The sequence below is a fragment of the Sylvia atricapilla genome, chromosome 4 (assembly GCF_009819655.1).
Source record: "Sylvia atricapilla isolate bSylAtr1 chromosome 4, bSylAtr1.pri, whole genome shotgun sequence".
Lineage (NCBI taxonomy): Eukaryota > Metazoa > Chordata > Aves > Passeriformes > Sylviidae > Sylvia > Sylvia atricapilla.
The window spans coordinates 65,105,605-65,177,693 of record NC_089143.1 but is presented as its reverse complement, the minus strand read 5'-3'; positions in this window follow the sequence as shown (position 1 = coordinate 65,177,693).

The following is a 72,089-nucleotide window of genomic DNA, read 5'->3' as shown; positions in this document are numbered from 1 at the left end:
TAGTAAGTAGTTTCTAGAAAATAGGAAAAGCTTCAACTCTTTCCCTTCTATAGTATAGATTATTGTTACAACACTCTTACAGAAGAGCAAAAATCACTCATTACTGTCTTTATTCCGATGACTGCTAGATGCAGTGAATAGTAATATTTAGAGGAGCCTTCCTCTTTTAACTGTATAATCTTATGAATAGCAAGAGCAGATATTTCCAGTAGCTTTTCAAGTTAAAAAAAAAAAAAAAAAAAACAAAAAACAAAAAACAAAAAAAAAAAAAAAAAAAAAAAAAAAAAAAAAAAAAAACAAAAAAACAGGTGGAATTTAAGCTTTCAAAGTTCCCCTACTGCTTACCTTTCATGTTTTCCCTGAAGAGTGTTCACACTTCATGCCTGTCTGTTTGCTTGAAGAGTTGTGATTCAGGTATCACCCAGTGTCTGGGATTCTGTTTTCCACTCTGGGAATCTGTATGTTGCAAGATCCAGTGTTACAGACATATATATATGTCATATATATATTGACATATATATGTCTAAGTCAGATTCTGGAAATAGGCCTGTATTCCTAATATACTTAACAGCTGTAATGATTTTTTTTTTTTTAACATTTCCTTTCTGTATAGCTTAGATAAAAACGTGAAGACATTTAATGAGAATAATCAGTTCTAAGATTTTTTTATGACAACTCTGTGAAATTATTAGTGCAGAGATTTTTTTTAAACTTTGAGCTTAAAATCATGGGGTGGAAAATACAATTGAGGACTAGCACTAGATAAATGATGTTTTATAGTGAATGCAAGGAACTGTATGTCTTCAGTGAATTTTCTTGTATAGGCTTAAGAATTGCTGATACTCATTCAGAGCTTTGGAGTTGTGAAGCTTGAGGTGGCATAAATGGTGAGAATCTCTTGACAATGCAAAAGAGAACAGCTGAATATCAGCAGTGTGTGTGACAGACACCTCAGATGGAGTAGAGAATGAAATGTGATGGCATTTATTAAACACTGGAGATAATGTTCAATGTATTTGTATATTAAACATAGATCTTTTCAGTTTGTGCTTTGGAAAGCCCTGACAATTTTTTTTTTAGGCACCTATTTTACTCTTAAAGAATTTTTACTGGTTTTCTCAAGTAGGTTCTCAACCTTCTGGCTAAAACACATAGGAAAAAAAATGAGAATGTGATATATGTGGAAGGAAGAAAATTCTGGCTTGAATTTTTAAAATGCATTAAATTACTTTTTTATTCTTAAAGAAGGCTCAAATACTTGAGAATGTAAAGAGGAAAGGAAATAGCATGAAGAAAACAATTTTTTTTTGATCTTGGGATTTCAAAAGAGTAGATAATTAATACTGACCAATTGTTAAAGGAGCAATTATAAGTGGATTTTCATCCTGAAAAAACTTAGATGGATGAGTCATAAGCCTCTTGAAAATGAGATTTCTAATGGGAACACCAAATCAACTTTTACTAACTAGAGTGTCAGGAGTACTACATTATAATAAAATACACTGGTGTATCTGTATTTGCCTTTTGCAAACAATGAAACTGGCTTCAGTGGGGATGGTGCCAGGGTGTTCCATCCACATCTGCTGCTTTACAGGATAATATCACAGTATTCAGACATATAATGCTGGATGTTATGTATTTGCACTGGAAAGGAGGAGAACCAACAGAATGTCTTTAATCATGACTAGAATAACTCTGTGAGTTGCTGTTTAGATGATGCAATCTACCCTCATCCCTGTGGGGACAAGTTTGAAGTCATCAATGTTTTTTTTTTCTTTTTGCCAGTATTGATGACAACACCAGCAGTGCAGACTGGGATTGGCTCATCTCGTGTCTGACCCAGCAAAAGCTCAGTGTCAACCCATTCATCCTGTGCTGTTTTATTGATGACATTTGGTTTTGAATGTCTGCCACTCTGTTTGGCAAAACTTGGGCTTTTTGTTGTCCCGGGCTTCCAAACGAGGAACACAGTTCAGGCACCTGAGTCCAGAGTGTGGCTGGCTGCACACAAACAGCAATGCTCTGTCCCCCCAGTTCAGAACGTGGACAGAGGACAGGAACTGAAGACAAGTGTTCTCTTCTCATCCTACATGGAGCTCTGCCTCAAGATTGCCAGTGACACCTTTTGTTTAATAGCTTTGGATGACATTTATTTTTCTGCTGTCGCATCGTATTTTATTTGATGACAGGAGAACTTGGAGCTGTGCCCTTAAAGCATGGTGAGGGTCAGTGCCCAGTGAGGGGGTGGAATGGAAAGGTTGGATGGCTCCAGACTGGCAGCTTGGAGAGGTCAGTGCTCTTTGCCACCATCTGAGAAAGAGTAGCCACCCTCCCACTGCCCTGAACAGCAAACTGGTCAGAGCTCAACCAAATAAATAAATAGGTCAATCAATTTGAGGGAGATTTAAAGGAGGGAATAATTTTCATATAGAATACTAAATACAGTAAAAAAAAAAAAAAAGTTTTAAACAATATATGTTGGGATATTGGTCACATTTATTTTATTTAGAGACATTTCCGTTAACAGAATTCAATTACTGACTATTAGACTCAGTAACTTTTTCCTGCTGTTATCTTCTTATTTATTTGGCTGTTTCTTCTTTTGAGACTTAAACTAATAATTAAGTTTCATTCTATATTTTCATTTTCTGTAATGTCTTCTGACTTTGCTTTACAGGGAAATTGGAGACTTCTATTACATATTTGAAAAGGTACTTTGGGATGTAAAAATCAACAAAAATCATGGGGTATGTACCTAAGAACACTTGTAGTTAGTGATATCTAAGAAATTTAAAAATGTCTGCTCTAATCAATCTTTTAAAATGAGAAATGAGTGAAAACTGTTGTAATTGTTTAGCAGAGAGAGGAATCTACTTCAATTATACAGTAAGTTTAGGTCAGATCATGTTTGCAACAGCATATTGCTGGTCCATTACAGTCCCAGTCAAAGAGGCACTCACCCTGAAGAGCATAATTTAAAATGCTCTTTATTATACCTAGTTCTACAAATAAAGGGAGAACATTTAGATAATCCCACAGCCTTTTAGATACTATGCACTGCAGCACCCAGCATGTGACCAAATCAGGGTGCACTATTGTCATGTGGCTCCCATCTTCATTTTGATCATTACAGCTCAGTCATTACAGATCATTACAGATCATGGTGGTGTTTTTTTGTTTGTTTTTTTAATGAGAAAGTGACTCTTTGTGATTTCTGCTGTCAGGTAGCTGCCATGATCACATGGGATCTGGTGTGCCAGATTTGTCACTTGGATGATTTTAAAGGGTTTTCTTGAGATACCTCGTCCGGTGTGTATTAAACTAAGATGCAAAAATCTTACAAAGTAATTTCACTCATTATAGTTTTTATTCATGAAGAAGACAAAAAAACATGTTTTCAGAACTTATTCTGTCTGTGGAAGGTGCACAACCTATGTATATTGACATCTGTGGAACTACTGCAAATATCTGTTAAGTGAGAGAAGAATCACCCAGTCCTTTATTTTTTTCCTATTTTTCCTAGATTCCCCACTTAGCTAGTAAAATGATGAATGACTATATAACTAAAAACAAGTTAGGTTGGAACCCAAAATGCATAGGCTTTCTCTTAAAGGAATCTCAATCTTCACAAGGCTGTTGATTGTCTTGGGCTTTGTGTTTATTTGTTGTTTTTTTAATTTCAGAGAACCATGGAGTGATTTAGGCATCTAAATATTTTAAGCTTTTTCAAGTGGCCTCTGGCATCCCAGACATCTACCAGGAGCTGGCGGAAAAAAGACAGACCTGACAGACCATGGCTTATCCTCCTGGGGGAGCATTTGGTGAAATGGCAGAAGACACCTACATTTGAGCAGCCAAGCTGCCCCACAGAGCATGTGCTCATTAGATTTTCTGTTGTAACTGAGTGGGACATTTTAATCAATGTTTACAGCTGAGTTTTTGAAGTCAAGCTACTAAAGCCATATTATAGTCCGTGCCTTTGAAAATTGTAGTAGGGGGTGCAAGACTGGAAAAAGTCTGATTTCCATGCATAACTTTCATCTATTTCATGGTTATAAGGGTTACTGCCCTTACATTGCAATGCTGGCTGCATTGTGTCTCACAGTACTTGTGCTTTATTTAGTGAGTGTTGAGATTAGCTTAATTTTGCACAGCATTGATCCAAGTACAGAATTTTTATTGCTTAGAAGAAAGGCACCTTTTAAAAAGGTCAAATATGCCAAAGATCCTTAGCTGGCATGTTTTGTCTTATAAACAGAAAGTTAGAAGGGCTGCATTGTTGCCCTCTCTTCATTAATATGTGTACTGAAAGAGTTTGTATTTCAAAGACTTTATTTGTATGTGCAAAAGCACAAAAATGCTACCAGAGAACAAAATGTCAAATGAAATATTTTTCCCATTCACGCAAACATGCAGAGCCATTTCTTGAATTCAGATCCACTTGAGAGCAAATAAAAGATATCTGGAAGGCAGTGAATGCAATTACTTCTTAACACCCCTTCCTCTGGCTCCAAATGTCAAAGATCCAAAGACACAAATGTTTAAATTAACTGAGAAATATTTTCACTTCTTCTGCAATATTAGCATCAAGACCTTTATTCATTCTCCTACTATGTTATTATTTTATTTGTTTGGAAGCCCTGGAAAAGATGTTTTTATGATCAAAACTTTCAGATCTTAAATAATATATTCTAGTCAGGAGCTGTCACAGTGTATTATTCTGAGAATGACAGTGTTATACTACTAGTAATCTGAAACATTATGTTATTCAGCTGCTTTCCTATTAGTGAATTTAATTGAGCCCAAAATTACAAGGCAGTTGGGTAATTCAAACACATTGAAAATCTTAGAGAATTATTTTATTCTACTTTTATAGCCACACCTTCACCATGCTTGTCTTTTACAGCTGATCAAAGCATGAGATTTCTATTTTTAAGAACTTTTTGAAAAGCAAAAAACATCCATTTAGAAATACAAGAGTAACATTTGTTTCTAGTTGCTTGAAGAAGCAATGATTAAGGATTATGCATAATCGAACAGAAGTGTATGTATTCTGCTCTTCCATACTAAAGCTACTTGAACAACCAGGCATTAAGCTTTTGGTTAGCCTCTGGATGTAGTTTGGCACTGTGAAAGATTTGTAAAAAATGTAGGAAATTCCCTCCATGGCGTTATCTCCTGACTCAAGGAATCATTTTAGGGTTCTCTGTGATGCTCCTGCACATCGTTCTCCCCAGGTATCTCTAGAATAAATATTTGGGTGAATGCTTGTGAGCTCAGGAGTCTCTGTAGGGTGAAGAGCCCTGGGATGCCATGGGATGTCAGCAAGGAGGGCCTGTGATCAGGTGTGATCTCCTGGCTTGTGGTGCATTGCTCTTGCCTCCCCCTTTTCAGCCCCACCATGATCTGAGGAGCACCCTTGATGAACTGCAGCTTGGCTGAGCTATTGTGGAGCTTAGCAGAAACACTCTGTGCTCCCTGCAAAGGGTGATGTCTAATGTGCTCCTAGGGTGGGTTTTTTTTTGTTTAACAGCCCTGTAGACACACCTTTTGGTATGCATGTCCTCCCTGCAGTGTGGGAGAGGGGGCTGCTCTCCTGCATTCTTACCTACTTTAAAATTGTAAGTTCTGCCTGTAAGTAAAGTTGCCTTTTTTTTTTTTTTTAATGGTCAATCCTTTATGAGAGGTTGCGTTTGAGTTCAGTTCCAGGTGAAGTGTTGCTAAGTTGGAGTGTGGTTAAGTTGAAAAGCTCTGAAGAGCTAAATGGTTAAGTTGAGCTTCTCAGTTTCATTGCTGCTAAGTGAAGTGCTCTAGGGCCTTTAGACCACTTTCTTTTGATCCTTACTCTTGATATCATCTTCACAAAGACACACAGAGATAGTTTTCATTTTGTTACATGTTGGGTTGACTGGGTTTTTGTTTGTTGCTTTTCCTGGCTGTGCCTTAAGCACTGTGCAAGGAGCAGAGAGAAGCTTGGCAAGGAACCTTCTCCTGTTGTAGCTTTGCTATGAAATCTTTCTCTGCTGACAGCGTTGCCATGATTCCTGAAGTGATGTTCAGGTGCCTGTGTCATCCCATGTCTTTAGCAGTGTGGAGAGCCCTGGGATGTCAGCTGTGAGGCTCTGGGAGTGCCTGTGACACCAGGGCTTCTCACCAGCCTGCAGGCTCCTGGGATGTGCAGACAGGTCTCCTGGGACTGCCTGTGAGCTCAGTGCTCTTTTCAAACACTGACAGCTCTGGAATGTCACCATGGAGTTCCTGTGACAACAGGTGACCTGAGGAGTCTGGCAGCCTGGAGGTGGTTGGAGGCTTCAACATGGGTGGAGAGGCTGTAACACTGCACGTGGCTTTTATTTATTCCCACATGCCTGGAGCTCCTCAGGAGCCTAAATTATAAGCAGAGGCTTTTCTCATGAGTAAATCAAGGCAAAGGGATCATGCCTGCACAATTCTGCTGCCTACAGATTGCTGTCTTTTAAAACTTTTGAAGGTAATTGCTCGCAATTTAGACTTAACAAGAGTCACAATAGCTGCACTTCTCCTTCGATTGCTGTACCACACATTAATGAGGTTTATAATAACTTCTGCACCCTATGAATATGTTATAAACTTACATTCCTTACCTCTATTCCATCGTCAGTCCTATCGTGCGTTGATAAATTTGACATGCCTGCTCTTGCTAAAATAATGGAATTTCCACTCTTTGCTAGTACAATGAACTTTAGAAAGTGTTTAATCATAGATGTTGTGCTCTGGAGGACCTTCAAAACTCAACTAATCTGTAAAGTTGATATTCTGAAGACAAAATAGCGTCTTAGTTATTAAAGGAAATTATCTGTACAGGAAGAAAAAAGCTTTAAGTCTTTTCCTTCCAAATCTCAAGTGGTTAATGCATGACTCTGCATGAATCAGAAGGATTCATTTGATTCCTGTGCTGACCTCTTTCAGAAAATTTAATTTCTGAAATCTCTCCATCTCAAACATATTATTTTTGTCTAATACAAAAGGGCATTAACCTGAACCTTATTGCACCCTTTTACAATTAGTTACCCTTTTTTTTGCATTAATCTTTTATAGTATATGGAAGGATTAGTGTTTGAGCACAATACAAAGCAAAGTCTGAATACAAAATCATTGTGGATACTCCCTGTATTTTATTTTGTATTATAGTGAGCTGATGAAAAATTTTTGACTTCATTTAATCTCTGATTTGGTTTTGATCCCAAGGGTCAAGTATTAAAAAGTATTGTGTTTGTAGACTTAGTAAAGATCAATGGTGTGTTGTAATTACATCTGAGGATAGGAGATAAGCTTTTATCCTTATTAAGGCTGATTATTAAAAGTATGCATATGGGTAATTCACTAATGATAATTCTGAAATCTAAATGTCTACTGAAAGAGAAGATTTGGATGCCTTCCACTCCAGTTCCTTCTAGAGAGATCAAGACTAACAGTTTGCTTCCATGGATCACTCCAGGGACAAACAGGTATGATTGACACCCAAATCTTCTCTATTCTGCATTTTTAAAAAAGACTTTTAAAAATAATCGTAAGTGGAAAGATAGGAAATATGATCAAAATATTTCTAAGCATGTAAATGATGAGACAGGTGTCAGTACACTTTTGAAGCTAATTCCAAATAATTACTTCCTTTAGTTATTGAAGAAAAAGAAGAAATTTTAAAACATGGGTGATGGCCACTACACCTGTGGGGGTTTTATCTGCTTTTATGCAGTTGGAATACTGTTTGGTAGGAAATTAAGAGATTTTTAAGAACTTGTGTATGTGTTGATTTTGTCTTTGACTCTAATTTCTTTTTTCTATTTCTGGTATAACAGAGCTTTGAAAATCTGTTTGATTTCAAAGCATGTTCTGATTTAACACATTGGAAAAGGGATTCCTTTTTCTTCCCAATTCCCTTTCCCCAATGACTTTAGTAGATATTGCCTGATGGAACTTCAGAGAAAATACAGTGACTTTATTTAAAGTTTGGAATTCTGCTGGTATACATGACAAGAACTGAGTGAAATTTAAAGGCACTTCTTCTGAAAATGGTAAGCAGATCATTTAATGATTTTAGCAAGTCTTCAGTCTGTTGGAGGCACATCACAAAAATTGCCTTGAGTTTCAATTCAGCCTCATGCCTTCTTCTATTGCTTATTGATTTTAATATTTGAGGGTAAACGTACTTCATAAGGTTAGGATTGATTAGGGCAGAGTTTTGTCTGTTAAAGTGGCATCTTTCTTTTCCCTGGAGTGCTGGAAAGAACTTCTGCATTAAAACTAATATCAGTAGCACTGTTCACATTAGAATATCCATTTATACTAAAAGGTATAAATGTTAGCTTATCAGGGGACAAAGTGCCCCGCTGCTTTAGTGATGAAATAAATTAAGATTGTAGAAAAATAACTGAAAAGATAAGAAGGAAATGATAGGATGAAATGTCCTTTTTCAGCACAGCAAATGATTGGGAACTGTGAGCTAATTCATAGAAGTTGTGTACCATTTGTAGAAAATTAGAAGATACTAAATGATTACATTCATTAAATAAATGATTTGGCAGTTTTGTTTCCAAAGAGTGGGTATTATTAGAAGAAATTAATGAATCCATGAATACAATACAGATATACAGAAATTATAAATAGTGACATGAGTTCATAATTTTAATGAACTGCATTGAATATGTTTCCACACATTACCTTGTTTGACTTAGCTATGATAATGCAGCAGAATTTGGTTAATACTGATATGTGCAACCAAAAGGGGAAAGATACCAAAGATTATCAATCTTCCCTGAAATGTAAATAGTAAAGTCTCTGCTGGTCCAATCAGCAATAATGCATGCCTGTTGAAAAAGAATCTATTTATTTTAAGGCATTATAGAGCAATCTAAAACATGAAAGTGAGAGATGAACCGTAAGAATATTTTGGAGGCAACAAGAGTGTTGCAGTGAGTTGTGAACTATGGCCAAGTTTAAATACTAAAATTACTGTAAGTTCAAATGTCACGTGATCACACAATATTAAGAATCAGCAAAGAAAAGCATTATCATCCATTTTGTCATTTGAATTCCAGAGCAACAAGTAACAATATTAATGTCTCTTTCATCCAATGAGCTTAAACCTGTGAAGTCATCTGTCTTTTCTCTCTAACCTCTTAAAATTATTGGGTAAATCTTGAAGAAAAAATTGAGTGTTTCTGACACAAATATACTTGAATTAATACCTGATTTTCCATGCAGTGTTATTACCAGAAAGGGTACTAGTACTCAGATAAATGATGTAATTTTCTGTAATAATGTGTGCTTACAAGATAGATGGTGTATGAAATGACCACTTCTGTGTATTGTTCCAAATCCAGCACAATCTGCAACTCTTCATTATTGCTCAAAGGTGATTTCAGCCTTGGAGGGATAAAAGATGTAAAGGAACACTAACTTGTTTCCTGAAAAAAAGTGAACTTCTTTATTACAGGTATCTTGTTTAGATAAACAAATATTGCAAGCATTTTCAAAGCAGTCCACTATCATGTCTGCAGCATTCTAAGGCTGAGTAAGAGACCTTTGACCACCAAACGCTTTCCCCTAATCACCTTAACTGCTCTGCATAATTTTACTAATCACATTATACCAGTTTCATCTTCCTGGCCAGTTAGATTAATGCAAAGCTCCAGCAGGCAGCGCTGGGATATATATATTCTGCTGCCTTCAATACTAGAGAGATGTTACAAAAGAAAAAAAAAAAAAAATATAGTCAACCTTTCATCAGAATTAGTGTGTTCTTAAATCCAAAGAGAAGGTTAGGGGTGGATTCCAACTATTTGGTGTTTTAATCCTTAAAACTGGATGGCTGCAAGGAGAGTTGAGGTGCTGGCATTCATTTCTAGAGGTGAGAAATGTTAACAGCTGTGGATGGTGGCATTCTGTGCTGGTGCTCAAACTCTGCCAGCAAAACTGTGAGAGACAGCACAAATATATATTTGGTTTTTTCTAATGAATTTCACAGTGAGTGAGTGAAAGTAATGCAACCCATCCCAGATTACATGTTTGTATTGAAACTGCTCTCCAAAGGAATCCCTTGTCACAGCAAATGTTTCCTCCTTGCAGCCAGAGGTGGTCTGATAATGAAGCATTTTCTTCTACAAACGTCTAAAGGATACTGTGTTGAAAAGCTGGAAAGGTAAAATTTGGACATCAAGAATTTTTAATACCCCAGAACATTCAAATATTAAGGAGCAAACTGAGGTTCCTTTACTCTGGGTTGGCCCACAGGAGAAAAACCAACCAGACTGTTCTCAAGATGTCAAAATTATAGAAAATTTACTGCCAAAATAAAGAAAAACAAGTAAATTTGGAAAAGGTTTAAATAAAAACACAAATTCAATATAAAACACTTACAGTGTTAATTAACAACTCAACTCATATAACTAGAAATCTTTAATCCCATAAGACGTTAAGTTACCTAAAACATTCCATGAAAAGAGAATTAGAAGAAGAAGAGAGAGAGAAAGACAGAAATGTTCTGGGGTTTTTTCTTGTTTTTTGTTTTGGTTTTTTTTAACATATATATCAACTGGAAAGCTCTGCCAGGCTCTGAGTGGCAGTGAAGCATTTCACTGCCTCTCCTGGGCAGAGCCTGACCTGCCCCTCCCACCACTACAGGCATTTCAGGCATCCCAATTGAGACATCAATGTTTTCCTGTCTCTGACAATGTTTGACCCAAATTTTCTGGGAAAAAAAAAAAGAAAAAAAGGGGAAAAAAAAAGAAAAAAAAAAAAGGGGCAGGTTTGATTCTGTAACAAAAACATGTTCTCGTTTCCTTTGGCGTTTCAGTAACATATTCTGAACTTTCTCCAGCATAAGTTATCTCTCTAATTAAGGCCAGAGTAATCAAAAGAGCCTTTTCTGAGGACTTTCTCTTCCTGGGTCCTCTATGAAAGACAATTTTTAAACTTCACAGATCCACATTTCAAGAAGTCACAGGAATGCCCCTGTGAGTTCTTGAAATCTGATATTTGTTCCTTCCTTTCACCATTACTGAAGATGTTTTAGCAACATGAAAACTAGAATAGAATGGTCAGTTTCTAAAATCCACTTTACATGAATACTAAAGAATTTGCATATAAATAGGATTTATATTTAAATGCCCTGTGGGTGAATGTGATCCAATACCCCTCAGAAATCAAAATCCTGAACTGTCTCATTTAAAGTTTGCCTGCTGAAAAGAAGGTGAAGTTGGACAGCTTTTGATTAACATGACATTCTTTTCCTGGAGAGTGCTTACAAGACCAACAAATCACAATTCAATTAAGCTTTGCCCCGTCTGATACTTTCAGTGTGTTCTTTGTGGTTTCTTTTCCTGGCATTCACTCTTACCCCATTTTTCCCCTTGATTCATTTTGCCAGACCTCACATGTAAAGTCCCACGAGAGAGGCAAATGAGGAACATTTCAAAAGCCTGATTTCAGATCTTGCTGCTTAAGACACCTTTAAGGCACATTTCAGACACAATGCTTAAGGCATTGCCCACGTCTGCCATTGTGTCAGCTGGCTCTTTAACAGTGAGATGAAGAAGTAACTATTAGGCTGCATTTACATTTCTCCACGTGCTTTCTTTGCTCCCCTGTAATTAAAGAGGGTGTCAAATTTTCCATTATCAAATCCAATTTTTAAGGCAGCAGAAACTTGACACGAAGCTATGCCAAGCTTTTCCAAGCTGTGACAAAGCCAGCCCACTTTGTGCAGAGGAGAAACTGATTAAAGCCAGGGTGATGGAGCTGGCAGCCCAGGAGAGCCACCAGCTACAGGCCATTTGTGGCTCACAAATGCACTTGGGGCAGTATCCTCCTTACTCTTCTTTAACGTCAACCATCTCACCTGCAGATTGTACTTTTGCACTCGAAAATGTAAATTCTTCAAATTCTTCTTTTTTTTTTTTTTTTTTTTTTTTTTTTCTTTTTGCAAAGCTGGTCTGTGCACTCACACACATGCATCATAAATGCTCTAGTGTAATCTCCTTAAAGAGATCTTTGCAGCAGCAACCATTCCCCCCAGTCCCACCCCGAAGCAGCCAGTGGATGTGTGCCAATGACTCCCTTCATGCTGTTGCATGTTCTGTGGCCTCTTCTCTGGCTCTGCTTGTCTCTTTTCTCCAGCATCTGAAGATAATTTGAGAAAAGTACTGCGTGAAATCTATAGAGCAAGCATTCTAACATGGCATGAAAGCTGCATTAACTTTTATCACTAAACAAGGTCTTATCAGTTGGATTCATGCCTTGAACCTTTTTAGATATTGCAAGCCAAATCTAGATGGGAGACTAGCGGCCATGGGGAGATCATAGGGAATTTCCACAGAGGTGGAAATTGTTCCTGAGAACAAAAAACTCTATTTTGATTGATTATATTGAGGATATGCATATATATATGTGTGTGTGTGTATATATATATATATATATGTGCTTTTCCAGTAAGCAAGAGATGTGTTTTCTACATGGAGTGCTCACAGTTTATAGGAGCAGGGAGATGGATCTTCAGGGACTCTCCTTGCAAGAATGCACCTTCCCAGGGTGCATTAAAGCCTGGAAACAGAGACAGTGTTTGCAGGGAGTCAGTGGGATACACCCTTTCTTCTGCCAGCCAAAGTGCCAAATGCAGCTGAAGTGACCTTAGGTCAGGTAAAGTGGGAAGTGTTGCAGGATTTTCCTTTTTCCTGATTGCCATCAGGCAACCAGCAGCCTGGCAAACACAGCAGGATGGGGAACAAGTGTCTGCCCCAGTACTTCTTTGTCTGTGGGAAAAAACGATTGCAGAAAGGAGGAAGAAGAATGGAGTAATATATATTAATGTGGAAATCACTGAATTGTGTGCAATTATTTTTAATTCAGCTATTTAATTAGGCTGTTAGGTGTGAGGATCTGTGGTGCACCCTGGATGGACTCCTGTAGATGGATGCAAAGCATGACATTCATCTTTAATCTCTGAGTCTGTATTAAGGCTTTTTTAATTTTTTTTCCACTGGGTATGTGCTGTGTATATTGGGAGCACTCAAGCTTTGATTAAACTAAATTCAATCCCTGAGTCTTTCTAATGAACTGTAAAAACTCACTGTAATTTGCATTCAAACATCACTATGCTCTCCATACTGTAATTATATTAGTAATGATCTATCTGAAGGCTTCTAAAGTTTTATAGGAATTTACTTGTAATTATAAAAATATGGAGAAGAGATAAGGGAGAGAAGATCAGGCAGTAAGAAAGGAAATCAAGAAGGAAGCTAGGAGGGGAGAAAAGAATCTGGAAGGACAGAAAGAGCAGAAGAAACTGTACTAGCATGGCAATGTTATTGTAAAACCTTGTCAGAATCACTTTCTTGCATAAATAAAATGTCAGAAGGAAAATTTTTAGCTTTGTCAGAGTAGCAGCCTTTCCACTTAAGTTAATCAGAAAATAAATAAGATTTAATACCGCTCCTACTACTATATTTAAAATTATTACAACAATATACAAAATAATCTGTGAGCAGCATGTGAGCTGCCATTTGGAAACTATAAGGAGTTAAATTCTAGCTGGCTATGAAATTACCTCCATTCTAAGTCAAGCTCTTGGATAGGTTTAAAATGCTAATCCCTTTTTTCTTTTCTCTATGCTTTTGATGAACAATTTCTCATGCTCATTTCATTGAGTAATAATGTCAAACTGTTCAAAACCCAAGCATTTCAATTATAAGCATATCCCCAGAGATATCACTGATATGAAAGCAATTTTTTATCTGGTTAGGATTTGAATTGTTAACTCTTCATGGTTTTTAAATCAGAATTTGAAAGCACACAGTAATAGTTATGGTATCTTGGCAGGTTAATGTAGTATGTCATGTCCTATTTTGTCTTGTGGCTTGACATACAATACACACAGAAGTTCATTGTTATTTAAAAATGTTCTTGTTCTCTGTGTTGTACAATCCATTGCAGAAATTAAAGCTGCACCTTAACAAAATTGCAAGAATATGGGTCTTTTCTTGAATCACTGTTAAGTAATATAATAAAAATTCAACATATGATATTGTTTTCTTTTTTCCTTAAAACTTTGGTTTGGTGGTTTTTCTCCTTTTTTAATGTTTATTTGAACACAGACAAATACTAGACCTTCTTTGACATGGATTTCCTTCTTCTGTAACTTTCTTGAGTAGGTGCTTGAAAATTCTGTTTTTGAAATAAATTTGGGGGTTGTTAATTTCCTTCTAAGCAGTTAGCAACCATAATGTGCAAAAGAAAAGAAAGAATCATTGAGAAAAGAATATTGTCTTGTCTTGGTAACATTTTTTTTTCTGAGGGATTATACAAACATTTCATTATCATTGATATTATTATGCTCTCAGTGATTTGCTCTGTTATCTTAATTCTTGTTAAGTTACAAAGAGACAAAGCAGCTCTTGAGGATCAGCATAGCGTTATTTCTCAAATTATTAGTCTTACTTTCTTCTTTAGTGCATTTTCATTCTCCTAAACCTTGCCACTTAAAGGGTTATTACTCTTGTGGCAATAAGATGGGATAAGGAAAAATGTATTCAAAGTCACAGCAAGGCTTTAAGGAGAGGCTGACACAGCCAAAGGGACTGACAAGGGCAATTAATGTAGTCACAGAGTGCTGGATGAATGGGAAGACAAACATAAGAAATGGGAAGACTACATTTATAATTACCAGTAATAACTTGTGTAAATAATGTGTGACTCAAATACAAGGCAGGTCTTTACCTGCAAGCCCTGACAAGCTTTTAGACATAGGAGAGCAATAATGGTAAAAAACTTGCTACTCCAGGAGAATAATTCTCACCTTGTGGTGTCTAATGTGGTGTGTTGAAAATGCCCCGTTGTGTTTTTAGCTGTACTTAAAAAAGTAAGAGCTGAATAAAATTCGAATAAATGCACAGGAGAAGATAAGAAGCCCAGGGCAGAGTTGAAAGGCCAGCTGTAAATGAGTGCAGAGGGATTTGGTGCCAGCCAAGGAAGGTAATTCCAGCACGGGGAGCTGGTTCTAGCTAAGGTTGCTCAGGATTTTTTAGGACATTTTAGTTATTTAGAGACTGGCAAAGTGTGGCATTGAAATTAGTAATTAGAAATTTGGGAAGCAGTGGCCCCTATTTGGGTCAACTGTGCCAGTCTAGGCTATATTCACTGCTATAGGGGAGAAAACAATGAGATTACCTAAACATTGCACAAAGACTGAGAGATCTGATTCAAAACATTTGGAATAGGCTGCTTCCTTAAATAATGCAGTGCCAAAAAACAAAGAAAAAAACAATCATTCTCTTATGCTGTGAACATGCATTTTTTGTGAACAATTAAAAGGGTTTTGAAGTTATATTTAAATATAAAGTGTTACAAATTTAAAACCCTAACGTTTTTCAGCCTTACTTTAACTTAATTTGGGAATTTGCCTGTTAAATTGATGTATATAAAAGACTAAAGCAGTAGAGGTTGTCTTCAATGCTGCTGAAGTTGTTTACATCTGTCTCAGCAATTGGCTTCATTTCTTTAAAATGACAGAGTGTGCTTTTTATTGTGATTATCACACATTATTATGCAGATACACAATGTCATATGGAAGCATAAATGAAAAAATGCAATTTAATTTAAGCCAATATAAGTAGTAGTGATTGGCAAATTCATTCTTTTCATACCTGATCTCACCTCTCTGGCAATAAAGAAAAACTGAGACTTCTTGTCTAAACAGTTAATACATAATTTAAAAGCAGAATATCAAGAGCATTATGAAAAAGTCCACACACAAATAGAAATCATATTTGTGTACAAATACAAATTAACTTTGGAGGCACTCATTTTTGTGAACAAATAACAGTAATCATTTATATTGACATGAAGCGATTTGTAGTTTAAATTATAGCAGAAGATAAATAATTTGAATTGGCAGCAATATATTATGTTTTAGACTTGGGGAGATTTGGTAAAGCCTCAAAGTACAGCTATGATTGTCTTGAGAGCTTAGAGGCATTAAGAGTCCAAGAACTGGCATCAAGATTTAGCACACTACTTGGAGGATTGAGAACACCTCAATGAAAAATAAATCAATGCTGTAAGTAAAGTTCTTTTAAAATCCAATACTCAACAGGTGGCATAAAGAAAAGTTTAGATGCCTCACTGCAGTAAGTGCAGGTCAATGGCCAATTGAGAATAAAATAACCAAAGTCTTCTGGATCCTTTTACCTCAAGAGGAAAGAAAAAAGACCAAAACTAAAACAAATGTGTGGGTCAAATTTAAAATTCATTACTATTAGAAAGAAGTAAGAGAATGTTGTTAATATTTCAGTAAGTTTCATATTCCTTATTCACAGAATTTGGTACCACACCCATATTTCAAAAATAAAAGCAGCTTCTCTGTCAGCTAGTGTGTCAACCAATGAGAACCTCTTTTATGTTTTTTTATTGGTCTGTCACTTTCAGCCAAAGTCAACAGCAAGTCAGAGATCTCAAAGATGTGCAATTTCTTAAATTTCCTAGGAAATGAAATGTGCATTGAAGTGAGTGTGCATAGTGTGGAGAAGCCTGCAAGATAAGCTTTTTTTCCCCCATGACATGTGCTGGTTCTCCTGACAATAGAAGCAGTGACATATTAAGGAATGCTGCACTTCACAGAGGAAGAGAATATGCATGAGAGTCAAGAGCTCAAATTCAGTCATTGAAATGTGAAGGTAATGTCATTTTCTGGTGCTGTGTTACAGAGTGTATGATTGAGGTATGGAAACAAACTGCTGGGGGAGAAAGACTCCAGCAAAAATCATTATAATTGTCCTATAAAATCAGTTTGAGTTTGCCAAAGAGATCCTCCCAAGTCACTGAGGTCACACAGGTGGATGTGTAGGAAATTTTGTGAAGGGTAGATTGCAGACCTCTGGCATGGTGCATGGCATCACTGAGGAACTGAAGTGCTCTCTGTTCTTGTGACACTGCACAGCAGTACTTGGGATTCATAAAGTTCAGCACTGTAGCAAGGGTAAGACTTTTATTCAAAAAAGATAAATGAGAACTTTTGTTGTTCTGTGTTGTAAAAACATTTTCTGGAATAATGAGAGCAGTGCAGTGCTCTAAAAGTGACAGGCACATCTGTGAATTAACTGAAGATACTTACATACTGTTGGATATCATAACAATCACAGTAAACAATAATCTAAATTTGCAGGTTTTAGTCATAGTCTATTCTACCATTTTCTTCTGTTTAACGCTGACTGCCTGCCTGTGTACTTGAAACTGAGGCAATTCATGTTGAGTAATGGGAAACCTCAGGAAAACTCCTTCCTTTTATTCTGGAACTGAGCTAAAAAAATACTCTTTTCAGGCCTTAGGTGGGCATCTTTATGTCAAAATCCAAGCCTGGCCATGCAGCAGACACAGGAATGCTCATTCCCCAGTAAGCTACAATGCCATTGGGACTGACACTGCTTTAGCTGTGTATCTCAGAATGGCTGCTGGGGCAAATGGATCACAGTAGGGTTTTTATGCTTTCTCCTGTTGGTTTATGAATTTGTTTGGAAGCAAAGCCACCCAGAACTGTAAGTCAAATTATTAGTTCAACAGAGAGATCTAAAAAGCTCTGCAAGGCCATTATATCTCATATAATTTGGTTATAATAGTCTGTCTCGAATATATATTGCAAGAATCCTGCCTTTGAGGTCTGATCTTGTAGATTGAAGCCAAAGAGAATTTTATGTGTAACGAGTTTGGTGTATAATAATAGTGCAATATTTGTGTAAATTAGTTTTTCCTAGATACATTTTAATATCTTCAGCTTCAGATGTCATGTGAACTCTTTGCTCTGGCTTAAAACAAATCACCAGACTTTGCGCGAGCAGTAGCAGGAGTAGTTTAAAATCAAAAAGACATTCTGTCTTGCATCTGCGGTGGCAGTGACTGAAGAACAGCACGGGGAATATAAAATCAGAGAGACATTACATCTTTGCAGGTTATGTGTTCCTGAGGTGGCCGTGGGACTAATTTGGTGTGACTCAGACTCCTCAGGAAAGGATTTGTCGTTGTGTCGGTGGCGTTGGGTGACGGAGCCAGCGGAGCTGTCAACACTTGGGAGGACCACGCCGTGGTGGTGTGATTGAGTTCTGGAAGAACTGACTAAACAGTTCTTCATGTCTTTGTAGCTGGTTAGATGGAGTGGTAAATATCTCTAATTTCAAAACTGCAGTTTCAGGGAGATTGAAATATCGTAGCAATACCCCGTTGGCTATCACGTTGCAAAAGAAGCTGTGTGCAGGATGAATTTTTAACCTGAAACCTGTAAAACTGTAATGCAGAATAATTTAAGTTGCTGCTTTCTTTAAATATGAAGACGTGCAAAATAGGAGTACTTAGATGACAGCTACTCTGGTTGACAGTAATTTCAGATCTTAACCAATTTTTCACTGAAATTTTTCTAAGTAGAAATTATTTTTAAAGCAAAAGCTTTGCCACTTTTATGCATGTCATTCAATTCATTTAAAAAGTAACAATGAAACTAAGATTTTTCCACAGTAATTGATGACTACAAATTATTTCCATAACGTATAGCTGGAAAAACTGGAGTATCACTTCTGTGGCTGTATAAAAAAAAACAGGTTTGCAGTATGGAGAGGGATAGGCTGGAGAGATCTAACCTAAGGTGCAGAAGGGTACTGTGACTTCATAATGGATGTGTTAAGTGCTTCTTTAAAACTGTAGTGAGTGTACAATACCTATAGAAATTATTCAAGTGAAAGATGCCATAGAACTGAAAATAAGGGTATGAACATGCAAAAATTAGGAAGTGATGGCAGTCTCACAGCTAACATACCTGTGTCTTATTAAAAAAAAAACCCAAAAAGAATATGGTCATATGTGAAATTGCTTATTAGCAGTGAAAACAGATTAATTAGAAGAAAATGGGGATCTTTAATGCAATAGAGGAAGAAGACGGTTTTCTTCTTTTTCCTCATCAATTTACAGGGATTTTGCCCTGGATATCCACACTTGTGGTAGGATGAGGCCTTGAGTAATGCTGTGCTGCTTCAACTGTAATATGAGGGTTAGGAAAGTTTCTATATTGTTAAATGCAAGATTTTAATGGCTTTTGATGGTCACTACAACTTTTTTGCCATCACTCCTTTGTCTACCAATGCCGTATGTATGCATCTTATGAATTCCCTAATTGTACAGTTTTTTATATCCAGGAGTTGAGCTATTATTCAAGACTTCTGCTTGGTCTCACTTACTCATTGCAGTAGCCATAAAAAGCTCTTACTAACTGCAAATTGCCTGTCATTATAGTCAGTTGTTTGAAATCACTGAAGCATTTCTAAATTCATGAGATCTGCAAGGATATAAACTCAAATATTTTAAAGAAGTTATGACTACTCTAATGGCGTTCATCATAATTTATTCATCAGGTTGCTTAATTCACCACCTGTTACATTATTTTATTTTATAAATCTACATAAATAGTTATTGTGTCTTCATGCCTGACATTTCATAGCAACTCATTTTTATTGGAAAACCAAATAGCATCAGGCTCCTTTGACATTCAGACACTTCTAAGACCATAAGTTATGGATTTATGATTTATAACTCCAGTCCTCTCAAACTCTGTCAACAATGGCATTATGGTTCAATTAAAAGTCAACTAACAAAACAAAAAATGGCGTGTACCATATGACAGAAGCTTGTCCTCCTAGCGTGAGCTGCAAGGCAAAATGATGAATTGCTGCTCTGTGAGGAGCAGAGTTTACAGCCTAGAGTTGGCTGCCCATAGTTTAATTAGGCAGGCAGAGATCCATCAGTGAAGTGGGACTCAGAGTCTGCTGAAGGTTTCTTATCTCAGGGCACAGGTGAGTGTTAGGCTTTGGGAGGGAGGGAATGGTTAGCTCTTTCCTGCTTCCCCAGGTAAAGGATAAATACAGAAAGCTTGAAAGATTTTATTATAAAGCAAAGGAGAGAAATAGATAAAAAAAGATCAGATGAAATTTCCCTTTACTGAAAATTCCCTTCCCTGAATGATCATATAAGAAAGATGAAAGCTTCCCTTCTCTAAGACTTTGAGTTAAGGGGACTAAAGTGCTTGAGTCTGTGAGAAACATGAAAAACAGTGAGTCAACAAATAAATAACACAAAGACATTGAGACTGGACTGCTGACTTGTTATACAGTTAATTTTACTTACAAGGGGATAATATTTCATAAAATGGGGTTAGCACAGGCTCCTAATTAGTTCTTTAAGTGTTTTTTAGTTTAAATATACTTGTATATAAAACAGACTTTGAGTTTCTAGATTTAAGATACTTAAAGTTTTTTGTAGAGCAATAGTTGAAGGAGACAACATTCCAGCTCTTAAAAACACTGAATTCTGTCTTTCACCTACAGGCCTTTTGTTTTTTTATGCCACTGAAATGTGTAGTGCAGGCAGAGCAAGAAAAACATAACCTAAAGCTGTGAAACCTGGATTAAGGTCCTGTGTGCAGGGTGTGAAGGGAGAATTTAAAATAAGGATTGCAATTGAAAGTGTGGTTGCCGAGATTTAAGGGCATTCTCATTTGTTAATTTGATACTTTCACACAGCATGAGTTTGCCAGTGCTCAGCTCCTTCCCATGGGAATTGTGTGGCTAACACATGCTTGGAAAAGAAGAGACTAAAAATCAGCATCAGGCTGAATCAATGCATTTTTGTTCTTTTATAACCAATTGGAATGTAAGCCTAAGATTTGATGAGTTTGAAAATGAATAGACTTCTTTTTTATATACTTACCTGCAGGATTTTCTTCTCTTCTGGGACACCACAGGCTGCCACTTGGTGCCTGTTCTGGCTCTCTCTCTGTAGGCCTTCTAGGACTTCTTTTCAGATAATTTTCACAGATATTCCAGGAGTTTGCAGTTATTTCTGATTTATGTTTGTTTTTGTAATAGTAGTCCATGTGGGAAGTTCCTCCACACTTGACATCTCAGTTGTCAGGACAGCCGACATCCCAACAGGACAAGTCCCATTCCAGGGTGAGCTTTCCAGTGGTGCTACACTCTCTACAGACGCAGAGATTCCTCTCCCTGCCAGCCCCTCTTCTGACTCCTCAGGCTGTTGCTGTTCATCATGAGACTCTTCCAGTGCCTTGTTTTTGAGCAGCAAAAAGGAAGAGGCCACTGAAGTGTCAGGGGAAAAGTGGAAGGCAGACAGTGGAAGGGCTCAGCTGCAGCACTTGATGGAGCAGACCACCCTGATTTGATTGGATGGCAGTCCCTGCTAAAGAGGTAAAAGATTTTCTTGTCTTTTCTTTTTTCCTTGGACAGAATCTTTCTGAGCGAGTACCTATCAGTTAGAAAGTGCTGTTTCATTTAAAGTGAAATCTTTTGTGAAAATGCAGCAATCTGAAGAGAAACTTCATTAAAAAGTTAGAATGCTCCACTTTGACTTTTCAGAAAGACTGGTAGAAATTCCAATTAAAAACAAAGCAAAATACCTTTTTGAAATTAAAAAAATAAATACAATTCCATTGCTTGTAAATGTAAAACCTGAAGCTGATATGAAATATTTTGTTACAAAAATGAATTATTTTGAAATATTTTTGGAACTGCAGGCCTCATAGCTTATTTCTTCTAGGAGTATCCAACAAAACAGTCAAGGGTTGCTTTCATGACTCGTTCTGTATTTTTCCCCTTTGATGGTGATCTGCAAAAGGGTTTCAAACTGTTTTTATTATCTCCAGGGTTCGGCTTCTTGATTGAAATGAGCTCCTGGTAGTTTCACAGCAGAAGTTTCTTTAAGGTTTATTTTCATTCCTGTGAGGCAGGGAATCTCCCCAGAGGAGTTCTCCTGTTGAGAAGCTTTAGTGTGTCTCACCCCAACACCCAGCCCTGTTGTTCTTGGGGAGATGCTTATAGAGGTAAGAATTTCTAACAGACTTTCTGTGGCTGGGTGCTGAAAGTCTGTTCTCCACAAACAGCAAAATTAGGGACACGTCTAGTGCAAACAGAAGGGAACGTTCAGCTTATTGAGCACGTACTGGGGGCTTGACTACAGTGCTAAAGCAGAAGTCATTGCAAAGTCAAGGTTTGCTGGTTGCTGCTGAGCCCCAGACAGCAGCAGCAAGCTGACCTTATGGTCAGCAATGAATACAAGCTGAGGCATGGTCTTTCCATGGTATAGAGGTCCAGAAGGACAATGAGAGTCGTTCTATCAACACGAGAGAAAGAGCTGCAATGGAAGGTAAAGATACTTCTCCCTCCCTTGTGCCGGCATATTGCTCCAAGGACATCAGGGAGATGAGCTCCATGAGCCATGAGAGCGAGTGCCAGGCATGCTGGGCAGCAATTGGATGCATCATTTCCTTACTTCTGGCACCTCTTTGGATGCCTGGAGAGGAGCTGTGCCGTTCCCAGTTTTCCCAGGGGAGCTGTGGGTCTGTTCCTCTCTGAGCACTACAGTGTAGCCCTCCCTGGCTTGAACATTATGAAGATCCTTTCTAAAAATAATTGCAAGTAATTAAAAGACTCTCATAGTTAGAGATTAAGCTGCTGTCAAATACAGTAATTTCTCCTAATCTAAGAATTTTAAAATTCTTTTACTTAGTTACAGGCAACCCTGTGGAATTGTGCTGTTCCATGCAGACAGGTGTTTGCAGAATCTGCCTTGAAGCAGTTTTAAGACTTCGAAATGCAGCTTCTGGAGACCTGCCTGAAGCTACACCCTCAGGAAAAAAACACAAAAGGAAACAAAAGGAAGCTTCTGCCTTGTGCTGCCTCAGCTTTCCCTGAGAGAACAGAGTGAAAGGGAAAGAGCAGGAGAGCTTCAACCTAAGCACTTCAGTGACCCCGGCCTCAAAATGGACCAGCACCATCCCCTGTTCCATTTCCAGCTGCTGGGTCTTAGAGAGACAGTAATAATTTTGGGCACAGATACGGAATACAATAACATTTTGTGCTACACGGGATATTTGGATATAAATATAAGTGTTTGCCATCTCTTTTGACTTTGAGCAAATACAGCTGAAAACAGGAAACATACATACTTAACACCATTGTTCAAGAAGGATTGGAGTTCTTAACACTTTCATTTATCCTTGAGGTAAACAAAACTTTTTTTTTTACTGATGGCATTTCAAGAGAATTTCCCCCAGTGTCTCTACATAGTCTGTATAACCTGCTGTTCTACTTCCCAGGGTATTCTTTTATTAAATACACCAATAACAAAAATAGAACAGTCACATTTAGCTTAAGGTTTCTTTTCAAATATGATAGTTTCTTTTCTTTCATTTCTCCTTAAAATGTCCTACTTTGTGCTGGCATTTTTTTCAACAACTGTGAATATTGTGCCATTTTGGTAATCTCAAAAATAATGGCTTGATGGACCTTCCATTTACCAGGTACTTAAAGATAATATTGTAAATTGCTCCTTAGAATTGGCATGATTCTTAAAATGCCATTATTATCTCTTCTTACATTTAAGCAGAGAGGCAAATATGTAGGCATACTGAAATAATGTTAAAAGTTGGAAATACTCAATAGAATATACAAAACCCCTTTTGAAAGTTTAGGCTATGATAATCTGGTGTTTATAAGCATTTAAAAAGCTGTTTCCAATTCTGAGCTCCCAAGTTCTCTATGGCATTTTAATTTCTGTTAAGAATTGTGTGAATGTTTCATTTCTTGTTTTTCTATAATATATTTCTGAATGTGATTTGGTTGTCCTTTAAGATGGTTTGGATGCATGAAACTAGACCATGCAACCTGCTCATGTAAGACACAGCATTTGCCTTGAATTTGAATGTCATAAATAAAATAATACAGATTTTCTGTGGGTATTGAACCAAAGTTTCCCTATATCAAAAGATGGAATTGACTGCACAGATAATATCTTCAAAAGTGGTATTTATGATATTATCCTTTTATCACTTCCAAATGTGTTAGTGCCATTATCTTTTGTTGTATAGTTACTATCCATGCCATGAAGATAAAATAAGAAATTAATAAGGACATCCCCCACAACTGGATCCACAGAAACTTATAATGAATAGTGTTTTACAAGGAAATGGTGATATAAAGTCCATAGAAAAGGAATAATATTAATGCTGCCTAATTCAAGATGTGGAGTTACAGGATACAATTTTTAATAGCTTCATTTAATGAACTAATAAAAAATGACCTTCTAAGCTAATAGAAGAAATATGTTTATTTAAATGTTTGTATGCATATTTTCTGCTTTGCCTAAATATGAATTAGCAGAATTCCATGTCATGTTAAGGATTATGTACTTTTAAATAGAGTTAAAAAAATCTTTGAGCTGTATGCCCAATTTAAGTACTAGTCAAATATTCTGGATAAAGGTAAATCCATGGTTATAGGAAATAATAAAAAAATGTTGACTGCAAAATAACTTTCAGAGTTAAGGATTAATAAAGTATATAACACAAAAATTGATTCACAGTAAAAATGCACAAATGCATTTTAAATATCAGGAGTTATTTTTAAAGGCAATTAACAAAGCCTCTAAATTTTCATACCAAGGAAAAAAAGAACTGCGTTGTCCCTGTCAAGATTTTTCTCATTTATTTATTAGGCAGTTGGTCATCATGGGAGCTAGTACATCATATACATGGAAGATTTGAGGCCTTTAGCAAGGCCATGCACTTCTCACTTTAATGGGAGTGTACCAAGTAAATGTAATGTTCCATTTAGGATAAATGAGTGTGAATCTGAGCAAAGTGTCTGGTTAGACAGGTTCTCTGTACTGTTGTCTTGTGCTGCAGATATTCCTGAAAGGGAGTTTAAAAATTAAGAACTTGTGCCGAGTTCTTATGTGTCAATTCTCCCTTTAATCAAAAAGCTATTATAGTTTCAATATGTCAAAATTTTAGCAACCTGATATGTGTGATATGGTGTAAACCATATACTTAGTACAGTGGTTGCAAAAACATTGATTTATGATTCATTAGTGGGGTTTTTTTAGCTCTTTTGCTTAATTCCCTAGGATGCTTTTGATCTTGGTCTTGAGTGTATAAGTGGTGTTGTTCAAGCTGAGTAATTCTATAATTCTACATACTATTTTTGTTGAATAACAAAATATTCTGAGTCTATGCAGCCTAATTTATGAAGGCCAAGGCATTCCTGCTCTAGCCCAGTTTGGTGATTAACAGATAGAATTTATCATAAAGCACGGCAGAAAGAATTGGACAGCTGAATTATGTATATTTTGTGTGATTGCATCACTTCTCTGATGCAAGAAAATGCTTATTTTTACTAGATTGATCTGCATTTGGCTGTAGGCTGGTATGGATGGTCTTTTTTTGGAAATCCAGTAAACAGTTGTTGAACTTACTGTGATCCCCCAACAAAACACACAGGAGTTTATTGTTCTTTCAGAGCTTCTTAGCTGGGTGAATTTATGCCATAAACTCATAACTTCAGACATCCATGCTTGTTGCACAGTCACTGTGAATAATTGATAGTGCTTACAAGTTTTGATGATTTAGTACCTGGCCGGGCAAATTTGTAGAATGTCACATATTTTTTAGGCAAAGATTTATGTAAAGACTGAAATTTATCCAGATCTTCAAAATTATAAATTTGGTGCAAAAATATTTTAACAAAACATTGCTTCCCCTTCTGTGTATGAAGTGTAGTACTGTCTTCTAAAAGAACAGTAATTCCAAGGAGCAGAAAGCACTTTAAGTAAGCACTAGAAAAATTATACAAACTTTTAACCAGCTCCAGTGCTCAGGTATTTTGGGGGGTTAAGACCCAACTAGTTTGTGTTCCTTTCCAGCTGACTGTCCTCAAGCCATGTGCGCTTTGATGCACATTACTCTTGTCTACAAAAATACATGTTCTGAAACAAGTGTCCTGAAGTTATCCTCCTAGGAATAAAGAAAAAGGATTCCACTCAATAACGCAATAATCACCAGCTCTTTGGAACACACTGAAACTGCCATTATAAACTTAAGGGTTTTCATCTGCAGTTTAATAAAAAAAAACTTGACTTGTCACTTACTTACAGTTCAATATCAGCCAGTAACTGAGGCTAGTTTGGGCAACTAAAGTATTGCTTAAGAGTGTGAGGATTCACCTAAGCTGCATCTCCCACAATTTCCTTATCTATTCTTTGTGCCAGGATGCCAAACTCTGACTGGTTTTTATTTGTAGGAATGGTCCATCTTTTTTTTTTTTTTTTTTTTTTTTTTTTTTTTTTTTTTTTTTTTTGTGGGGTGGTTTTAGTTATTCTTTTCCATAATTTATTTTTGTGTGTTGCATGTAGATACTCCTGCAGATGAAAGAGAAGGGGTTCCTGGGTATGGTTTTTTTGATGGTATTTTTGATGGTATGAAGGAAAAAAACAAAATTAGTCAAGGTTACTTAGTCTGCTTCCTTCCCACCCTTGGAATTGTTCAAGGCCAGGCTGAATGGGGTTCTGTATGTTGTTTTGCAGCAGTGGTCAAAAAGAAAACTTGAAAGGTATCTGTCATATGTAATTTGCCTTAATTACTTTTGTTTATGCTTAATAATGTTAAATGTGCAGTTCAGGGATTTTTTAAGTGTTATTGCTTTCCAAAGAGCAAAAAAATAATGGTGAGAATGTGGGAATTCAGCTCTGATTTGTAAGAGAGCCATAAAGAGAAAATGGTCTGGTTCAGTAATCAAAATGATGCTGGCTTTGAGGAAGCAACACAAACTACACATGAAAAATTATTTAAACAGATTTTGAAAGAAAAGAAACAATAGGAAGGCTGGGGGGAAGTGTTATTTTCACTAAGTAGCCTGAGTTAATTTGTTAAAATACTTTCCAGCACAAGGAAAGTACAGAGTAACTATCTTAATGTTCTAATTAAAGCTTTGTCTCTTACAAGAGAGACCTTACAAGGCCTCTTAAAAAGGCCTCTTTTACTTGAAAGATGATTTAATAACCAGAAGGTGATGAAATATATATCCAGGTTAAAAGCCATCCAGATTAGCAGAACTTTGCTTCTGTTTACAGGCTTGGTGCTCAGGTCCAGCAATTGATGAGAGATCAGCATTAATAAGTATTTTTTTGAAAAGGAAACTGTACAGTGAGCTATTGAATGCAAGTCAAGACTTGGTTTGTATCAAAACAATGAAGAATAAGAAATGTTTTTAATTAATAGCAATGAAAGCCCCACAGCAATCAAAACAGAACAATGAGAGTGTTATCCTGTGTCCCGGTCTCATTGATTGCACTGGTAATGGTTTTAGGAAGCCACGAGTATCTGTAGAACAAGTAACAGAGCACACAGCCAACAAGTAAAAGGGGAAAAAAGAATTTGGTTTTACTGCCTTTTGGAAGAACATCATCATTGCACTTCTCATATAACAACTTTAAGAGTGTGGATATATCGTAGAACCACAGAGTTGTTTGATGTGAAGGAAATCTCAAAGATGGTCTCTTACCACTCTCTGCCATGGGCAAGGATATATTTTCCCACATCATGTTGCTCAAAACCCTGCTCAGATGTCCTTGAACAATTTTAGGGCATCCACAGCTTCTCTGGGCAACCTCTTCCACCTGTATCCTACTATGCTCATAATAAAAAGTAAGTTCCTTACAGTCAGTCTGAATCTACCCTCTTTCAGTTTAAAACAGTTGCTCCTTGTCCTGTGATTACAGACTTTGTTAAGAAGTCTCTCATGTATTGAAAGGCTGATAAATGGTCTCCCTGGAGCTTTATTCTTCCCCAGGCTGAACAGTCTTAGCCTGTCTTCACAGGAGAGGTGCTGCAGCCCTCTGACCATTCTTGTGGGCCTCCTCTGGCCCTTCTTTAACTAGTCCATATCTGCCCTGTGCTGGGGGACCCAAGATCTAGATGCAGCACTCTAGGTGGGGTCTCATGAGAGTAGAAAATCCCATATTTACACTAGGACCATGTCTGGGACATGGTTTTTATTGATTCTTTATATACTACAGGTAAATAGACAGAATGTCTGGAGAAGGAAGTACATTTTTTTTTTTTTTTTAACAAGATTTGCTTTGTGACTGTTGCAAAGTAATGGGTTTGCTTATGTTTGTAGACTGGAGAGAGGTCCTTGATACGAGCTGGTCAGGAGCTAATCAGAGCAATAAGCCAGCCCAAGAACTGCATACTGAATTGAACTGGCTGCTTAAGCCAAAACCTGTCCACACTGTACTACCAGAGCTGCATGCTTCAGTAAAAGCCTTTCCAAAACCAAATAAAGTTAGTCAAGCACTCTTTTGGGAGAAGAATCTGCATCTTCAAACCAGAAAGAGGGAAAGGAGTTGCATTGTTGCTCACAATAAACTGCACCACTTGCACGGGCATCTGCAATGGTCTGTTACAATGGCACAGAGAGAAGATCGAATTTTCACCTCAAAAGTGGAAAATAACTTATATCTGGTCATAAATTGATTGCCCAATAGCACAGACACTTGTGTTTCAGTGTTTGTCAGAGCTTATGAAGCTCCTAAATTTAACTCTGTCAAAATGAATGCCGCTATTACAAAATCCTCTGAAACACTTTTACCAACGCAAGAAAATTCTTATTATAAGTCACTGACAGTTACTTTTCTGTACAGATGGCTGCTTTAAGTAACTACATGTCATACATAATGAAATATTGCTGAAGGTTTCTCTAGTGAGGTAATTTATGTTACCCTTATTTCACTGGTTACCAAAAAGGTGATAAGGTACATGCTTTGACTGAAGGTCTGCAGCCTGCAAGATTTCTTGTTACATGGGACAACTCTCTAGTGCTTGTGAATTCCAAGGGAAAGAAAAAAACCAAAACTACTTCTTGGACCTCCCTAAAGGGCTCTAGATGATAGATCATTCATGTTAGGTAAAGATGCCATAGTAATGTTGCTGAAGAAGAAGAAAAACACGTGGTTTGTGTGTACCTACGCATGCAAAGATGCCCATGCATGTTGATGTGTGGATGTTTTGGGGGAAGAATGGTTGCTGAACCTTGAGTTCTTGTGCATGTCTAGTCTATTTTCCTAGAGAAATGCAGACAGAAGCCTGCATTGTATATACCCTGTATATATGATGTACTATTTGGTTTGCAGTAAGCCCCTGAAATTAACCTAGACTCGTTCTTTGACAGGGCTACAATTAATATTGGGTCATCTGAACCTGCCATTGTTGTGCAGCAGGTGTAGCACCAGCAGTTTAGTCAGTGGGAAACCCCAAGGAGTGTTTGTAAGGCAAACACTGTGTCTACAAGCTCCCTGTATCCTTGCCCAGTTAGAGTATTGTAGTGTGAATGAATAGAAGATCACTTAAATTTTTAGAAATGGAGGATTAGGGACTCCATAGAGCTTCTGTTCCTCAGTGTAGTTTGTAAGTCTAGGTTTATCAAATTTTCTAAGGATTTGTCAGGTGATGGTTGTTTGGGGAAATAAAGTTTTTTAAGTTTTAAAACCCAGTAGGAGAGATTTTTTTATTAAGCCAGTACAAGTTGCAGTGCAAAAAGAATAGGGAAAGTTAACGTATTTCTACAAATATATAGCACTGGAAAAGAATAATTTGTGAAAGATTTCTAGGAGTGTGTACATGAACCCCTCAAGATAAGCACTTCCTCTTTTAGAAGCTTCAAATAAAAGAAAATAAAAAAAAATCCAGTTACAGTGGCAAACTTCTTCTCAGAAAGCTCTTTACAAAACCTACCAACTTTTGTCTCCTATCTCTAAAACTTTAAATCTCTTCCTTTGACTCAACGAAATCCTACAAAAAACTCTAGCCTTTTCATGGGTGTTCAAAAGAGCTTTTGCTAAGCCAGAATGTCATAAATGAGTTTTGTCTTGGAGACCCTGAGTATGATTTAGGTGTCCTCTCTCTAGGCTGCATCTTTCCCTAATGGAATTTCATATTAGGTTAACTGGGATGGATCACACTTGAAAATGTTTGCCCTGCCAATTCTGCTAAGCTATGAAATGCAGTTTATTATGGGTAAACAGCATTCTATCATTAAATTATTATACTATTATGTCTTTTTTTTAATAGTAAAATACTAACAAATATATCAGGGGTTTTGCAGAAGGAACAAATACCTGAAGAAATTATACAGGAGGCAATATTTTTAATATTTAATGAAAAATAACGAAAATTTAGGCAAGAAAGCAATGCAGCCTGGCTGTTTGGGAGATATACTTGCATTTAATCAACAAAACTATCCTGAGGAGGGAATAAATCATTGTATTTTGGAGAAAAAACTCAGAGTTTTCACACTCTTGGTTCAACTCAGGTTAATCTTTTTAGAGAGATGTGTTATTTTTCAGACACTGAGAACATTATAGTTATGTCTTAAACCATGCTGCCTTAGCAACTACATTTCAAAGAGTAATTGGGGTGTACCTCCCTAAGGTTTTGAAGAAAAGCTTGTCAGTAAAACATCCACAATGCAGGAAAATATTCAATGCTTCAATCACAGTGGAGTTACAGGTAGTGACACCCTGGTGGGAACCTCAGCCTTTAAAGCAAGCAGATCTTCTGCACCTCTCTTCAGAACTAAATCAACCCCTGTGAAATATCTGCCCTCGATGTCCTGAATGCAAAAGCACAAGAATATGGCCCTGGTTTTGGGATCTCAAACCTATCACAGAGGCTGTGGCAGAAGTGCAAAGGTTCCCCAAGGCATCCTTTCAGTGACAAAAGGAGCCTTTGTGGCTCTGGTTCCCGCTGGGTTTGTGAACCGAGAAGGAAAAGAAATTTATTGTGTTAAAACCAACTTATATAAAAACAAAGATTTTTTTAAGGGATCCTGAGTGCTGTGTTTTATCCCCTGAGGTATGGAAAACACAGCAGTAGCTCTGTATGAAAGTATGGATTTTTGAAGAAAATTCTTTAGAATAGGGAAGTGATATGACTTCAAAAACAGCTAGATCTTTGGGGGTTTGCGTCTTCATTTGTTCTGCTTTTGGACACATTGCAGCCTTAAGGGAAAGCTTGTGTTCATGTTAGGAATTTGAATCCCCTTACAGAAAACAGGAGATGTTTCCATTTAGTCTTTCAGTCTCAGTGTTGTGTGGTTAAAGTCAACCCTTGCCCTTGTCCTGGTTTAGGTTTCTGTTGGTCTCTGAGTGCCATCTCGTATTTTTAACAGATATCACATGCCTTTGTTGTCAAGTTTTCTCCTTATCACTGTAGGGATCAGGTTGCTGTCTCTGAAACAAAGACTTCAGTCTTTCCCTGACTTTCAGCTGGGACTACTCAGATGAGGTTTATAAAGAACCATAAACTTGGGCAATTATGCTTTCTGATCTGAATTTCATCCAGATTTGGTTTTCTGTTGCTCAGCTCTGTCCCTCTCTAATTTCTAGAGAAGTGATGATTAGTTCTGATGCACACACCACCTTGACAGAGCCAAACCTCAATGAGAGCCAGGAGAGGGAAGATGCTGCCTTTTGTGGCTTACAGAGGCTCCAGCATGGAATTTTCCTCTGGCTTTACAGAAACTGCCACAGGAAGGTCCATGCTAGGAAACCAAGTCTGGATTAGAGATTTACATTCATGCAGTCTGAGTAATTTTATTTTTGTTATTTTAGGGTTAGTTCTCCACCCTTGCTCCTGTCTGCATCTCAGTTTCTCCTTTTAGGGGATAAAATTATGGTTGCTGGATAATAAAAGATAAAATAGTAAGCTGGTTAATAGAGGGTGCTTTTCATTTGTTATTGAATCAGGTGTGAAAAAATTATTATTTTTATTTTTATTTTAGTAAGCTAGTTAATAGAGGGTGCCTTTCACTAGAGTTAATGAATCAGATGGCAAGAAAACCCAAAACCACATGGCATTTCTGGGGAATTTTGATCCAAGAATTTTAGTTCTGTATCTTAACTCTGGCTATTATTCTTCTTAATAATGGATTAAATATTTTCATCTATTAGTAAATAAATCACTGGTACGCTAGAGTTCAAAATGAGTTCTTTCACTCATTTTAAGTGCAGACATCTAAAAAAATAAATGGCTGTAAATAACAGGTAAATGATGAGTCAAAGCCAATTTGCAGGAGTAAGGTAATTCAAACTCAGATTTTGTGTCAGAATGTGGTAGATTTTAATAGGAGAAATCATTCACTGAACTCTATATCCTTAGACTAGGGTGGGCTTTTTTATCTATTCATGTCCAGGTGGATGAATTTTAACTATCCCACCCTAGTATTCATTACAGAAGACTCGCTTGTCCATCTTGCCTGTGTGTTGGTTTATTTCCCAATCAATGAGCATTTTAGGAGGGAAAGAAAGACAATGGGTTTTCACAGGAAAAGTGTTTCCTAAAAGAATAAATCAATGTGGAAATACTTTAGTGTACTGAAGTGCAGTGGTGCACAGACATGCAACTACATCTCCATGACTGCACCAACCCTCCAAGGCAGCTGTGAGACAGTGGCACCCCAGGGGCTGTGCCTATACTTCATTTTTAGTAAATGAACTCTGCAATTTACAGTGCAGGGAATGGGGAAACCTACTGATCTTTTTTAAAGAGAATAAACCCTGATTTCCTTTTCAAGGAAAGCATTGCTATACAAGATAAGAGGCCCTGATGATTCTTTTGTTGGTGACATTTTAAAAGCAGCTCCTAACAGTGTATGTCTTTCTGCTGTCATTAAAGGAAGACAAATAGAAGTATGAACTCTGCCATGCTGGCACTCATCAGCACCAGTCTAGGAAAACACACAGCCCTGATTTCAGCTTCTGCTTTTCTAGTGTGGTTTAGTTCATTTAATCAAATAGTTGAAGTCCAAACACATCGCACTGCTTACAGCTAAAATGTTTGGCAAAATGCTGCTACAGCCTGTTCAAAGTGTTTTAAGCAGTTAAGAACTCAAAGAGTACATAATAAGGTATATACTTAAATGTGTACATAAATTGGATTTAATATCATGGAGCTCTATAGATTTTGGAATGCTTGTTAAACTGTTGCTTTCTCTGTTAATTAAAAGCTTCCACTGCCAGTTTGTTCCTGTTTTATTAAAGTGCTCCAGCACTTGGAACCCTTCCATGAACAAATAAATATAAGCAGTCTTCACATATGTGTGCATATATATATTAGAAAACATCTTTTGGTAAGAAAATTCTTTGCTTATTAATCTGCCAGCAAATACTACTCTACCAGAATGCAATTGTTTCTGCTCATAAATTGCTTTCTTACACAATCTCAGCAATATTATCTGAGGCAGGATTCCCTATGCAAAAATAAACCCAAAGATATTTTTGATAAAAAAATTTGTATCAGATGTTTTAGAACTGCACGTGTTTTAAGAATTTTTTAAGTATATACAATTTGCATATCACAAAAATATGAAATTTTCTTGTCTTCTTGTTTCCTGTAGAATATATAAGAATGCATTTTTTAATGTAGATATATGTAAATGTGTACCCATATGACTTGGGGACAGAACTGGATAAACACTTAAGTCTTTCTCACGCTTTACAGGTGTCAAAAATCCTTTGAATGTGCTTTCCCCTTCATCTCACGCCTGATTTGTCTCTGCCTTTGACTACCTTTTATCTGTTTCTCCATTTGCCAGTGCTCTTACAGCAACAAAAGCCCAGTTGTCTGATTTTAAAGGCCGTGGAGAGATCACACAAAATGATAGTTGGTGAAAACTTGGGAGCTGGATGTAGCTGCAGCTCAGGGAAAATGAGACTACATGCTTAGTACTAACTCAACAGCACTGGCCTCAGGACTTGCTGGGACTCTCCTTGGCTACTGTTCATTTTAGCTTGTTTCTGCTGTGACAGCATTTATCTTTCTGTCACAAGATTATCACCTGCCTTGTTCAAGCTTATCTCCATGCATGGCAAATGTGATCAAGATCTAGAAAACCTGTACAGAACAAGTGAAAAAAATTTCCCTTTTCTGATAGCTGGGGCTATGGGATGCTGTTGTGTGTCTGGGACAGTGAAGTGGTGATGATCATCAAGCTGAGCTGGGATCCAGTGGGGGGAAAAATAACAAGTAAGCAAAGTGCTTGAAGAAAACATGAAAGAAAGTAGCCCAAGGGAGATTCAATAGTAAAGAGTAAGAAACCTCATCATAAATGTCATGTTCATTCCAGCAAAGCCCTTCGGGATGTTACTAAGAAGTTGATTCCCTTCCAAAACTCCTTGATGGGTACTGTGGATTTGGGGATCCAGATGGTCACCCTCAAGGCTGAATGCAGCACTGAAGCAAAAGGGTAGGCACCTGAAAGTGAATATATAGCTAAATAATTTGAAAATACTATTAGTGAGGGAGGATTTTTTGTATTCATTTGGAAGATGACTTAGCAGTGCTGTAACTGGGCTACTAGCAAAGTGCCCGTTGCATTTTGATTTGACTATCAAAACCCTCATGTCTCCTTAATTACTTGGATCTGCTTAAAATTAATATTCCCTTTCATCCATAAGATCTTACAGTGTAATGCTGTTATCTTGCCAATTCATGCAATGAAACAAGAAACTTTGGGGGGATGATTGAGCTGCCTTTTGACTTGTCTTGCTGTCTCTGAGACATCTGTTGTAGGACACTGACAAAGTAAAATTAGAGTAGATCATTTCTGTACCAGAACTCGACAGGGAAGCTGAGTGGGATGCCCAAGGATGTTCACCATGGCATTAGGTGCTGCTGTCTCAGAGGATACATTGCACTTTCATAGTACATTATGTAAAGGCACAATCAAGGAAAGCAAAGGTGTAATTTGGGTTTTTAACTTGCTATAGTCGTTGGTGCACAGTACATTTCTGTGGGAAGCTTTACTAAGTCTGGCATCAACCAGCAGCTTTCCAGAGCTGGCCAAAGATCAAGGGATTGTAGAAGGGAAAACATGGGAAAAAAGAAAGAAAACCCAAATGTATAGACCTGTGCTTCTGTCTTTTATCAGGTCACTGAAATAACTCCAGAGAAATCTGAAATCTGTCATAAGAAAAAAAATCCTCTTTTTTTTTTTTTTCTTTTTTTTTCTTTCTTTTATTTAAAATTTTAAGTATCTAGCTGTGCTAAAAATGAGAAATTAAGGAATCTATTAGGTCTGTGATACTTTCTATTAATTTTGTGTGCAACAAGACTACTTGCCCCATGAAGAGCAGAAACCAGGCAAGTTAGACTCAATAACATCATGGCAGGAGCTAAGTCAGGAAGAGTTTGCAGCCTTTGAATGTAAGAATATAAGATAATCCCAGCCCCAAATAGAAGGCACATAAAACAACTGAAAAATCAGCACAGTAGGAATGGTACCAACAGCAATAATGAAGGATATATCTTTTGAAATAAGAAAGGCAATTGCTTAAAACTCAGAACCTTGGGTTAAACAGTTGTTTCATTTTCTGAAGTTTTAGACATTTAACTTTCAAGTTTACCTATGTACTTTGGATTTAACTCTCCTTAATGGTTACTTTGGGAAAGTTGAATTGAAAACTGAATTGTCTAAGCACCTGTATTGGGTTGAGGAGAGGGAATGCAGAAGACAACTTGTGCATCTGAATTATTTTCCTGAGGCCAATGCAATACCAATAATTGTAAATTCTGGAAGATATATGTTATTTGCTCTGCAGTTTCAGTGGGATGGCAGTGAAAATATTAACAAATTTCCTTTGGTTCTTACCATAACAGCTATCAAAGCACTATGGAACTATTTTATTCCAAAGTTACTATGCATAAAAGTTCTTTTTTCAATATGAAGCAATATCTTCCCTTTAGCTGGGGAAACATAATCCTAAATCATGCCCAGTCCCAGGGTTTGCATCAAAGGGGTATATATGTTTCTGTAGGTGCTTCTACATCAGATGTTTTCTTTCCTTGCTGAGGATCCAGGCCTCCCTGATTTCCTCCAGAGCACTCATCCTGCTCACTGCTGTGGGGACACAGGGGAGACATCACTCCTGAGCTCTGCCTTCTGCCAGCTCCCTTGCAGCTGAGCAGCCTGGAGGCACAAACTCATCTCCCTGCTTTATCCCTGCCTGCACAAAGATAACAAATGCCTGGATCACAGGGATTTTATCAACTAGGGGTCAATAAATTTTGTACACCACATGCCATGACAGTCACAGGGATGCTGCCTGTGTGTATCTATTCCAAGAGCTGCCTGTACAAAACCCTTTGGCAATTAACAACCACTGAAATGTTCCTCCATCAGGAACCTCACTACTTTGACATCCAGCACTTTGGCACTTTGACCTTCAAACAGCTATTCACAAAAGGTCCACAGCAGAGTTAACTCTATTAAGAAGTGGATCATTTTCTGTTTTGGTTTTTTTTCCAGAGAAGGATCAGTAGGGATGTCTCTTTCTTTCCTCCTTCGTGCCTTCCAGTCCCTAAAGAAGTTTGTGCAGCCCTTCAAACACTGGTTTATCAGAGCAGAGATGAAATCTGGAGAGGTGTGTTCCAGGGAGAGCATCAGCATTGCTCTGCATGGATTTCTCAGAGGAAGATCCAACAGCAAAATCAGTTGCTGGACATATTTTCTGTCCCACAGCATCTACATCTCTGTCTCTCTTCATAACATCTACATCTCTGTCTCTCTTCATCAATCCATTTTTTTTTTTAATAAACAGGGCTAATTCAAGAGGTAAAAAAAAAATTGAGGTAAAAAAAAAAAAGGTAAAAAATTTAAATGGCACAGAAATAACAAACAAACAAACAACCCACCCCCAAAAGACCAAACCAAAACAAAAAAAAAATGACAACCCCAAAGTAATTGAGATTAGGTGAAAGAAATTTTTTCGTATTTTCCTAGAGCCAGAATAAAATAATTGGAAAATTCTGTAGGCAATTCATCCTCAAAAGCAGAAGCAAAAAGATCTTTGTCCTTAGAGAAGTGTGTTCAGGACTCAAAAGTCATGCTGGCCTTCAATATTGTATGAAGACCCTTGAAAAATCTCATCTTGATCTTCTGGTGTTCTGGTCATTCCTATGATACTGCTGAGTGAATGCTATTTGTGATTTACACCTTCAGATTATATTTTCTTCTACCAACATAAACATTTTTTCCTTTGAGAACTTTAAAATATCTATTTAAAACATTATACTCAGTTTAATAGCTTGCAGCAATACAGCTGGAGACATCTGTATCCCTGGAAATGCATATTCCTGAAATTTAGGATGCCCAATGTGTCCTAAAAATTGCCATTGTTTACAGCTTATCACAAGGTATCATAAATTAAATATAAAATTACATGTGTTTATATTAATTAGATACTAATTTTAAATTCTGGTTTTGAATTAAAACAAAGTAAAATAATTTGGACTCAATGATCAAAATTCATGTACTACATGACAAAATAAAAGGGAACAGTTCTTCTAGATACCCTTTTTTGAACTGGTTTCTCTCTGGAGGGAAGACCAAACATATGTAAAACCTCATTCCATAAACTTGGAAAATGCAAGTACATCCAACATTTTGCAGTAGTTTGGGATTATTATGCTTTTCCAATGTTTTTTAACAATTTAAGAAGAAAAAGGGCGTGCCATAGTAATCTTTACTGATTTCAGAAGAGGTTTGGGAACTGGTATTCGTAGCATGTATGGAATATAAGGATTCCTTTATTAGTAAATCAGAAGCCATCTTTTTGTTAGTTGCTGCAGCAAAACAACCAAACTATTTGCTTAAGATTCTTCAAGGAATTATTTCACCAGGGATAGAACCACAGAATCACAGAATGGGTTGGAAGGAGCTTTGGAGACCTTCTAGTTCCCAACCCCCTGCCATGGCACGGTTGCCTGATGATATCAAAGTGTTACTGCTAAAGAATATTTTGTATTTCAGGTGCCCCACAGCCAACTTTCTAACACAGGGTTGCTCTTTTTTCCTACAAGCTGGAGAGCTAGTTTGCCCAACCCCTATTTCTTCCAAATGCTTTGTCAATATCTGTGAATAGTACAAAAGGTGGTGGTTGCAAAACTCAAATTCCATTAGGTCACCATTCTGCTTGTGGAATTACTTCATCTGAAATGCATTTTTCTATGCAACTGGAGCTGGAAGCAGTCTTCAGGTTTATGAGGCAACAGGTGATGAGGTAACAGGCCATTATCCTTTTGTACCAGATAGATACCCTCAAAAATAAAATTAGCAAATTATAGTATTTCACTCTGATCATTTGGTTTCAAGAAAATAAGGCTGACATGAGTTGGCTGCTGTTGGCATCACACTATGCCCGTGTCAAGGGAAAGGAGTTTCAGAGTTAGGGGTGTGTTCAGCTCAGATACACACTCTAAGTTGTCTGAGCACTAGTAGAACAGTAATGGCAGTTTTCCAGTAAGAAATTCAGTATTTTTCACTGTTTAATTGGCTCAATAAGCTTTCATAAATTTTTGGATCACAGCTTATGGTTTTTTAATCTTCTTGATTTACAAAAAATGTACGTTGATGTGTTTTCCTGTAAACAACCAGTGAAGGTTTTGTGGCACACGCAAAGTTGCTGGGTTTTTTTGACACCTATGTGCAATAAATAATGAATGAAATACCCTACAATAAAATGCAATGCAGATAAGTCATCTGAGTCCAAAAATTAAATGTGAACCAGATGCTTTAATGTTTTAAAGAGCTGGCAGGATGTCATCATGCTGGTACAAGGACTCTGTCAGGACAGCTGTTCTACGTGCTGAGTCCCAGCTGCAAACGTGATGTACCTTTCTGAAACCAATTCAAAATTGCCATAAATCCTTTGCTAATAAGTTTCTCTGAGGCTTCAAAGGGACTTTGGTAGTGATTAGATTGCTGATAGAAAAAGATTTGCTCACTGAAGAGGTCTGATATACAACATATAAGAGAAATTAAAGTTAATGGTCACCCTTAAGAGCATTTCATTTGTCCTTGCCTGGGTCACCAGGTTATGACATTTCTTCTGTACCTTTTTTTTTAGTAGAAAGAGTACTGTGATAATTGTGCCCAGTGACTGAAGATGAGTTCAGACAGTAACTCCTTTGAAACAGAGAATGGAGCAGGGATAAAAAAAAGGCCAATTTTTTTTATTCTTTGAGTTGAGATTTTTTATACCACTGAGAAAGTCATGTGTGTGTTTCACTTTAAGCATTTCTGGTACTGCTCAAATATCTTACTGAATGGGACCAACAAAAGATTTAAAGTCTTATCATTCACAGTCAAAAAATACAAAACATCTCATAGTCCTCTTCCTTTTTTGGTTACTTTTGTTTTGCTAACTGTACAAACTTTCTGTTTGTCATTTTAACTTAAATATTGGTCTGCAGAATCTTTTCTTCTAAATTATTCTGTTCAGGGAGCTTTTGGGCATCAATCATTGCAAAAGCAACCAGCAAAAGACAACAAATGACAGTCATTCATCACCTGAAACAAATGATTCCAAGTCTGTCAAAGGACAAACTCTAAACTTGCATTCTTTCATCGGGAAAATCATAACCAAAATAGATTAATTTTGAAATTGTACCAGAGAGAATTTGTGAAGTTCACAGATAAATAGAAAAGGAGATTTGATTATTCCTCAAGGGGAGCTGCTTTGCTTGCTGCTTTGTTGTGCTGTGTAGCTGTAGAGGTTTGACACTGGTCAGATTCCTGGCACCCACCAAAGCCACCCTTTCACTCCCTTCTGCAGCTGGACAGGGGAGAGAAAATTTAATGGAGGGTTCATGGGTTGAGCTAAGGACTGGGAGAGATCACTCATCAAATACCATCAAGGGAAAAACAGCTCTAATTAGAGATATGAAATTAATTTATTGCTAAGAAAATCAGAGCAGTATAATGTCAAGTAAAACAAATCCTTAAGAACAACTTCTCTCACCCCTCTCCTCTCCAACTCTACCTCCCTCCCAGCAGTGCATGGAGACATGGAATGGGGGTTACATTCATCACACTGTGTTTCTCCTGCTGCTCAGGGAGAGCAGTCCTTCCCCTGCTCCATGGTGGGAGCCCTCCCTCAGGATATCCCTCTGTGAACTTCTCTGCTGTGGGTTTATCCCACAGGCATCACTCCCTGTGAGCTGCTGCAGCATGAGTCCATCCCATGGGCACCATTCCCCCTACTGCTGCAGTGAGGGTCACTCCTCTAAGGGTGCAGTCCTTCAAGGACAGGCTGCTCCAGTGGGGACTTCTCTCTCCATGGGGCTCCCAGAGGGTCACAGCCTCCTCCAGGCATCCACCTGCTCCAGTGTGGGTCTCCAGAGGCTGCAGGTGGATCTCTGTATCCCTGTGGATCCCCATGGGCTGCAGGGACACAGCTCCTCACCATGGGCTGCACCACAGGCTGCAGAGGAATCCAGCTCTGGTGCCTGCAGCACCTCCTGCCCCTCCTTCTGCACTGACCTCAGGGTCTGCAGGGCTGTTCCTCTCACATCTTCTCACCCCACTCTCCTCTGGCAGCAAATATCTCTGTGCAATTTTTTTTTCTTTACTTTTCAATATGTTGTCACAGAGGCATTAACAACATTTCTAAATGGACCCAGCCTTGACCAGCAGCATGTCCATCTTCAGAGCCATCAGGGATTGAGTCTGCCAGACATGGAGGAAGCTTCTCACAGAAACCACCTCTGCAGCCACCCTGCTGCCCAAACCAAGCCCTGCAAACACAATACACCACCTTATTGCCTCTGTGAATAAAGAAGGGAAAGAGCAGAAGCAGTGCAACAGGTGATGGTAGGAATTAAGGAGGAACAACAGGATGGATTTCTTGTCATTAGGATGGGTACCCCAGCTTAGGGTATTTCCAGAACACATCATTTGGGGTTTGTCTGAATATTGGGATAATACTCGTGGCATAAACTTCCTTGGGATTATATAAACCTACCACCCCGTTCAGCAGGAACATTTAACCCATGTCAGAGAAAAGGAGATCCTGTTCCTGACTTTTGCAAGTGCTAAGTTTCTCTTTGGTCTACAATTTTGTCTGTAAGCTAACTTCTCTAAATCACGAATAAATGTCACACTTCCTAAACCCTCCGAGGGATTTACCCTTAATGATTGCTGCACAGCATGTCTTTCAGGGAAGAGGTTTTATTTAATTTGACTAAGTAGAACATAGTGTCCATTAATGCCAAAAACTATAGTAAGAACCCTGTGTTTCTAAACAAACAATTACATTTGTTAGTAAACTTTATCAATGTTTTCATAAAAAGACAAAATAAATATGATACCTTTACAGGGAAGGGGTATTTATGAGAGCTAAAAGAGATTTGGTAACATGACCTTTCAATAGGCTGCAGTCAGTATTCTCAACTGGAGGAGGAAACAGAAAATTGAAAAGATGGTACAAATTAGTCACAGCCTGCTGCTAGAATGACAATATCACTCTTGGAAATACTGTTAAAAGCAGAAAGAAAGACAACAAAGGGGAGTAGTTAAATATTTACCATCTGAAACTTGTAAAGGACTCAGCCATACCACACCTCAACTGCCCTCAATGTCTTGCCTCAGGAAGATCTGGGTTTCTTGGAACCAGAACATAATTCCTCTTTGTAACATATCAGTGTTTCAGGGTCAAGAGACTAAGAGTGCAGAAGAGCTGTACAGAAGTGCATTTGTCTGGATTGCTGAAAGATTAATGGAAAAAAGAAAGCAGTCAAAGATATCATAAGGCCGAAAAAGCATAGTCTGAAAAAAACCCTCAGCTGCACACAACAGACCAAAACACTCATCAGAAAGTCTGACTGTTAAATTTGTCATGAGTCTGATTACAGAGACACTCCTCCAACACTGTTGTGGGGATGCAAGGGTAGGCAATCAAATCAATTGAGTAGCCACCATTTTGTTTCAAACATTATTTTAATTACAATTGGCAAATGGTAGAAGAAATCCAAGTGGCAACCTTCAAAGTGACTTTCATAGGCTAGCAAATATTGTGTATGAGACTAACACCATTCCACAAGATGCTGAATATCCTTTATTTGTATGAAGCCCAAAACACTGGAAATCATCAACACTCACAATTGCATGCTTGGATCTACAAAAAACTAGTTTGTTATCTGGCTGGGTGGCTAGATAGACTAACTCATTTTCCAATTCAAGAGCTGGTTGTTAAATTTATATATAAATTTAAAAAAAAAATCCAGCATCTTTTCTGAGTAACATTAAGAACAACCAGAAGGACCAATAGCTATTAATTCACAGTTCTATGAATACATAAAATAGGAAATTAACTTTGTCTTAGTGTTCATGTAATCCTATTACTTAAAAATAGGCAATCAATCTGGAGCTAAACATAAGTTGGTAGGCAGACCAACTGGCTTCTCAGAGTCTGTAAGGAGAATACTTCCCTAAGACAAAGATTATTATTATTTGAAAAAAAAAGAATATTTTTGTGTGCCTGCATGAGGCCCAAATATTGTTGCAATGTTGAACTGAGAGACTTTATTTTATAATGAGTCAATAACTTTTGTGTTATTTCCAGTGCCAATGGAATATTAGAGTAAGCATGAAAGTATTAAATGTAAGATTATATATTACGGACTTCAGTTTTGTTGTTTTTTTGGTTTCTTTTTAGGGGTTGGTTGGTTGGGTTGTGTGTTTGTTCTAAAACAGCATAATAGTCTTCATTAATGCAGTAAAAAACCAATTCCAGTTCTCAAAGCAGTATTTACTACTGTTGTCTGACATTGACTGGTGACACAGATTGAGACTTTAAACCCTAACTCTTCTCAGAGATGAGAGAAAAAACCAAGTTGGAGACATGTAAAGAGACAATATAGAGAACTCAAAGTCAGTAAAGTGACTTTTTTTAAGTGATAGAGATGACGAGTTGCCTTGGTTCTAGGTTGAAAATCTCCTCTGGACTTTGGTAACGGAATAATTTTTCAAATCGTGGACAATATAAATTGGGGAGATGATTTGTGGATTTGAGCAAAGGTATCTGTGACGAACTGAGTGAATATTTCTGTGCCCCCATAAGAGGTTGAACAGAGAGAGATGAGAAGAAGCCTTTTTGCCAGTGAAGAACTGAGAAGCCTATCTCTGTTTCCCTGAGTTGAAAAAGGTGCTTTGTTTCTGAAGCAGCTCATTTTTAAGAGGTACCCCAATCTGTAAAATCCATGGCCCATAGGTAGTCATGGGCAAGGCTACGTGATATGGGGAAGAGGCAGATTCTCTTGGTGGGTTGCTTTTGTGTGTGTTACCAAACCCCAGGAGTGACTTCTCTCTCTCAAAGACTGAATGAAAGGCTGTTTTATAGGTGGTACCTGGAGTTTTGAATTTTGCCTCTTCAAGTTGTTTGTAGAAAATAAACAGTTTGTAGCGAGAGGGTTGGTTTTAGAAATTAATTTGCACTAGGGTTTTTTCTTGTCTTTTCTTATTTTTTTCTCCTCTCAGTGTATGTTGAATAAAATCTGTCTGGTTTTGCATCTAAGTTGAGCCTGCTTTTGCCTTTTTTCTCCTAAAAATCCTCTCTCTCAGTTAGCAAACAAATTCAACAACTGTAAAACCTCCACATCAACGGTGTCATGACTTGGATAAGCAGACCTAAACAACAGCACCTGGCTGGATAAAAAAACAGGTGAATGCAGAGTTCTAGTATTCTTTTCCTGGTCTTTTTCAGAGACCTGGGGAATTTGTGGTGGTGCCTTTTCCTTTTAGTTTTTTGTTCTAGTTTGTTTTTTGCTTTGTTAGTGTGGGTTTTGTTTTGTTTTGTCGCATTTCTTCTATCTCATGCTTTTCACTCAAAAGTGGGGAGTAACTAAACAAGTGTTATGACTGTTTATGGAGGGGTTTTTTGTTTTATTTTTTTTTTCTTCAGAATTTCGGAAGAACACTGCTTAGCAAGGGACACAGCTAAACAAAACTGATTTTTCTTGCCTTTTCACAAGGCTGCATTTATATGATGCTGCAGCATTAGAAAAAAAGGCCCAGAGGTTGTATGTAAACGTGGCATAACTAAGACTTTGTTTATACTAAACTGGACTTTGGACATGGAGGGTTTTTTTAGTTTTACTGACGTTATGGATCAAAGAAATGTATTTGGATGGTGTACTTTTATGTTTAGAAAGCAGAAAAGTAGATCAGAAAGTTTAAATAAAAAGAAAAGTAGCAAATGGGTTGATTTTACCTTTTTCCAGGCACACCTGTATTCTGCCTTCTAGGCAATTGATTTTTTTAAGTCAATTATTTGATTAGCTTCAAGTAAATGCTTTAATGGTACTTTATAGATCATTATTTAACAATTAAAATGGAAATATTACATGTATAATAAAATGATGAAGGATGCACAAGGATGCACTTGGAGCCCGCTAAATATTGTCATCAGGTTTGGGATTTTGTGTATGCCTGTGTCTGGCCCAGACACACAGCACAATTTTCAAGTGAGCTATTACAGCTGTGAATTAAGAGGGAGGTGGGGGAAAATAGCTTTTTTCTGTGCCATAGAGTGATTTTACAAATATGTTAAAACCTACCACTCAAGCATGTACTTTTAATTTCTTATTTTGTAGCTGAATGTAAGGCAGTGGGTTGTGGCAGTTTAAAATTTGGGGGTAGCATTTTTCAAACATTTTTTTGCCCCTTGTCTTACTCTGATGGCGCTCTGCATTAACAGCTTTACATTGTACCTTGCAATACTGTATTTGGATTAGAGATGTACAAGCTTTAAAACATTCAGGAATTTAACCAGGCCATGCTTTTCCAGAGGAATTTCCTCTTTGATTTGGGATTTTTCACTGATGGGTTTTGTACACAAATAATTCTATTTATATTAACTTTATTCAGTCATAATGTGCTTTAAGTGCCATATGTTCTCCTTAGAGAGGGTTTGCAGATTTCTGAAAGGTAGTGAAAACTAGACCTTTTTTTTTTTTTTTTTTAAATTCTCAGTTATGGAATTCAGTTGTTCAAAACTTCTAAAAGTTTTACTTTTAGATCTAAATACTGTTTTCAAAAGAGGCATATCTTTCAGAACTTTTATTTTTGGGGTTTTTTTTTTTTGTTTTTTCCTTTCCTTTTCTCCTCTTCATCTTAAATCATGGGTAAAATTGCTTATTTTCTATTATGTTGCATCTGTGCTAACTGTGTTTGGCTCCCACTCTGATTTTTTTTTTCCTCAAGGAAGAGAGAAATGGGAGCAAAGAGAATCCTGAAGTTATTCTTTGAGCAGATTTGAGGCAGAGAAGAAATGAACAGGAAGGATCTGAGGAGTGATAATCACTAAACAGTGAGGCTAAACCAAAACACAACAGTATAATCACAGTTGTTTTATTCCAGATGCAATCATTACTCCCATATCAAGTCTCAAAATATATCTAAAAAAAAGGCTCACACAAGGTAGAATAACATGTAAACTTTATATGAAACTGTTCCACAAATTTTCTCCCAGAGTCCTGCAATTTGTCACTCAGGACTTTCAGGATCGCATTTTGATTTGAACTTGTACCCCATGGGTCTATGTAACTTTTTAGCATTCACCTCACCTTGTCATAAGTTTCATAAAAACTTGCTATTTATATTTTAATGTCCATTATCAAGGAAAACACTTTCAGAATTCAGTTCCCTGGCAGAGAGGAATTAAAAACCCGGCTGGCTTCCAGTTCTGTTGAGCAGCAGTTGGTCTGTAGCTATGCCCCTGTATAACCTGACAGGTTTCAGGGTTGTGTGTCCATGTCTCAGCTTGGTTTGATGTGTCTCAAATCCTCCTAGGAGCCTCACATGCACGAGGGGAGAGGGCACCAGGATGTTCTCAGCTGTCTGGATGTGCATCCTGGCCATAGCAAACGTGAGCCTGCAGCCTGGGGAAGCATCCTGCCCCCTTTGCAGCTTTGGGTGGGCTGAAACATTCCTGCCTAAAGAGACTGGTGATGCTGGAAGTTACTGGGACTTGCCAGAAATGAGCACAAGAACTCAGGAAAACCCAAACACACTGCTGGCCCTGAAATGTGTACTGTTTATCATATGGTTTGTGGCATAGATTTTTAGACATTTGCAGCAGCTTGACTTAAAGAGCATCAAATTCTCCACCAGCTGTAGTGGTGGAGGGAGGTCTTTCCTAAACTTTTTTGCTCTGCCTCATGGATTGGTTGGTAGATACTCTCCTGTGGCCAGTTCAGCTCAGCAGGTCTGAAGGAGTAGCTTGAGATGGCTGGTAAGAGGATGGTTGGAATCACAGATTTGGCAAAATTTCCATCTGCAAAATTAGGACAGCAATTTATTATGTGTTACGAGGTTTCTAAAAACTACACAGCTCAGCATTGCAAAAGGACATAATGATGCTTTTCTCTGATGTTGCAATTTATTTTATTATTTCCACTCTATTTAAATGGAAGCCATCTCAGAAATTTAAAGCATCAGTGAACCCGGTCTCAGTTAAGTTTAACAATAACTTTTTTTCTTCTTCCCAAATTGGCTATAAATTACCTTAAGAAACAGTATTTTTACCACCTCCCATGATATTCATGAGTAAGAGTCAACTGATTTGGTGGAATTAGCCATTTAATCAGTGCTGTTCTGCTCTAAGAATGAATTATCACAAGATCAATACTTGATGTAAATTTATATTTACAAGGCATTGTCAGTGAAAAAATTGTACTTGTAAAATTCGACAGAAAATTACACAGACCCGTTTCGCTTTGTGCCAGAAATATAATGAGATCTGATAATGGCAACAGAAATTAATCCATTTTGTGACAAATCTAAGATTTTAATCTTATGAAAGGATCTCCTTAGAACCATATATAAACACTATTACAATAACGTTGAAAGGAACAGATGCCTTTTTTTTTTTTTTCCCAGAGGGAGATCTGCATGTGGATGAAGTGCAGTGTAATTAATGGTCATGAAATCATTTGCAAATATTTTAAACACAAATATTAGCATATCTCAAACTTGTGAAATGTATTCCTTTGAAGGAAAGGAAATATATTTCATTTCCTTTGGATTCTAGAAACAGATTTGCCTTGAAAATAGAGGTACTACTGTAATTAAGGAATTTCTTGGTCAGTTCAACTGAATATACAGGTGCTACTGCTGAAAACTCAGGAAATGAAGAAAACAAAAGATAATATTTTAAGAGCATTGCGCACTTCAACACTGGCCTTTAACATGCCACACTGTTTGTGATAGACTTCCTGCACTGACACATTTTCTAGACTTTCCTTTATTGCCTGAATAAGGGATAATAATTCTAAAACTTATAACAAAATGGCATAAAATATAACCTTAATATTTTCATCCTTTTTTTTGGTCATTATTTCTTTTACAAGAATTGGATACTGGTTGTATTTATTATTTGAGATTCTGTCAATGCTTAGTAAGTACTGTTAAATCAGTGACATAAAGAATTCAACATTGGTACATCACATGTCTGTTTTCCTTGTATGAAGAGAAGCTCAGTACTGTCACTATTCCTTTGCTGATCTTCCAGGTAAGCAAAGAGAAGCAGAATTAATCAGTCAGCTGTTTTGGGAGAAAGACATACATAAATTAGGCTAGGTATTTTGGAAAGATACCCAAATCTAACTTTGTAATGGATTTTCTCAGAAGATTGACTCCGCCTTATTGTGGGTTATTTTTTGTTTGTCTCCTGATCAAAACTGTCTGGAGTAAGCTGCTGATAAATATCTTCTCTCTGCTTTCCCTTACTTAAATACTAAATCTCCAAACCTCCTAAAGGACTGGTAGAAATTAATTAACTGGATAAAACTAGAACTGTACTCCTTCTTTCCCACCTAATTAACTTTTTTTTTTTTCCCCATAACTCTTAACTTTAACTAGCATAGTCTGTCAGTTACAGATGTTTCTTTCTGGCATTTTTTGCATCTCTCCACTTTACTTTTAAAGTATAACTTCTCTCTAACAAAAATCTCTCATTTTTATCTTTCTTTTTCTAGTCTATCACAGGAAATCCATCAGTAAGAAACCTGGCTGATTCCAACAGAAGGAATAAAATCCCTGTAACTGCCCTGTGGTCCTGATTACCCTTTTAATGGGCTAGGAGCTTTTCATCCTTGGCTGACCATGTTGTTAGGGTCCCAAGGCTGACAGTGAGAGCACCAAACCTTCTGTATGGACAGAGGATTGTAGCTCTGAAGAGCTGCCCAAAAAGATTAATTTATTCTGAATTACCCTAAGTTATAAGACTAAGTCAATTGGCTCACCTAGTAATATATTTGCGCCAGTGATTTTTTCTCTTTCTCTGGGTAACTGTAATCAACTGGCACTTCACTTCTTTTTTCTGACCTGTCTTTTTCTCCAGTTCCCTCTCACAAGTCATTGAAATCTCAAAACTACTCTCCTGTTGTCTTTGCACCTCTGGTATCCACTTTAGCACATTTTTAAGCCTTCTGTGTTAATGATGAATTTTACATCACAGAAGTGGCACTTATTCATTGTACTATAGTAATGCACAATTTTTGTGGAGCAAAAAGACCTTTTTCTTTTCACAAAATCAGAGAAGAGAACCCATGAGGAACACAGAGTCCAATTCTTGAGTGAATGGGCCCATATGGGGATCAAAGCCCCAGCCTTGGCATTATTAACACCACACTTTAGTCAACTGAGCTCATCTCAGTGGCTTTTTTGCACTTCTTGTTCAAATACATTATGAGCTAGACTTTTGCCCTTAACTTGAATCAGGAAACCTCTGATATTTAGCAAAAATATTCCTACCCATTTCTATGACATTTCTCAGCAGGAAAAAAAAAATAAAAAGACTACTAATTAGTAAAATAGTTTTGCTGACTTTAAATCACTAAGCATTTGAAATCTACATCAAATGTATTCACTGAATGCCCCAATTTATAATACTTGAGGAAGTGAAAGAGCATAAAAGGAAAAAAAAGAATGCAGCAAGAAGCAAAGTGGAGGTCAGAGTCCCAGTGCTAAAAGTGGAAGATTGTTTTTAAAATACGAGAAAAAATGTCAAGAGGCTTGACCAAGGAAAATTTTGAACAGTCATAAAAGCATCCAAGCTTGAAGGTTCACATGCCCTTGTTTATGGTCAGTAAGATCACAGGTATTTGCAGAGGATCTCAGCTGGATAATTCTCTCTTTTTTAGTGCCAACCAGCTTCACACGCTGGCGCTGCTACAGCTGGTGCAGCAGCTCTGGTGTTGGTGCAGAAGTTTAAGAAATGGGCACATCCAGCATAAAAACCTTCCCAAACTTGCTTGTGTCTTACAGATGAAACTGAGCAAATGAAGCATCTCCTGAAGAGACAGGTATTAACATTCTTATCAAGGTTATTTAAACCTCACGCTGGCTTCATGTGGCTTATTGGCAGGATTCTGTGCTGTGACATTATCCTGAGCAGTGATGCCATGAGATTAACTCGTTGACTTTCACCTTTCCTGGTGAGCTGGCCATATGAGGCCACCATATGAGATGCCTTCCCAGCCAGCAAAAGGCAGCCTGAGATGGTCAGCGTGCCAGCAAATCCCTCCTCTGATATTTGGGCTCCCCTGACAAAGTCTTTGAACAGATTTCTCTGTCTGTCACCACCCAGGACAGATATTGCTGTGAGAACAGATTGATTAAGTGATGGAAAATTACTTCTCTGAGGTGAAAAACTAATTTAATGTAGTCACAAGAATGTTGTATTCTTACAGAAATGAATCCTCTATTATAACTAAACTTGGTCTGTTCACACTGTAAGATATACTTAAAATTTTATTTTGTTATATGAATTTAATAGTTGAGGGTTTTTTTTCAGTTTTTAGACTATACTACAATTTTTTTATTGACTGCATGAATTATTTGTGAATTGGTTTTATTTTTTCCTAGGTGACTTTCCAAGCCCTCTTGGCCTCCTTCTTTGGCCTGTCAGAATTTAGAAGCTGAATTCCATGGATTCTGTGTTTTCAGATTTCAAATTGATTTTCCACAATGTTCATATCATTAAAATTAGATAACTTAAATATTTTTGAAAACAAACAAACGAAAAAACTGGTGGTCTGGTTAGACAGTATTATTCTATGCAACTTTAATTTTCTATGAAGCAGCCTCCATGAAGCTAAAGAAGTGAATCAACTTCTGGGATAAAAATCTGTGACCTTTCAATGGATTCTGCATAAAAGCACCTGAAAATATCAGGTAGGTTTATTTAAACAGTGCAGACTGTAGAAATGTGTTGAGTTAATTATAACCTTGAATCAGTTCCAGTTCTAAAAATATCTGAGCTAAGACCATAGCTTGGAGTAAGCAGGCAAGAGATGGGAAACGCCTGGATCTCTGTGGGGCTCTGGAAGGGCAGGTTTAATGATGCTGCTGGAAGAAGCTGCAGTGTATTTACTCCTGTCACAGGGTGGGTGCAGACATTGAAAGGGGCAGCCTTAGAAGCAGTTTCTTCCTCTCACAGCTTCCCACATCCCACCAGATATAGTCCAATCAATTTTCTAATTATTGGTTTCCATCGCAACTCAGCCTCCTTATCTCTTCATCCTCATCCGTGTCTGGAATACAGTGATCATAGTTCTTTATTAGAACATAATGAGAAGCAATTTAGCCCAATGCTAAAGAAGTGTCTTTTGTTGGATGATGCTTAGTAAGACAAAAAGATAAGGAATCTCAGTGTCATTTGTGTTAGCACAGAAACGTGGAGGCTATTTATTGGCTGGTGAAGAGCTGACACAGCTGGTTCTGTCATATTCAAAGACTTCTTGACATCAAATTTCATTTCTGTCTCCAAACTTGTCTTCATGCTATGCTCATTTTTACAGGCTGCACTCACAGCTTGTGCTGTCAGGAGAAGGTTGGTTGGCTGGCAGGTCTGGAAGGAGGGCAGAGGATGAAAGTTCTGAGATGAGCCCATTAATGTCTCTGTTTGCACTGCTCTAGGATGTGCGTGTCAGGTGAGGAACATCAGCTCCAGATGAGACACTTCTTATGTGTATCTGCTTGAGCTGATACACATAAGAGGAATTTCCATTTGATCACAGCACGTGGAACATAATTTAATGCTGAAAGGACTCAGTAATCATCCATCATTAGAGGGATGAGAAAAGAAAAAAAATGAAATCGATTTTTAATTTTCTTACCGATTTTCAGGTACTACTCCTGCTCTCCTTTTATGTGTTAACAGTTATCTGCCAATACAGATGGCACAGATTGCTTATGGTGTCTCAGGATCTAAGGTAATTTCAGTCGAATTGTTATGAAGAAGAGAGTGCATGGATAAATATGATCATACAGTTGCTCTTGCTTCCTCATGCTTCTTTCTGAACCATCCAATCTGGACACTCACAGAAACAGGAAAATGGGATTTGGTTTACTACAGCAATATCTTAAAAAACCCTATTTTTTTGTATTTTTGAATAAGAGTATCTCAGTAATAAACACAAGATAAGAATAAGGAAGCACTGTTCTAATTATTTCAACTGTCTTGTTCACAATTCTCTCAGTTCCATTAATTGTGTTATTCCATATGTGTAAGTCTTGCTTTGCAGAAAAAAAAAAGTCTCAATTCCAAACCCAAGAACCTGCAGTATTTATAAAATAGTCAGCATTCTTTCAGAGACACAAACTTCAACAGCAGATTAATGTACAGTAAGGGAAATAGCTGCATATTTTCCCTCTCCTCTTTCTGAGGAAATAGTTGAATCGTTTCATCCCTGTTTAACCCAGCTTTCAATTTTCACTCCGATCCCATAGCTCAGTGAAAACTTGTTCACCAAAGAAATAAAAGGAAAATAATAAAAAAACCCTCCCAAACAAATGAAAAATAAAAACCTCCCTGTGCCAAATTCGTTGCAACTGCTTTCTATTGAGAATAAAACAAAACTCCAACTGATGAGGTCAGTAATCTAATTTTGCCTGAAGCAATCTGATAAACAAAATGCCAAAAGCAAAGTGAATATTCTGCAAAGATAATAGGTCAAAGATAGAAATCAGTCTCTCAGGGCTGGAACCAGCTCAACCAAGGACTTATGCACACAGCTTTCAAGTCCTTTGCAGTCTCTCTCCAGGTCTTGAAACATTGAAAATTATACTAAATACCAATACATAATTTTCTCCTATAATTATTGTTTTTCAATCCCGGCTGGAATAGTCATCGTAATTAAATTTTCTGTGAAAAAACGCAGCTATATCTCCAAAGACAATGTGGCTTGATGAAATATCAGGAATCAGAATGGAACATCTGCATGCAACAAATTCTCCTCTGGCAATAAACTTCAGAGAGCTGTGGATGAATGTAGTACCTATTTGCATGTGTACGATGCATCTGCCGTCAAACCTGTGAGAGGAGTTATCAGAAAGTTGTTTTCTATTTTTAGCAACACTCTTCATGTATTTCATTTTTCTTTACTGTTGTCCAAACTAAGAAGCCCCAAAGAGGGGGTATTGAGCATATTTCATTAACTTAAGAGAATGTTAAATCAAGAAAATAACAAGAGGATATTCATAAAGCATTTCTGCAACATGAGGAGATACCTCAAGCAGAGGATTTGCGTTTCTAGCTGCAATTGGTAGAAGCCTTGATGCCACTTTTTAAAATTAAAAACGTATCCAGAGCTGATGCCAGTGGTAAAAGAGCTCCATCACTCTCACCTACCTAACCTATCTCAGTGTCCAGGGCTGGACTGAGGCCTCCAGCTGATTTTCCTTTAGAGTCAGTGAGGATGGGAATCTCCAGTGGCTAGTACATGGTATTCCTCTCCTCACTGTGAATTTGGAGAGCCCTTTGAGCATCCCAGAAAACAGTCTTACACTAAACACACAGTATTCAAAGGTTTGGATTGATATCATTAGGTAGTTATAAAAACACTTCCATAGGCACCTAAATACTCTGCAAAATTTGAACTGGGCTTTTCAGTAGTTTGATTCATAAATCATCCCTGTTTTAGTGCATCAGTCATTTGTATTCCCCTATTAAAAAAAAAAAAAAAAGATTTAAACTTAAAATCTTGATCCTTTGCTCATAGTTATCATGGCTACTGGGATTTATTTTCTTCTGGAGTTTCTAATAGCTTTTGAAATATGTATCTCTAGTAACCAAAGATCCCACTGGTATGATATGAAATACTCAACTAAATGGCTTTGGAAAGATGATGCTCAACCAACCAGTTATCAAGGTCATGCCATTATTTGTCACTTTATGGTCTGTTGGTGAATGTGTGAAGGGAATGAGGAATTCACCTCTTCTCCAGATAACTCCCACTGTGCTAGCCTGAAAAAAAAAAAGGAAAAAAAATAAAGTTAGAGGTACTTAGAAACTGGCACAGTGTTTTTCATATTGTTTCACCAACTGACTTCGCAATTTCCTTCATAACCAACATTGTTATTTAATGAGGATGGCTTTGTAACAATCAAAAGTTATGTGCTTATGTGGAGTGTTTTTGTAATTACTATCATTATTGTTTTAAGATCTGGTATTATTCATTAATTAGACTCCTACTTGTCGGAAGGCACCAATGAAACTCAGTTTATCACATGTAAATGTCTCTAAAAAGTACCTGAAGCAGCTCTAAATAACTAAAGAGCAAAGTAGGCTTGAATAAGTTTGGCTGAGTGGATTTATCAGACTGAACACGACAACACCTGTGTTGTTCACAGCCCCACCCAAAAGAGAAAAAGGCAGTAGCACAGCAATTTCTCTTCTGCAGGCAGGATCACTAACAGGAGCCCATCAGGCCATGGCCAATCTGTTTGCAGTGAGATTCAGAGCTGGGAACTAACCTGAGCTGACACAGGAACAGCTGCGGGTCCCAACAAGGGCATGGCAGGCACAGACTGTCCCCAGCACGGACCAAAACACAGAATTTCTGTGTTTTAATCAGCTGGTAAGGGGGCAAAGCAGGAAATTGAGTCTGCCCAACATTCTTTTAATGCAAGAAAATATAAACATAATGCTTCAAACTAGCAACACCCAAAACCAATGTTTATAAATTTATCAGTGGACTAACTAATTAATATCATCTCCTGAATGTTGTTTTAATCTTTTATTTTTCCTCTTTTCTTGCATAAAACAACTTGTCCTGCACTTATCTTTATACCGTGAGTGATCACCGTGCAACTTGCACGGTTCCTCACCTCTGCTATCTTTGCTGCTGGAGGAGTAAATAATTCTGGGGAGGCAAAAGCAGGTCCTGAGAGCTGTCAAAGGTGGTGGATCGTTGCCACAGAAACTACCTCTTGCATTTTGCAGGTTCAGTCAGTTTGTTTCAGTTCCTTATGGTGTGAGAAAGGTGGTGTTCCTCTGCTGAAAAATGAAAAACCCCTGGGCAATTGGAAAGTAACAAGGCAGCAGTCTAGACACCTGCCCCACCTTTTCATTAGGCACCGGACTGTTTAATCCCAAGGGGCACTGAGACTGATGGTGGGAGATGTTTTCATTTTCAACGCACGGGAAAACGAAATTTTTTTCATCTGCTTCGCCTGCTCGGTGAGTGTATCACTAGGTAGCCTTTTCCAAAGGCTTAATTTGAAGCCTGAACCCTTATTCTAGTCCAGTGACACAGGAAAACAATCACATTACCAGATCACTGTGTCCACAGGCCTCTCTAGACCCATCATGCAGCCATCGTGCCCCTGAAAACCTCATTGCCTTGTAATAGTCCAGTCAGGAAAAGTTTAAAATAGCCTAAAAGAAATATTAGGCAAAAAATTTACTGCACTGAGGAAAGACGGGTGACAAATCAAACCCGTGCTAAAAGCACAAGGCAAATTAAGAGGACACTTGACTCTTGTGGTATAAGTAAGAAGCAGAATCTGAAGCTTATATCACACTTTTTTTTGACTGAAGTAAGAATACCTAACTCCACACAGATTTCTTCTGCTGCTGTGAGAAACAAACCTGATACGGAAGAAAAAAAAAAAAACAAAACACCTTGAATTGAATAGGGTAGATGGAGAAGAAAGATAAAATGAGGAGAGAGTGATTTATTTTTCACTGCGTCTCATATTTGATATTCTTACATGAAATACATTTCATCTTAGTACTCTGCAAAGCTTTGCAGAAATTCTGTGCTTTAAAATCTCCTGCATTATCATAAAACATTTGAGTTAAAGATATGCTAGAGAAAATAATAAAGAAAGATATTAAATGGTCAGGAGGTCTTAAACCTATTTATCTTTTTACTGCAGAACTGTGCTTTCCAGCTGTTGTTTCTTATGATGATGAATTCTGCTGTGATCTTTATGGACATCCTTTCAAGGGAGATGATTGTTTTTAACTAAAGGGGAAAAAGTCTTTGCTATTTAAAATGTTAAAAAAGTCGTGTAGGGTTAGCAAACAGCAAGTAATTTGGGAGAAAAAAAATCTTCTCACACAAATTGTTGGAGTTTGCAAATTTTTTCATTAGAGTGCACATATTTTTATATACCTGCCAATGCTCAGGGGGCGTACACAACAATCCTGTTGATCAAGGCTGAAGTGCTGGATCTCAAATCACATTTTTAACAGACCATGACATAAGTTTTGTGATTTATTTTACCAATAAAAATGCTCAGGATGATTATATAACAAATGAATGCCTTCTTTAGTCTTCATACGTTTTGTGTGCCTGTGTGTGTGTGAGAAGCCCAGACAAAACCACGCGTGGTCTCCAGTGAGCTCCTGAAATGCCAGCCTATAATTTGCATTGACACCAGGCAAGAAACACTGATGATTTTTGGCATTCCCATGTTTCTGAACTGCCCCTGAGTGACTGTGGAGGTTAGTCTCTAAATTGGAGGATCAAAACGCTCTCCTCAGCTTACAGCTTCAAGAGTGTTGCATCTTAACTCCTACTTGAGACAAGTACAGTGCTTAAACCTGCTCCTTGTTGCCTGGTGTGGATGGATCTGTGATGCCTGGGTCTGTCTGGATGGATCCTCAGTCTGGACAATCAGGATATGTAGCACCAGAGTATTTTTCTGTTCCAGTTAGGGCTGCTGAGACCAAGAAAAAATGGATTTGAGTGTTTCTGTGTGTAATAACTGCAAACACAATTTCTCTAACTCAGCTCTATAATATAGATATGCTTTTGAGCTCCAACACTCAGGAAAAATACCATTCTTTGTCCATTTCTTAAAACAAGATTTTGAATAATTTTGCACTTCTCTCAGTCTCCACAGCTTTGAGGCAGCCTATTAGACATTTTGCACAACTTGAAAAATAACTGACTCCTTTTGATTAGTGAAAACATGCAAAAAGCTCAGAGGTCCTATTGCAGTCAGCCTACTGCTCGTTGCAGTTTTCATTGCCCACTGATTAACTTTTAAAGTAAGGCTTCCCTTAAGTAGTAACCTGAGAATTAGATTTGTTAGACCTCTACCCACTGCAGGATATCGTGGGCTCTCTAATAGATTTACACCAATTTCCCATGAAATACCAAAAAGAGTAGTTTCAAGATTTGTTACAAAACATTAACAAAACAAAACAAAACAAAACCTTGCTTTAAATGCTCCCACCTTTCCTGAAATGTCAGTCACACACTGTAGAATGATACTGGGGAAAATAAATACATGAAAAGCATATACAAAATACAAAGGAAAATTATTAATCCTTTTGCTCCATCAATCTTTATTGCAATATGTACAATCAGTACCTATTACACTATATAAATTAGGTTGAAAACTGCCTTAATAGATACTCTTCATTTATTATGTAGTGACAATGTATTAAAAACAAGGCTCTATTTTTGCACTAGGTTTTAAAACACTAGAAGACAAGGAAAAATTGTCCTTTCTACCCTCCTTTCTTTCAGTTGTTCCACATGGATAGAGAAAACCTCTATCTGTGTGTTCTGGGATGATCAGAGAAATGCGGAAGTTTGCTCTTCCTAACCCCTCTGCCCTTCATAACCTCTCTGCCCTCTTGTCCTCTTCAAAGGAGAGAAGAAATGAAGAGTGGGACACTTGTCCTTTTTGATTCCTTTTGCCATTAGTCCAGCAGAACCAAAGCTTGCCAATACAGAGGTTATTTACATTGACACCCAGGGAACCCTCTCCAGTCAGGTGTCACATCTCTGAGGTGGAGGAGGCCACCATGCAGAAGGACCAGTGAGTCCAAGGGTTCCATGAACACCCATTGCTTGGATTGGCCTTGCCAAAAGACCAGTCCCTTCTTTACAAATGGAGAGGGACCGAGTGAGAAGTGATTCATCTGGTCTCTAATGTCTAAAAGTTAGATATTGTTCTCTGAGGTGTTTGTCTAGGCTGGTCTAATTTGTATACATAACAAAGAAAAGTTGAGAGGGATCAAGAGCATAAGGGTAAGTATCACTTAAAAATAACCCTTTTAAAAGTGGATAAGATAAATCTCCTGAAGGTTCCTCTATCTTGTCACAATACAACATCCCAACTTAGATTATATGTGTAATTTTTAGAGCTATAATAATTTATAGTCAGAATGCAACAATATTGTTTGAAGAAAATGAGACCTAAATGTGAAAAACTGGAAGGAAAGACATTTGAGGGAAATTTGAGGACTTGAGTTTGCAAAATGAACTCTTTCTCAGGCCACGGCCATTCTGTTTCTGTGATACTCAATATTTATTTAAAACTCGGCAATTTAATTCAGCAACACATCTCCTTCAGCCACAGATTTATTAACTTCAATAAAAAATTTACTGTTTTTTAGGAATGTTATATTTGAAAGCCTAACAAGGATAGTTCATAAGACACATCCTTTAAATCCTCAGTTTCATAATGATGGACGAGCTTAGGCACCTGCAGTATCCAGAAATCCCGGAGACAGTCCATCAACTCAGTTAGTCTTTTTGCATCACATAGTTAGCCAGGGAAACTGAAGAAAAATAATGCGAACTTGAATAGTTTTTAAACTATAATTTCTGCTAGTCATCCCTCCCTCCTGTATCTCAGCGTGTTGTTATTTGTTACCCTGCGTGTCTGCAAAAGAAGAATACTGCACCATCTGATTGGAAACACAGAAATTCTGTGTTTTTGTCCGTGCTGGGGATGGTCTGTGCCTGCCATCCCCTTGTTGGGACCCGCAGCTGTTCCTGTGTCAGCTCAGGTTAGTTCCCAGCTCTGAATCTCACTGCAAACAGATTGGCCATGGCCTGATGGGCTCCTGTTAGTGATTCTGCTTCCAGAGGGTCGACCGCGGACCGCGCAGCGCTGATCGTCTAGAGAGGGAAAACACATTAGACAAAGTGGCTTGATTTTAATAAGATACGAGCCTGAGCTGGCCTGTTTTGGTCTTTTATAATTAATTTGAGAGTATCCACAGAAAACTAGCTTTTTACCTTTGTGAAATACGAAAAGTAGAACATCTTACACACTGGTTTTTAGTTCTAGCAGAGTTTTTTATTCTGAAAAGAGTAAACGTGCATTCTCCAGTGCTTGGTTTCATGATCATGTATCTGCCCTAATACATATCAATATTTTGCATGGATTTTCATTATTTTGTATGCATTTTCATGCTTTGCACGTCCGTTTCTTTCTTAGATTAACTTTTTAAAATATTACTTCTAAAGCAAATACATTTATTATCTACTATGTGAATCTATATTGATTTTTTTTCTGATTACCATAACAATTAGATGATACAAAGAAGCAGAAATAAATTAAATCTCTTTGTTTTCATTTTATCATTAATTTTGCATTTGAAAGTGTAAGTGGATCAGATTAATATTCTTTCATACACATCAAATAGCTTGGAAAAGGTGGGTAAGCACAGTTGCTGTCCCCTCAGAAAGAAGGAGTTTGAAGTTTGTGTCCTATATTTAACCAAATATTAATACTTTATAGATAAAAATAAATATATTGCAGGACAATAGAATTTCAACTCCAAAGTAAGTTATGACCAACAGCTAAAATTGAATTCCATGTGTGTGGACAAACCATTAACAGTGAATAAAATTGTTCAAAATAAGCCCCACAGATAAATACAAACAAGTTTTCAAAATCATGCATTTTAAATACTGAATTATTGTTAAATGTTTAATAAAAATTGATGATAAGAACAGCTGGTTGGTAATTATTAAAAAATGCATATTCTATAAATTAGTAATTTTTACAAGTTTATTAAACATGAAAGATCTGTTCAAGCATTTAATTGGCTTTAAAGGAAACAACTATGAGGAATTCATTAGGTATTAATTAATTACTAAGCAAAGAAATTGGCACTTACTAATTAATTTGGTTGATACCTTCCTTGGCCTAGTCCTAATAACCGATTTCATCAGAATGTTTTGTACACACGATAATGGCTGGATTTAGAATCCAGCTGTTTACCTAAGACAGCACACTGATCAGTCATCTGTGAACAGGAATGACAGGGGCATTTATAGAAATTGTGCCTGATTGCTGCTAACTTCACAGATGTTTTGATCTGATAAAAGAGCTCTTACAAATCTCATCTGTATTTACTTTTGCCTGTAAAGAAATGAAATAATTTCTTTTTAAGACCATCTATTCTGCTGCAGAGTTCACAGTGAAAAATGCATAAACTACAGTGACATCAATTAACGGTGCTGTAGGTAATTAAAAAACTTACAGGTCAGAAGACATTTGAGCCTTTTGGGCTCTTTGACACTGATGTCATTCTCATCATCATACCCCCAGTAAGTTTGGAAAGAACCATTTCTCTCTCTTATCTCCATGTATCATACAGCGTTTCAAAAGAGCAACAAGGAACTCAAAAATAAAACATCATTACAGGGAGATTGAGTTCTTGTGTGATTATAGTTGCTGGCTTAGTGCCAGCCAGCACCACCTGAGGTGTAGTATAATTGCCCAAAACTTCGATGCTTGTCATGTTTTATTTGTTAAGGGTCTGTCAACATTATCACTATAAATCCTAACTAGCAATGATGGAAAAATGTTGATGCATTCATACATTTTGCAATGTATGAATACATGCAGGTAGATAAATTTTGTGTATATATACACACATATGTAGCTATATGTATGAGGAGTCTATGTGACATATGTAATTTGTATATATGTGGAGTTTATTTATCTATGTAATGAATTCATTGCTGTATAGTAGTCATACACCATATGTAAAACTATATTGCAAATAAAATTAGAAGCTAGAAAGGTATAAAAATATTTTTCATGTGTGTACATGTATTAATATATAGATTATTTTGTTAATACCATCAACACATATGTGTATATTTATATCCATTAATTATGCCTATTATTATGTTTATTAATTATTATTTAATGTCTATTAATTATCTGTCCAATATCTGTAGCCTATTTGTGCTGATTTATAAATAGTAACCTCATTTAGATTCCACAGTGAGTTATTCTGTGAATGAATATGTTGAATGTTAATGAAACACAACCTTCAGCACTCAAATATTTTTTTACTAAAATTTTCACAGTGGATTACCTGATAGTGAAATGCCTAATCAATTTATAAACAAATAGTCCATACAATACAATATCAGTATTTAGCATCTGGTAAATGAAGAAATTAAATAAATATTTATAGATTTATTCCTTTTCAATAGCATAGTGTATTCTCTGCTATCGGATTAACAAGAGAGGAGTAATAGATAAACTATTGTATTGTAGAGAAGCAAGGGTGGAAGGCAGGACAATAGGACATAAAAAATAGTGGAGCTGGAAAAAGAAAGAGTGTTTCAGAGTAGATACTGCAACTATTTAAAAAATATTTAGAAAAACTTGTGTGAGGTAGGGATCAAACTTTCCTACTTCAGAGGAGTTGAGATGAGGATATGTTAATCGATCTTAAGGAATATTTACTAGAATACTATGATGTTGAGCACATTTTAGAGAATACAGAACATTCTATGAACTAGGTCATATACACCACTGCACTTATTTTTTACGACACAAAATTCAATGCCCTCATCCCCTTTGTGTCAGCTGAGGACTGAAAAATACCCACCTCAATAAAAAATCCAGTCCATCCTAAATTCTAGAGTATTTTATATTGAAATAAAGCTATCTAAAGATTTACAGAAAGTTCCACTTGTTCACAAATAACTCCATATGCAGAGGGGAAGAGTGAAGGGAGAGAAGTATTTGTGTGCGTTCACTGTCTATAATTTCAGCAAGAATACTGAGCCATGGACATTCTTGGATATGGTAAAACACAAGTTTTTCCACCTGGGATCCAGCTCCTGGGAGTGCTGCATCAGTTACTCTGCAGCAGTTGAATTATTATGACCCATAAAGAAAATGGAATGGAAAAAGAGGTAAGTGATGGCTTTCCACATGTAAATTATAAAGTAGAGGTGTTACAATTTTCAGTTCAGGGTGCTGAGATTTATGCTAATAGGCCTTTGCTAGGCAAACAGAAGAAGAGTTTGTGTTGCCCTGTAAAGCCTGTATTACTGAATGATGAATGAATGAGTGGATTTAAGTCTAGTTTATTAAAAACATCTATAGGTGATAGACATTCACACAGTGCTGCAATGGTTAGCATGAATTTATCAAAGATGAGACTAGGACTCAAATTAGGGAAGTTGTAATTGTTTAGACATAATTCAAATTCACAGATCCAAGGATGCAGAGAAGTCCTCATGTCAGATATCCATGAGCCTCATTTAAAGATTTAGAGGTGGCTGATTCAATTTTAATTATCTCTAATTTCTGAAATAACTGATGTACTTTAGCAGTAAAATAGCACTGTCTTAAGACTACATGTATCACTTCAGAAACATTTCTCTGAATGCCACTGCAGCCCCACAAGTGTTGCTGTTGATATCCAGAGGCAGGATAGCTCAGATGAGAGTGAATAACCTCGATTGCAGGTCTGGGTGTTAGTCTTTGTCATTCTAACCCACACTCAGTAATGCAGTGTACTGTGAGTGGACCAACACAACAGTCAAAACATCCTTAGAGGGTGAATTATTCACTATAGGAGCCCTTGGTGAGCAGCATAACAAACATCCCACTGTAATATTTTTTCATACATTTCCCAGTTTGCTAAAACATTCTATTTTTTTTTTTCTCAAGAAAGAAGAAAATCCAGAAAGTGGACTTTTTCTTAAAGATATCAGTTCCACTGATTCCATTTTTTTCTCTAAATCAGGTCTGAAATTTTTAAGGCTTAAGATAATGCATGAGGTAAAATGCCTTGAGGTAATGCATAAAGGATGTGTGAAGCAGAGGATATGAATAAAGAAACACCAATGGTTGTGAATAAAGAAGTTTAAAAGGCAAAGAATGGGTTTCATTCAGTGTGATCTGCCAAGCACAAAGCTTGATTCGGTGTGAATGGGAATGAGTGAAGCTGTGTAAGTGGAAGTAAAGACTGTCAGCAGAAGACCAGGAATGTGCATGGAAAAGTGTGACAGGGTATCTGCAAGCATGCCATATTACAGATTGCAATGAGAAAGGAATTCTAATTTTTGTGGTACAAAAAGCTAGCACACCCCACTCCTCCAGAACAGAAAACTCCACTTTATGAATGAACCCTTTATCCCACGGGAGAACCATGTAGGAAAAATGAATAATATTTGTAGGTATGTGCTTGAAACACATGCTTGTTTCAAAGATGACATGTGAATTGTAGGTATATTTTTGTAAAGCCTAAATGAATATGAACAATGATTGCATTTGGAAAATACAAGCTATGAAACAACAAGTAAATTACATGTATAGAATTTTAATCTTTCTTTTAACAGCTATAAAAACTGAAGGGGAAACAAGCATGTTAGGAAAAATGCAATTGCAGGTAGATTTGTACTCTGTTGAAGAATTTAATATCCATTTCCAATATTCAGTGTGATTTTAATGAATCTTTATTTTATCTAGAAAGAATGAGATATTCTAGGTGTCCAGGACCCTAGGACTCTACTCCCCATTAAACTGGTAGTGTTTGGAGATGCATTTGACAAAGGACTCTGAAATTATGAAGCTTGCTTGCCACAGAGGACTAAGGGGCTCCTCACTTGTATGCAGCAGGCACACCTTGATGTTTTACGTAGAGTGGGTATCAAACAGAGCTGTGGCCTTTAGACTTTTAAGGGGGAAGATTATTTTTATAAAAAACATGTCCTCAGTATTTGTGAAGAACCTTCTGACATTATGCATAAATTCTTGTTCACAAAAATTGAGTTTCTTGCACTTCTGGAGGTTAAATAAAAAGGTTGCTTGTTACTTCTGGGCTTTTGCTAATAACCCATAGATGACACCATACAGACTGAGGACCAGAAAAAGTATTATGTGAAACCTTGTGAGGTTACCATTATTACTTTATTACCAAGGACATCAGGGAACTGAATTTCTTCAGTGTCAATACATACCTAGCAAATTTAGGATCTTAGATTGCCAGCCATACATAAGGACAATTTTACATTAATTTATGCATTTATTTTACTTTTTTATTATTGTATGTATTGTATGGTGTTGCATTGGATTGGATTGGATTTTACTGTATTTTATTGGGTTTTTTATTTATTTTGTTTTGTTTTGAATTATTTTATTGATAGCCACTACAGGGAGCAGACCTGAAAAGGGAAAAACCTGTACAGAAGTTCATGTAGCTGTATGTCTAATTTCATGTATGTACAGACACACATATACATATATATATATAAGTATATAGGATACAATTGATATCCTGCAATTCATTTCTGTTTATTAGGCTGTGGTAGGAGTTCTGTTTCCATCCATGTGCACCATATGCTGAATTTCTCCATCTTCTCCAAGTACACATAATTTTGAAGAAAAATTGGTTTTAACTCTATTATTACCTCTGTTTGAAGCAGAAATAGAACTTAAAGGGAACATGACATATTTTAATCACATTTTGGTTATTATGAATTACGGGAGCTTCCATCCATGTTTGGGGAAGTGTGAGTAAAATGAGGTTGCTTTTCTCGCCTTTTAAAAAGATTGCTAGTACAGCCACCTTCCTATGTAATGTTTTTCTGAAGAGCAGCCTGCCTTATTCAGAAAGATTGAAAACCTCAAGAAATAAATTAAGGTTTAGATTTTTAACTTGTGCTCAATTTGAAAAACTTGATGCCAGCTGAATTTATATTTGATATTCACATTACATTCAACGTGCAAAGAAATAGGAGCCCCAGCATCAATAACACAAAGCTAATGTATATGTCAGCTTCAATATTATACCTGTATCATTGGAATTCTTGGTTCAATAAAATCTCTGTGTTTAACCATGGTATAAGCCTTAATATGAAATCTAACTTTTCACAAAATATTTGAAGACATCATTTATCTTAATCACCTAGATGGGCTCTGGCTATAGATTGAAATTAGGTCTTCTGAAGCAAGCAGGGGTTCCTCTAGAGATGTCATTTTTTGCTATAAGTAATCTCCACTGTTCGTGTGCCTGATCCCTGAACTGGCATAAAGGCTTGCTTGACATGGGAGTTACCCCAGTGACAGTGGCCTGTATTCCTCCTCCTTTAAAACTTACAGATGGTTATGCTTCTGATGTTGGAGAACATGGGTGCTCAAGAAGAAAACAAGCTAGTAACATAGGCTCTTCCTTACCACAGTAACTGGGGAAAATGTAGAGATATATGTATTTAAAATTTTACCATCCCTTGCTAGAAATGGAAATACGCTCTTTTATCAAGTAGCTCTTTTGCAAATGTCTATCCCTACCCAGTGTGAATTTTTCAGGGTGTGTACTTTAGGTATTTGGGAGAGAAATCTTCCTTCCTTCCTTCCTTCCTTCCTTCTGCCAGGATGTGCAGGAGTTACATCATTTGAAGGGGATGACTCTTTCTGTTGAACTCTGAGATATTCCTGGGCTTCAGATCATAGATATTTGTTATTTAACTTCCTGCCAACAACTTTCACAACAATTAAAAGGTCTTTAAAGTAAAAAAAAAAAAAAAAAAAAAAAGAAAAAAAAAGGTTTGTTTTGGGGTTTTCGTGAGGGTTTTGGGGTGGAAATCACGTATCAAGTGCCAAAAGTACAATCTCCTAACTAGACTATTTCCTTTCTGCACTTTTCTTTGCAGTCAATAGCATTTTTTAATACTTTTTTGCTGGTCACAACATGTCAAATAAGTTACAATATGTGTGCTCACATGTCTGTGCATCTTTGTAAAAAACAGAGACTACCAGTACTAATTTACTTGCTTTTTCTTATTGTGGTTTATGTCCTTCCCTTTTGACACCATAATCATAGCAATGTCACATGCAATATAATTTTTTTTCTCTGTATTTTAATTGCTATAACCACTTCAAATACTTCCTCATTTAAATGTTATTTCCCTCTGTGCAAGCACAGGCACACATATCTATGGAAAATAGTTTTTCCAAATGTAATTCAAGTCACTAGAGTGAAATATCTAATAGTAACTGTAACTGCTGAAGTGAAAAAAAAGCCAGAGCCTTACCTTGTCACAACAGATATGGAGCAGGATGGGAAGAACTGCACAGTAGCCTTTGCATTTTCTGGAATAAAATAGACGAGGAACTTCCGGATGCATAAATTTTTCAGATTTATTTTAATATTACTGGCGTCCTGATAGTGTTCACCAAGGAAATAGCTGAGCAGATGAGCAGCTTCAATGTTTACTCTCATTTCAGTTCACCTCTGAGGTAAAAAAATTATGTTAATTCTGTGGGCGGGGAACTGTCTCAATTTAGAAGACATTTCTCATATGTGAACTTAATTAGATTTCGTGCCAGTAGGAAACAGCCCATGTTAAAGTGGGCATCAAAACTTCCATTACAATACCAGATTTCTCAGTAATGATTTAGGTACAGTGTCTACTTCTAGAGACATTTAATAAGGAACACTTTATCTCTGAAATATGAAGGTGCAATTCCTACTGACGTGATGGCTCAGTTCAGCCCCAGGATTCAGGTACTCCAGAAAAAGGTTTTGTTCTGATATATCCTAATGCTGGACAAATGTTTTTATTTTGATCCTTAAACCGTTGCTCAGTTTTTGCAGAGGTTGGCTCACATATCTGACTAGAAGCAGCATTACCCTACCTTTTATAAAAAGTACTCAAAAGTTGTTGAAATGTTCATTGTGTAAATAAATTTGTGCATTAATTCAGTGGAGTCGATGGATATCCGGATTGCCAAACTGTAATATAAATGTGAGCTAATATAGCCACAAAGAAAAACTCCATCCAAAAGGGGAGCTGCAAGTTTGTTCTGATAATGACCATGGGACTCTGTTACCACCAATTGACATTTTTTGCATATCTATTTGCAGTAAGCCACTTTTGTTGGCTTAATGTGTGTCCCAACACTACAAAATTTAGCTTCTCTTTGCTGGTACTTTTTTTGTTTTGTTCTTTTTATTTTTCAAATTGCTAATTAGAACACCAAGAATACAACTGAAACAGCTCTCTGCCTTAATGTGACATAAAAATTCTTAAACTACTGCCACTGGACGTCATCATTCAACATGGTGACTTTATTATTTTTGTTGCACTTATCTTTCATTTTGCAGGTAGCATGCTGCTTTTTATAAATGTTTTAATTTTCCTAATTATTCAAGTGACAGTTTTCCTAATTATTCAACTAGCAATTTAACTCATGATTCTAACATTCAGCAATGTCCTTCTATTATTGAACAACTGTACTGCAGTTTGCATTTTCTGTCGTGTTCAGACAAAAAAATGTCTAAATTTTGTCACATTCAGTCAGTAAATGATTCAAATTCCACGCAAAATAATGGCTCTATTCAATTCTGGGCTCTGGATCATATTAAACAAGTATATTAGCTCTAGATTCCAGACTAGCAAATATGAAAAGAACAATCAGTTTTATTGCTGCCTTATACACTTCACTTTTGTTACATTCTTCTAAATTAGAAATGAGGAGGAAAAGGATGAAAAAAAAAAAAAGAAGAAAAGAGCTTCTTGTATACATAAGTGTTTGTCTGTAAGTGTTGGCATACAAACGCTTTTGTTGGCTTGCTAAAACATTCTCACATAAACAGTTCTTTCGTGGGATAAATCTTTTCTAACTATACCTGTCCTGGAATATAACTGGGGAGAAGTCTTCTTCCAGACTGCCACATAACATTGAAAAACATGAGGAAAAAAAGCAAATTCAAACTCTCTTGTTTTTAATCCTTTTTTTTTTTTTTTTTTTTTTTTTTTTTTTTTTTTTTAATAAGAACAGAGAGGGAGCAGAGGTATTTTAGTGGCGTCTCTTTATATATTTATTATGAATAAAAGATCAAATATCAGCTACTGAATTACTTATGGAAATCTTATTCCTTAATTTTTCTTGAGATCATGATCATGGCTTTCAAAATCATACAGTTCCACATTATGTTTCAAGCTATTATTATGACCGAGGAAAATTGTACCACTTTCTTGGAAAAACATTACTGATTTGGCTGTTCTTCTTAATTGTGGAACTTAGCCCTGCACTGGGGACTTGAAGAAGCTAGAGGAGCGCATTTGGGACACGTGCTGTTGGGAGAAGTTTCCAGCTGAGTTTGTTTTTATTTAGGGCTACACAAGGTAGAAAAAACTGCATATTATTTAATGTACATACAGTCCCTAATGTGTGATTATAAAACTCTGACACGCCTAGAAAATAATTGCTAGAATCTCTTCAAGTAATTTTTCTTATGAAATACAGTAAAAATTATTAGTCTCAGTTTGAAATTTAATTGCAAAAGCTGGGAAATGCCACCTAAACCTAACTGAAAATTTTAAAGGGCTTCACAAATGCAAACTGACAATCAAGAACCAGAAAATTAGTACTTGGATTTTAGAGCTATACCAAAAGCATAACATAATGTAATATTGCAGCAGGTATCACCAGGTGGCACTGTTACAAATATATTGATTTATCTTGTGAATTGATAACAAGTGGGTGACTATGATAATAAACCTGTTGTTTTAAGGGGGATTTTCCCCCCTCTCCTTATGATGTGCTTGGTGTTTTTCTTTGCTTTATTTGATTTGTGCCTTGGAAGTGAAAGTATCAGGGAAGGTTAGTGTGTGTTTGTGTGTGCTCACCTGTGTGATTTCCTGCCTCAATATCAATTTTTGCTTGCATGATGTACTGGAATACTGGGAGAAAAAAAAAAAACCAGCAAGAAATCCAACATAATTTTGCAGGCTTATTTTACAGCTGTGTTCTTGCATTTATTTATGGATTTTTCCTTCTTATGGCAATCCTGTTAATTACAGACCAAGGCAACTTCAGTGCTGTGCAACATCAACTGATGGAGATTTGCTCCACCAGATCATCCCTAATCTAAAGCAGGTTAATGCTCAGGAGGTACTTATGTCTGTTTTGAGCTTTAAAGACATGGTTGTTCTTCCAGGTGTGGCCTGTAGGCAAGCAGGATTAACTTTTTACACTGATATGGTCTCTCAAGATGTACTTAGGTGTAATCCCCAGCAAGAATGCTATGTGCTTTCTGTCTGAGAGCAGCTCAAGGGCTGCCTGGTTGGCCTAGGAGCCTTTCTTACTACCCTAAAATTTAGACTTTTTATTAATGGTTTTGACATCCATGTTCCAGAGAAGCAGGCCACCAAGGGAGTGAACGCAGGCAGGGCAGAGAACAGCTCTGTTTTGTTCTTACTGACAGCAATTGCATTAGATGCAAGCAAAAAAATGGAGCAGGGGACTTAGAAAGCAGGGCAGGGAAAAAGTACAGAGTGACAGGAGCAACAAGTTGTCTCCCCTTCCACACACCGTCACTGAACAGGCAAAGAACTGAAAGGAGAAGCACAAAATCCCAAGGAGTGTACAAACAGGATAGACCTTAAAAACAGATATTTTTGCTGAACTCACTAGGCCAGGAGATTCTGGGATTTAGATCACATTATCAACAAAACAGACTGAAAATACTCCCAGTCCAGAGAAGGCTTTAGGAATGCTTTAAAAATGTGGTCATCCATGGAAAAATAAAACCACAAAGAAAGAAGCCCAAAATGCTGAATGATATCTGTTCTCATCTCACCAGCACCAGGAACAGCAGATGAATAAAAAACATGCAACAAAATTGAGGCAAAAGGCATGAAATTGAGAGTCAGGAAATACTGAGTGACACACTTGGAGATAAAATTCAGTGTCACTGATAAATCCTACAGGTAAAGGTGTCTGAGGGAGGCCGACTCAGGAGTGCAGAAAGAGATAATCTGCAGAGCTGCAGAGTCACACAGAAAGGGTTTAGTGCAGTCCTGCATTGAGAAATCAGCCACGGTTCCCACACCATCCATCCCAAAAAACATGCAGGAGGATTTGAGCCAGAGCAGAAACCCATCCACACCTCTCACTGAGGCTTGGATGCTTGCACCAGCCTGTGCAAATTCTCTGTCAAGGGTACAGTGAATGTAAGTGCTGATCTTGTTTTTCAAAACAACAAATTTACTCCAGGAAAAAAAAATAAATAAAGCCAGACCAAATCACAGATCTCTAGCTGAACTCATATTTGAATAAACTCTTCTTGTGGGTGTAAAATAGGAAATTAGGACAGCATCTACAGCCATGTAGAATCTGCTCAGGGGGCTCGAGCCAAGCACAGGAGCTGAGGTTCATCTTTCAAAAGAGACACAATATCCCAGTCCAGATAAACAAATGGAATGAGCTATGTGTGCTGTGGTGCTGTTGTGGGAAACACTGAGAAATCACCTTCAGATGGCAACAGCTGCAGAAAGGCTGGTCTTTGTCTGTTTGCCACGGCAGTCCCATGGCCAGTGTAACTCAAACACAGCCAAAGATTTAATGCACAGCAGATAGCACAATGCCTGAAGCATTGCTGAATACTGATCACAAACACCCTGAGGTCTTCAAGGAGTTTGCAGGATCCCTCTAAGAAATACACATATATTATCTGCCATCCATTGTTCATCCCTGTAAAATTTACAGTTGGGGTGACAGAAAGCAGCAAAGGGAACTAGCAGCAGCTAAGGAAACGTGGGAATCTAGGCAAAACAAATGTAATAACTCTGTGGGCTAACAGCATGACAACAAAGAGAGAAATTGTGGAATTTAGATGCACCCAAATTGCAGTAACTGCAGAGAGACCAACCTGTGAGAGCAAATGGTCAAAACCAACTGGTCTGCTGAAAGTAATCCCAGTAGAAAGGATGGTTACTGATACATCTGGTTAGATGAAGAAATATTAACTTTGAACTTTTGGCTTGCCCTGGGGCAGGAACAAGTCTCATGGCCCACTTTTTGGAATAGGGTCAGCTGGAAAAGTGTTACAACAAAAAGAACAAAGGGTTCCTGGGCACCTTACAGCCATCCAGAAAATAACTGATCACAGTAATAACAGCATCAATTCACGTGAGATGCTTATCAGTGCTGAAGATAAGAAAGGAATTTCACACTGAGAGGTCAGAATTTCAGCAAATTCTGTTTGTGATGATTTCAGTCCTTCCTCTGCACTGTGTGGTTTGCATTTAGTCACAGAGTTTTAAAGAAGGGCCAGGTGTCTCCAGATCTTCTTCCTCTTACAACTCCCCCATGAGATTTTTACATGGGATCATACCTTATTCAGAGTTATTTAGGTGTTTAACACAGAAACAAGCTAGCTTTGAGGATATATCAGCTAGAAATCAGAAGTTCTGTGCCAGTTTTCTCAGAGATGCTCTTTGGGAGGTAGTTTTCTTGTAGGCTTTTGTAAGAAGAAAAGCAATATCATATTTTTACAAACTCTGGTGCAAAATTTGCCACATCTTGTTACCACTGCAGTGATAAGTCTCTCAAAAGCAGCACCATATGTCTTATATTTGTAAGGGATACCTTGAAAAGCTTTTGCTTTTCTTCTCAGTTTCTAAGATGGTTTATACGGTTTAAACTTTATATTCTCTCCATTCCAGGTTCCTGGAATTTCTCCATTCAGATTGACCTCAAACATGTCTCTGTGATAGGACAAGCACAATCTCTAGGGGACCTGTTTAATTGTTTCACCTCTCTCATAAAAAAATCTATTTCTTCTTTATGCCCAATCTAAACCCACCCTCTCCTAGCTTAAAACCATTTTCCCTTGACCTAGCACTGGAAACTCTGGTAAAATGTCTCAGCTTTTTTTCTATTTGTTATATGGAAGGTCTTTTTGAAAAAAAGAAACTTCTTCCTAGTTATGTCTAGAATTCAGTATTGGTAAATGTCTTCAGCATGAAGAAACAAAGAAACAGATGTTACTGTCTCAGGCAAAGGCACTGTGAGCCCCAGAAACTTTTTACACTGCTGTGCCTCCTCTTGTCCCCACAGGATTTTGCAATAAGTTTAGTCCCCAATCTTATTTCATGATTCTTCTCATCACCTTGGTGGTATTGTGACATTTAGGAAGCAGTTAAGAAGACATAACAAAACAAAACCAACTAAAACAAACAAAATTAAAACAACCAAAACCCTCCCACATACAAAAAAATCCCAAACAAACAAAAACCCCACCCCTAACAGTAGCAACAACAACAACCAAATCGAAAAAAAAAAAAAAATCAGAAAATTTTACCTGTGCCTTCATTTGTGCACCAGGGGAAGTTTCCTGGGGAAATGCCAGGGACACTGCTCTGCAGCAGCTCCAGAAAAAGTGAGTCCTGGCTTCTGAGCCAGATGTCACAAACATTTAAACAGCTGCCAGAGCCTTCTCAACCTGTCATCAGGCCTGACCTTAAATCTAGCCTAGTTTTTAAATGTTAGAGGGGAAAAAAGGTGGAAAAAAAAATTAAAAAGCCCCAATAGGGTAAAGTTACACAGCTGCCTGAAATATTAAATTAAAAGACTGAACATCTGTTCACATGCTTTTCAAAATTTAATGGTTTGGAGAGATATTCTGTTGTCTTAGATCCTTAAGAACATCTGAGACCCACACAGCTTCAGCACCTGTGAAAAATCCTCTCTCAAAACACACAGACTCTTCAAAGCTTATTGCTCCTGCTCTTTGCCAAACATATGTTGCCCAACACCACAAAAAAATTATTAATAATATTTAGGTCATACTTGACTTTTGCACAGCGAATTATCTGAGCGAGCACCAAAACACTGCTTAAGCATCAACAAGCTTTTATTGCATGGAATCAGAAATGACCATGAAATGGACCAAAGAAACTCCTGGAGAACAGAAAAAGAAATAAATAGAAAATAGAGGAAGTATTAGATTGATGTGGGTTTGGTTTGCATTTAGTTTAGAGTTTATTTTTTTTTTTAGCTACACTTTCCTCTTAATTTAAAAATTTAAACTAATTATTGTTTGCCAGGATCAAGCATGGTATATAATGAACTTGTTAGCTTCCTGCCACAGGATGCTATTGACACAGTTAAGGGAATTACTGTGGCTATGGGAGGGAGGTATTAGGCTTTGTATTTGTATGAGTAAGTATAGTCTCTGCAGTAAAACTGTATTGTTTATGGGCAGCCAAGCCCTCTGTTAGAAAACATAGGGTGGAAAATGGAGAGTGGAAA